The sequence below is a fragment of the Panthera leo genome, chromosome C2 (genome assembly GCF_018350215.1).
Source record: "Panthera leo isolate Ple1 chromosome C2, P.leo_Ple1_pat1.1, whole genome shotgun sequence".
NCBI classification, from domain to species: domain Eukaryota; kingdom Metazoa; phylum Chordata; class Mammalia; order Carnivora; family Felidae; genus Panthera; species Panthera leo.
The window spans coordinates 14,483,463-14,540,681 of NC_056687.1; the positions used below are offsets into that span (position 1 = coordinate 14,483,463).

General features: G+C 36.1%; 3 protein-coding genes and 1 long non-coding RNA gene across 4 annotated transcripts; all 4 read left to right on the forward strand.

The window, feature by feature from the left end:
* Window positions 1–10,651: 10,651 nt before the first annotated feature.
* On the forward strand, window positions 10,652–35,399 carry LOC122230200. Its single transcript, XR_006207339.1, has 3 exons — window positions 10,652–10,853; window positions 16,195–16,323; window positions 35,215–35,399. It is a non-coding gene; the product is annotated as an uncharacterized LOC122230200 (long non-coding RNA).
* On the forward strand, window positions 29,207–29,398 carry LOC122230198 (keratin-associated protein 19-4-like). Its single transcript, XM_042955926.1, has one exon. The coding sequence runs from the start codon at window positions 29,207–29,209 to the stop codon at window positions 29,396–29,398; it is 192 nt and encodes a 63-aa protein (XP_042811860.1).
* Window positions 33,678–33,869, forward strand: LOC122230199 (keratin-associated protein 19-8-like). Its single transcript, XM_042955927.1, has one exon. It carries the CDS (start codon window positions 33,678–33,680, stop codon window positions 33,867–33,869), a length of 192 nt encoding a protein of 63 aa, XP_042811861.1.
* Window positions 35,400–44,503: 9,104 nt separating the features above from the next.
* On the forward strand, window positions 44,504–44,695 carry LOC122229222 (keratin-associated protein 19-4-like). Its single transcript, XM_042954331.1, has one exon. It carries the CDS (start codon window positions 44,504–44,506, stop codon window positions 44,693–44,695), a length of 192 nt encoding a protein of 63 aa, XP_042810265.1.
* The last annotated feature ends 12,524 nt before the right edge of the window (window positions 44,696–57,219 follow it).

Sequence of the window (57,219 nt, forward strand, 5' to 3'; positions counted from 1 at the left end):
CTCCCATGAGTGGCTTCTGCTTGTTAATAAATAAAAGCCCTTAGCTCATATAGCAAGAAAAAATTATTAATTCTTCTAGGTGAAATTCTTATAGATAATGGGCTTTGAATACAATGCCGTTTTAAAAAGTTTGTATGGATTTTATTTTCCTACTTTGCGCCGTTTTTCATCATCGTTTTCTAAAGCTACTAGGTCTAAAGAATGAACTGGGAAAAATACATTCTTGTCTTGCATGTATCTTCCCTAAGCGTCTCAGCACTTCGCTACTTCATGTTTTTCTCTCAAATGACTTTTCTTCTTTTCAGTGTCTACTAATCTCTTAAACCCCTCACAACACAGCTCAATATCTGCTTCCCCAATGAACTCTAAGTATTTTCTTTGTTATAAGTGACACCTTCCTCTACACTTGGGTATATTTTTATTTATACCTCTATCCCTAAACATATACATGTTCCATTTATTAAAATAAATGCTATTTTCCATTTATCTCTCCATTCAGAGTGACATGGGTTGAGACTGGGTCATAGTTCAGACATTTTCTACTCTATTCAATTTAGTAAACATTACTTTTTTCCACAACATTCCAGAGACTGTAACAAGGAGAACTACGAGGATGAACAATCTAAAATCCATTTCTCCAGGGAGGATGAAATATTGTGTCATCTTTGAGGAGAGAAAATACATAGCAGAACTATGAGTTTTAGTGTAATAATTATTAAACTCAGCTTTGGGTAAAAACTTTTCACAGAAGCTGTGAGATCTCAGGTAAGTATTGAATGTTGTATTTTATCCTTGACAAATAAGAAGGTTGAAAGAAACAAGATGTGCTTAGAGGCATGAAAAATGATGTCTAGGCATGAACAATGCAAATTATAGTATAATCTGTATAATTATGGATACTACACCATAAAATCAGAAATCTTTTGAATGATATTATAAAGCTTTCTGCAATCTGACATCAAGGCACCATCAAAGCATAGGTTCTGCAAAGATCAAAATCATAATTCTTATAAAAAGAGATTGTAAGCATGTGCAAAATTTTATCTGATGTATTAACCCGGGAACCAGCAGGATGACAAACATGGGTCAGAGGAAAATGTGAAAACTCGGGATATTCATTATCAGTGAATAAGAGAACTGAAGACACATCTACAAAAAAGACTGATTAATTTGCAAATGGGCAATAAACAATAATCTTTGCAATTTTCTCTCTTGTGAAAAGAACATCATCACACTTCCTCAGTTTTGTAATTGGAAAAGGCTGAGCCAAAATCCATTATGCAAATAAAGTTTTATTCCTCTAAAGAGTCAGATGACCCTCCAGTGAGCTTATTAGAAGATGTCTGTAGCATATATTAAAGGTGATATATAGGACTTCCAGCTTCAGCCCTGCCATGTAAAGAGCTTGGAAATCTCCACTGCTCGACTTATGGCTAGAAAAATCTAGACAAAAAAAAAATCAATGAATTTTCTTGAATGCATCAGAGAACTAAGGTCATTAGGTAACCCCCCACCCCCAAATTAGATGTAAATATACATTTAAGAAGATAGAGCTCTCAATATCTGTTTACCTTCAGGAGAAGCTGCTTGAATCATCAGTTGGTAAGAACTTTCACTGGTAATGTTTATGTGAAATTTAGAAGCCTAATGTAGGCAAGCATATGAAAGAGAAATTCCTAGGAAAACAATGTGAGAAAGTCCCCATATTTTACTGGACAGATTTTCCCTGTGAACATCAAAGAAAGGTCTCTTCTTGCTTTTGGAAGGAAGATGGGAAGGGTAAGCACTGCCAGATATCCCTAATCTCCAGGAGAAAATACAAAAACCTGAAACCAAAAAATTTTGCCAGAATGTAATTCTGAAACCGTACCAGAGCTGAGGAAAGGGAATTTCTCAGCATCCAGACCCCTTCAGTCTTCCTGTCTCACGGAATGTGGGAGAGGAACACTGACCACAAAAACAAGGGCTCCAAGGAAATCCATGAAGAATGCTGCAGCCAAGGAATAGGGGAAAGGTGGGAAAGGCTTGTGAAAAACTAACATATGGAAACTTCACTAACGTGGACTTGGGAAGCTAAAGGCAGAGTCTGGTAGGGGGATCCTTACCACTCAATGCCAATTATAGCAAGATTTGCCAGTTAGAGACCTCTGACAGGAGAATCTCAATAGGAAAGAATCATCAATTATGGGCCCCAATAGGGAAAAATGTGCATTGCATCTTCTACAAGAAATAGACCAACTCAGCCAGTGAGAAACCCTCATCACCCTGAACTCTTGCTTTTCTCCAATGGACTTTTGTTCCAAACAGCCCCTCCCATATCCCTCTTTCTGCACAAGATAATGTTCCTCTCCTTTGTGTGTTGCACTTGCCTATGGTTTTGTCATAGCTTCTTTATTCTGGATTGCAATTCTCTGTTATGTCTGAATAAACCCACTATTGCTGGCAAAATAACTGGCAGTTTTATTTTAAGGTTAACAAACTGTATATCTGGAGAAAAACTTATGAAGCTCATGGACCTAAGATAAATCCCCATTAAAAAAACCTGCTATTTAATCAGAAAATTATAGAATGGCCCCTTTCCCCAGATCTTATCACCAAACCTATAGGGCTTCAATATAATAAATTTAAATTGATTCAAACTGAAACAGTTACAAGACACAGAGTCATATTTTTTTTAAATGTTTATTTATTTATTTTTGAGAGGGAGAGAGAGCCAGGGAGGGGCAGAGACAGAGGGAGATAGAGAATCCCAAACAGGCTCTGTGCAGCCAGTGCAGAGCCCCATGCAGGGCGTGAACTCACAAACCACCAGATCGTGACCTCAGCTGAAATGCAGTCGGATGCCCAACCAACTGAGCCCTCCACACGCCTGGACACAGACTCTTTCTGAGGGGTAATATATTAGGAAACCAAAGTCAAGAGAACAATAACAACAACAATAACAACAAAAAGGATACTAGAGGAATTTGAAGGCTTTGCTACCTACTGTCACGGTAAACATTCAAAAAGCCAACCCCCCAACAAGATTAACGTAAATCCTTACACTGAAAACCTCTTTACCTCAATTCAGTTAGTAACCAAGACATCATGCCTGAGTTTCAACAAAAAATTGCAAGCCATGTCTAAAGGCAAGGAAAAGGACATTCTGAAAAAAAGCAATGATCTGAACCAGGCCCAAAGATGACATAGGTGGAATTAATAGGTATGAACATTAAAATAACTGTGATTAATAAATGTTACCTCTAATGGTAAAAGTAAATGCCTTATAAAAATGGGTGAGGGATGGAAGCAGAGAGGTGGATACTTTAAGACAGGACCTAAAATAAATGCTGCAAATAGAAAAGGTAGCCTCAGAAATGAAGAATGAAGAAACACAACCCAAGAAAGAATCAATGAGCTTGAAGATAGGTCAATACAAACTGACCAAAATGAAATATAAACAGGGGGGAAATTGAAAAAAAAAATAACAAAACATCTAAGAGCTGTGGGGCAATATTAATATGTGTATTATATGTGGGGTGCCTAGGTGGCTCAGCTGGTTGAGCATCTGATTCTTGATTTTGGCTCAGGTCATGATTCCAGGGTCATGGGATCGAGCCCTGTGTCGGGCTCTGCGCTGTGCATGGAACCTGCTTGGGATTCTCTCTCTCTCTCTCTCTCTCTCTTTGCCCCTCACCCCCACTGACATGTGTTCTCTCTCTCAAAAATGTGTCTTATATGTATAATTGTCATGTCAAATGAGAACAAAATAGAAAAAAAAATCTGAAGCAGTAATGGCTGAAACTTCCAACATTATTAACACACCAAATCACATGTCTAGATTCTTCTAAGAAGGCCAACCAGAATAAAACAAACAAAATAAAATAATCAGCAAACCCCCACACCTAGATATATTGCATTCAAACTACAGAAAAGGGTAACATGAAATATTAAAGCATTGAAAGAAACCTTCACAAATCTAGATTACCAGAAATCACCCTTCAAAGTAGGAGAATGAATACTTTCTAAGACAAACAAAAGCTAAGGGAATCTATCACCAGCTCTGTAAGAAATGCTAAAAGAAATTTTTTAAGCACGAAGAAGATGTTAAATAACTTTTGATCTACACAAAGAAAGTGTGAAAGATTCCAAAATAAAGCAAGAATTGCTGAGAGTCAGAATAGAGTCAGAACGTTATTGGGTAAGTCAGGTCTCCTGTTTCAATTATGGGAACACCAAGAACTTCTGACTTTTGTCATTTGCAGCTCGACCACCTGCTAGAACACATCTTCCTACTTTGGGTGGAAATAGATAACGTAACAGCTGTTAGCCAAAGAACCAATCACGTATAGTCAGCTTAAAATCTGCAGCACCAATCATAATTCTTACAATACAAATTTACATAATCTTGTGGGGTTTTTTGTTTGTTTGTTTTTTGCCTTTATAAGCCTGCACTCCCTACTTGCAACTTGGAGCACACTTTAGATTTCAGCTGACTATCTCTGGGTTTGCAACCTCTAAATAAATAAACACTTTCAGTTGCCTTACAGCCTTGCTGTCTTCTTAGTTGACAAAAGGCAGAGTAGGAAACAGAATGGAATGGAGAAAGAATCAGAGGGTGAAGTAAAATATTTTTTTTTACCCTTAATCGATTTAAAATGTAACTGTTCACTTTAAGCAATGATGGTAACCAATCTACTTAGTGAAATAGTAAAGGGATAAGTAAAATGTTATAAGAGACAGGAGAGGGGGAATTTGGAACACTGTTATTAGGTATCTATAGTATTTGTGAGATGGCACTACTGCTTGAAAGTGAACTTAGGTTAGTTAAAAAAATCTTTTTTGATGTTTATTTTTGAGATGAGAGAGGGGGGGGGAGAGAGAGAGACAATAAGCACGGGAGGGCCAGAGAGAGAGGGAGACACAGAACTTGAAGCAGGATTGAGCTGTCAATACAGGGCCCGACACGGGGCCCAAACTCATGAACCAGGAGATAATGATCTGAGCTGAGGTTGGAGGCTCAACCAACTGAGCCACCCAGGTGCCTCTGAACTTAGGTTAGTTTAAAATGTGTGGTGTGGGGCGCCTGGGTGGCGCAGTCGGTTAAGCGTCCGACTTCAGCCAGGTCACGATCTCGCTGTCCGTGAGTTCGAGCCCCGCGTCAGGCTCTGGGCTGATGGCTCAGAGCCTGGAGCCTGTTTCCGATTCTGTGTCTCCCTCTCTCTCTGCCCCTCCCCCGTTCATGCTCTGTCTCTCTCTGTCCCAAAAATAAATAAAAAACGTTGAAAAAAAAAAAATTAAAAAAAAAAAAAAATGTGTGGTGTAAACTCCAGGGAAAACACACACGCAAGGTATAAGTTTGAAATGCTTTCTAAGAGAGGAGTAAAAATGTAGTCATATAAAATTCTCTTTAATACCGGATAAAGAAGAAAAAAACAAGAAGAAAAAAAAAAAAGACCAAATGCAATGGTTAGAAAACAGTTACAGAAAACATGGACATTGATTCAACTATATAAATTATATAAATAATAATTTTTAATGTGAATTGTTTAAATACATTAGGGAAAAAGACAAATGTTGTCAGCATGGATTAAAAACATACAAACAAATAAATAAAAACACCACTAAGACTCGACTACGTATTACCTACAAAGAAAAACTCTAAGAATCAAGACTCCGATGCATTTCTCCATCAAGGGATGGAGAAAATACACCATGCAAACACCAATTGAAAGAAAACTAAAGTTTTTATTTTAGATAAAAATACTTCAAAGAAGGGAAAATGAGCAAAAATAAAGGAAACAAAACAATTCTAAACGGCACGCACTTAACTGAAGAATGGAAAGACTAAAAAACAGACAAAGCCAGAAGAAACTTATGAAAGAAATAGACAAACCCAGTCATGTAGCTGAGGACTTCAACACACATTGTTAGTAACTGACAGATCAATTAAGCAAAAAATCAACAGAGATACTGATGACAGGAAGAATTCACATTTATAAAACATTTCATCCACTAAGAGTAGAATACACATTCTTCTAAAGCTTTCTAGGAACATCTATCAAGAAAGACCACATTCTGGGCCATTAAAAAATTTAACAAATTTGTTAACACTTTAAAAAAATTAAAAAGAGAGAGAAAACATACAAAGTTTGTTCTTAGACCACAATGAAATTAATATAGAAATCAATAATGGAAAGATAGTTGGAAAATCCCCCAAATGTTTGGAAAGTAAACAGCGCACTTCTAAATAACACACAAATTAAAAACATGTCTCAGGGTGTCCAGGTGGCTCCGTTGGTGCAGAGTCTGACTCTTGATTCAGGGTCAGGTCATGATCTCACAGTTCATAAGACTGAGCCCCACAGTGAGCTCTGTGCTGACAGTGTGGAGCCTGCTTGGGATTCTCCATCTCTCTTCCTCTCTCTGTCACCCCACCCATTCACACACCCACTCTCTCTCTCTCTCTCTCTCAAAAATATATAACATTTAAAAAATGTCTGAAGAGAAGCTTACAAGATATTTTAAAATAAATGAGACAAAATGCAACTTAGTGAACTGTGCAGGATTCAGCAAAAGCAGTACTTAGAGGAAAATTTATAGCATTAAATGTATATATCAGAAAAGAAACAAAAAGGTCTAAAATCAATAACCTTACTTCTATATTAAGAAACTAGAGAAAGGGGAAAAAATTAAGCCCAAATCCAGCAAAAGGAAATGTAGAATAACACTACAGAAGAAATTAATATACTGAAAAACAGAAAAATAGGGGAAATAAACAAATCCAAAAGCTAACTGTATGAGAAGATGCAATAATTGATAGACTCCTATCACTTCTAGTCCAGGAAAAAGAGATGAGACACATTTCTAATATTATAAATGAAAAGGAGGTCATGGCCATTGATTTCATGGACATTAAAAGATAATAAGCAATCTACAAATGATTCTACACCCATAAATTAGATAACTTAGATAAAATGAACAAATACTTCTAAGTTACAAACTATCAAAACTCACATGAAGAGAAATAGATCATCTAAATAGCCCTATAACTGTTAAATTAATATTAAAGCAATGGATAAAAACCTTCCAAAAAAAGACAGCGCCTGGTTTATGATGTTTCCAGTTTCACTGAGGAATTTGAAACATTTAAGGAAAAAAAAATATGAGTTCTCCACAATCACTTTTAGAAAATGGAAGCTGAGAGAATTCTTACAAACTCATCCCACGAAGACATTCTTCTAACATGAAAATCAGACCAAAGCACTGGTAGAAAGGAAAATTAAAGAACAATGTTTCTCATGATTTTTTTTTTTTTTTGCAAAAATCCTCAACCAAGTATTAGGAAATCTCATTCAACAATCTACAAAAGAATTATATGATGAGGTAGATTCATTTTAAGTATAGAAAGCTAGTTTGACATTTGCAAATCAATTAACGTAATATACCCTATCAATTGGCTAAAATATCATAGAATCATACCACTAGATGTAGGGAAGGCACTTAAACAACCACATCCCTATTATGTTAAAAACTCTCCTCCAACTAAGAACAGATAACTTCCTTAGCTTGATGAAAAACAGGTAAGAAAAATCTATTGTCAATCATAAAAATACTAGATCCTTACCCTTAGGATTGGGTTATATTTATGTAATTGTTCTCCCTTTAGAGGATAAAATGGTTCCCACATTGGGTTGGGATATGCACATGCCTTTTGCTCCCACAGAAATTAACTTAGAAAAAAAGTTCTGATACATTTTCCCCTCCAAACTCCAAATTAGCTTCCTTCATTCTTGTTAATACTAAGTGATAGACTTGGGTTACTTTATTAAATCACTTCTATTTCCCCTAGCCTTCACCAAACAAACAGACATTGTTAATTCTCTTCTGACATCTCAAAAAGACTTCATTCTCCCATTCTCCACAAACTCTGATCTCACTTTTGCACGTTTCACAGGAGTCTGGAATAAGTTAAAAAATGGAACCATGGTTTAGAAGGGGTAAGTTATTGCCAGGATGGCTGTCAGTTAAAGGATAAAAAGATAACTAATCCGTGTGCAGCTTAAATATCTCTCAGGTCAATAATCTCCTGGGGTGTTAGCAGCATTTTTGCTTAAAAAAAAAAAAAAAAAAAAAGAGGACTGCATAAGATTGATCATGTCCCTCTGTTTCTTGGATACCTCTGTGAGCTTTGCTGTACCTAGGGGAGGAGTCAGTGGAAGGCAATAAACATTTTAGGCTTTCTGGCCAACTATTCTCTAGCACTAGTCAATTTGGTTGTAGTAAGAGGAAAGCAGTCACAGACAATATATCGATGAAGAGTGTGCTTGTCCAATAAAACTACATGAACAGTTATAAGCACTGAAAGGATTTGACCCATGGGCTGCAGTTTGCTGACCTCAGACCTGGAGGATAAAACAAAAATACTTTAATGGGCATATTAGGTTTTTAGAAATGTTGGGGTTTTTTTGCCTTATACAAATCCCCCCCACCCCACCCTTTTTATTTTAGAGTTACTTAACTCTATTCTATGTAGACGTTATGTACTATCGTGGTTCTATAGCATGCCACTTAAAGTGCCCTTAGAATAAAAGGTTCTTTTTCATTTTTTTCCTCACCTGTTAATTCTTATTTACTTTTTCCGAAAGATACAATATATATACATTCATGTTTATGGAGGTTTTGCTGGTTTGACCCTCTTAGATATGAATTACTTCTGAGTGACTAACCATCTCTTTTTACTCATGTTTGAGAATTTTCCCAACGTTTGACAAATTCAGGGCCCCAACTGGCGCAGTCTCAGGAAAACCAGGTCAGTTGGCCACCCCAGCCATGTTGTCTACAGATCTTTTAAATATTGAAATTTAATATTCCAAAGTTTTAAGATTTTAGATTTTAGCACACTGTGACCATATAGAATTATGTTGCATATACTTTTTCTATTTATTTTCCATAATAATAAATTCTGTAAGAGTAAGGTATGGTTCATATTTTATTATCCTAAAATATTGTATAGTTTCTAAACATTGAAGGAAATGCAAGAATGGGGTTAGGAGCAAGAGTGGAAAGCAAGAGGGTAGGAAGGAGAAAGAAAGGAAGGGATATTTCTATGTAAATGGACTATAAATGAAATACAATTTCCATTTTAATAACCAAATAAGACGTTTGGTAAAAAAAAAATATAAAATTCTTTGGCCTTGCAAATGTAAAGAAAGATTTTGGTGGAAATATTTTAATTATTTATTACTACTTTTTGATATAAGAAATTAAAGTGATATTGACAGAAGAGTATGAAAATATATTATTTCTTGCTATTACTGGACCATAAATTACAAATATTAAATAGCGGTCTTGTTGATTGCCTACTAAAATGCCAACCTCAAAATCTTCACCTTTAAAATACTTTTGTGTTACCAAAAGATTAAAACATGATTCAGGAGATAAGTGGTAAAATCTAACATGAGATAGTTTACAAAATTTGAATGGCAAAAGGTTTTTAAATACATGTTTCTTAGGGGTGCCTGGGTGGCTCAATCAGTTGAGCATCTGACTTTGGCTCAGGTCATGATCTCAGGGTTCATGAGTTCGAGCATCAGGTCAGGCTTTAGGCTGACAGCACGGAACCTGCTTTGGATTCTCTGTCTCTCTCTCTCTCTCTCTGCCCCTCCTCTGCTTGTGCGCTCTCTTTCTCAAAAATAAATAAACATAAAAAAAGTTTTTAAAGACATGTGCTACTAAACGATCATTGTCATGTTAAATTAATAACAATTTTTTATAGTATGGCAACTTCAGTGAGCAACAGGTAAGAAATATCTTAATAGTGAAGAGATAGAAATAATGTATACAACTAAATTTGGTGAAAAATAAGTGGCCAACGAAATGAACTGAAGGAGACACTATCACAGGTGACATCATCAGAGAGCTGCCTGAGGCCTTCAAGCCTGGCCTAGAGTTGACTTCTTGGAGGATTAAGTCAAGGTTGTCTTTGCAGGGCCCATGAACTCTTCTCATTATGGGCAATAGGTTTTGTGGAAAGCAAGCTCAGCAGGAAAGTCAAATTAAAAATTGAAGCTTCCTTAATTGGGTCTTTTCTAATTAAGAAAAGAATACTTTAATTGGATTTCTATAGTAGAACAGTCTTGGTTTTGAATAAACTTGAAGTAAATCAGCACGGTTTGCCCCATGTACCGCTGAGGGAGGGTATGAGCCTCTCTGCAGGTGTTCGTTCACATGCAGAGGAACTTGAACAACCTTCAACCAAACCCACAAGGCCTGACGCCGTGTGCTGCTGTGGAGGCCTGAGTTTTGACAACAGTGGCCTGGATTCTGGTTCTGGCTGTGCTTGTGGAAGCCCCCCTGGTTCCATCTGTTGTTAGGCTCTAGCTATGGAGGTTATGGTCCTGGCTCTGCCCTGAGGAGATATGGATTTGACTTCTACTGAAAAACCTATTGATGTTTCTAGACTCTAGAAACAGAAAGCTTGACCTCCAGATCCTTTACTCCAAAGGCTTTTCTAATGTTCTTCTTGCATTCTATCAAAGGCTTTCATAACCTTGATGGGACCTTCTACAAGAACTGGGACTGGCAATAACATCACCAGCAAGACTGTGGATTCCGTGGTTGATTTCAACCATGCTTTTGTGACATCATAAATTCTCCTCTCCTCCCGCCACCCCCAACTGATTAAAGAGAAACTGGTAAAGAACATATCTGATCAGGGAAAAAAAAAATACTTCCGTTCTAGGGTGGGAATTTTTTTCCCCTCACGATTGCTTCCTTATCCATGACCCATTCAGATGACTGAGCCAAGGTACTCCAAGGAATATTTGGACCTGCTAATCTGATGGTACTTAATCTTTTAAAAGAACTACAAGGTAAGAGTGCTAACATTTCCATGTCTTTAGATAAAAGTAATAGTAATATAGACTCTTACCAAATGCATTGGGGTTTAGGTGATGCTTTCTTCTTCCTGGGTAAAATAAGAGTAAATGGAAAATTGTGGCATTAAAAGATTCTGTTTTTGGTATATACTCTTAGCAGATTCAAGGAAGCATTCTTTCAGGATCCCCCCCCCCCCCGCCTCCCAGTTTGAAGTTTAATGAGTAGGAAAGAGGACAGCAGCTTGAATTTGGATGAAAACCCGTTATCCTTACAATGCCAGAGGAAGGAAGTTTGACTTTTTCTAAGTGGGCATTAGTGAACTTCTGGGTAAAAAGCAGAAACTCATTGCCTCTAAGAGTGCCATATACACTACCATGGTGATGGAGACTTGTGTATATAATTGAATCAAATGAAGGCACATTCACTCAGAAAGATATTGAACACAGACTCTATGTGCCAGGCATTCAATGGGTAAAAAGATAAAGCCTATATAGTGTTAACAGATCTTAGCTGATGTTTACAAATGACTAATAGATGACTTAAATATCTAAAACAAAACATGAAAAAGTCAATGGTAGATGAGAGGTAGAGACAGAGTTTGAAATGGGTATTTAAATGGATCTTTAGGTATTTTTCCCTAAAAACACAGTGATGACATCATTCATAGGGCAAGCACTAATTCTCCCCAATACATAAATTCAGTATTACCAACAGCCTGGTATTCTTGCTCTGCTCTCTGAGATATACTGAAGATATCTTGTTAGAAAGAACTATATAATATTATTAAAAAACATGGAAGCCCTCGAAAACACACAAAAAAATAAAATCTATACTGAAGGTGAATAGGTGGTAAACATGATCAAAACCTAATAGCTCTAATTGGAAAATGTTGATTGATCCAGTCCACCAAAGAAATCCTAGTTTGTTTGTTTTTTTTAATTTTTTTAATGTTTTTATTTATTTTTGAGACAGAGAGAGACAGAGCATGAGCAGGGGAGGGGGAGAGAGAGAGGGAGACACAGAATCCGAAGCAGGTTCCAGGCTCTGAGCTGTCAGCACAGAGCCCGACGTGGGGCTCGAACTCACAAACTGTGAGATCATGACCTGAGCTGAAGTCGGACACTCAACTAACTGAGCCACCCAGGTGCCCCAAGAAATCCTAGTTTTAAAAGATGTGAGGCCCCCTTTTCCCATAACAGAAAACAAATTACTGAGGTTTTCATCCATATGTCCTTTGATATAAATGTTATACATAGAATACTTAGACTTGTCACAGTTACCACTGAAGAAGTTTAAATGTCTTTGAACATCTACTCTACACAATGAGGTAACTGACCCCAGCTTCCATGGTCAGGGCTGCTGCAATGACCTTGGACGTGACGGCTTTTGGAAACAAGGTAAGGGCGGTTGTGGATATAAATGTTGTCATCCAATTTTTTTTGTGGAAGATGCTGGATACTTGGTTTCTACCTAAGATACTTGACAGAACGATCCAACAACAAAATCCAACTTCTTAAATGTTTAATTTTACCAAATCTATTTCCAGCTTATGTCAGGCAGAGAAGATGAATCGAAGGCTTACAAACTTGTTGGCATAAGATTTAAGAGCTGTCTGTGTATGTACAGCTGTTCAGTAGCAATTCAAACTTATTCTATAAATATTGGATATTTTACCACAGCGCTTATTTCTCCTTTCACTCTCAAGACACTCATTTTTCATCTGAAATTTCTTTAGTGTATTTTACACTGGGAGAGATCTCTATAATCATTTTCCAATAAACGTGTTTAATGTGGCATTACAATATGGTCTTAACTTTAGTCATTTATCTTAATAATTTTCCTTTGTTTTATGATATTTCAAATGAAGGCAACTGCTTCTTTTCCTGAGGATATCATTTATTTCCATTATTAAATCATTGAAAACCAAATATAGATTTAGCTCGAGAGGGAGAAGTTCCTGGTCTTTCTCAGCTTGTTATTTTTCTTCCCTCTTCTGTGTCTGTGAGTCAGAATGCAGACTTTTCAGTCCCAAGTGGTCTTGTCAGTGATCACTGAAGGAGCTTATTACATGGTAAATATGCTTTAGATGGCTTTTTGAATTATTAATAAACATTTGTATTGGAGCAAACTCTAATTTATGGCAGTGATTTTGGGTGCTAAAACCCCTTGGCTAAGATTCTGGTTGTAAAGAGTCTTCGTTATAATTTTAACTTATTTGGCCACTTCGCCACTGGTTATATTCACAGTATTCTCGATCATCAGAGAGAAATTGATACCAAGGAGCTGCGTGAGAGTTTCATAGTGAACCACTGGACCAAGAAGTCTAACGATCCTATCACACAGACCCTGTTATCCATTGTCTTTTTACTAGCTGCCTCATGAGTTATTTGCAGGGTAAGGACTACTTAATCTGCTTATCACCCAGAACTTTTTGAGCCTGACATTCCCCCCCCCCACCCGCCCGCGCAAATATTGGCTATTTCCACTTTTAAAAATTGCTTTACATTAAGGATGCTAGCAGAACTTTTTGAAGTGTGGTACTATGTACCAAAACCTTAGGCTTAAACTCTCTTGGGAATTTACCATAAGATGATAATTCCAATGGAGACATTATATGGGAAACTGTATTAGAAGTCACACTAATGAAAGTTAGAAACATTTTTAAATTAGCTTAAATTTTTTGTAAATCACAATTAACCTAAATCACAGTCTATTGGGTAAGAAAACACAATTTTTTTCTGTTAACCTTGGCACATGTAGTGGGTGAGTAATGTTATATAATTGTGTTTTTAATTTGTGTTTCCCTGATAACTCTGATAACTAATCATGCCACACAATGTATTTGTTTATTGACTATTTGTATATCTTCCTTTCAATGTTCTCAGGTGTGGGGAGTATATTTGTCTTTAGACATTTGAATTGTAAGAGATCTTTACATATGATAGATATCTCTATTTCTATCATTTCTATTCTCTGTCTCTATAGCTATACCTATCTTTATCATCTATGCTGTATATCTATAGCTATACTATTTTTTCCAGTCTGTGGCTTGCTGTTGATGTGTTTCACTTCACAATGTTTTTTTCTTTTCTTTTCTTTTTTCTTTTTTTACAGTTAGTACTTTCTATGTCTTCAAACAAAACAAATAAACTTCTAGAAGCCTTAAAATTTTAGTTTTTATGCTTAGTCCTATCATACATTTGAATTAATTTTTGTGTATACGAGGCAGAAATTAAGATCATTTTCTTCTCATTCCCTATAAATATTCCATTATTTCAGTACCATGTGATGAAAGTTTTTTTTTTTTTTTTTTGGGGGGGGGATCTTTGTAGGAAAAAAACCTCTGATTCCAGACTCCCTAACATTTTTCATTGACTTACTTGTGTATCCTCATACCAATATTACACTTCCTTGATTATATGAGTTTAATAAGTGTTAAAATCAGTCAATGTAAAGCTTTTTTTTTCCTTGTTAAAGATTGCATTGGATATTCTAGGTTTCTTGGATTTCCTTATACACTTTGGAATCTTTTGTAAATATGTATACATCATACTGGACTTTCAATGAGGATCTTATTTAATATATAATTTCAGAGATATTCTTTCTATTGTCCATACATAAACATTTTATATATATCTAAATGTGTGTGTATCTATATCTATATCTATATCTATATCTATATCTATATCTATACATACATATCTTTAGTAATTGCTTCTACCATTAATTTGTAACTATCAAAAACTAAGTCTTTCACATCTTTCTTTAAATTACCTGTATTTTATTTTTCTGATATTCTTAATCATATTCTTGTACTTTATTTTCTAAATTTTCATATATAACTGAATCCTAGATTTGTAGATTGAATTTATCTCCTGAATGAATTAGTCTAAAATTAATATTATTTCTTCAATAGTTGTCATTATTTGAGTAGTTGCTGAAATTCACCACTAAAACAATGTGAATCTGGAGTTTTCTTTGTTAGAAGTCTGGTTTTTTTTCCTTTGTAATACAGAATTTATTTCCTTAAGAGATATAGTCATTAAGGTTTTTATTTCTTCTCGTGTCAGTTTTAGTAAACTTTTAATTTGAGAAATTGTTGACTTTTATGCAATACAAGAATATTTCAGTACAGAAATTAGTACAGAGCATTTGACTTCGGTCTTGATATAAAGAAAGCCTTTGGAGGGGCGCCTGGGTGGCTCGGTCAGTTAAACCTCTGACTTCGGCTCAGGTCATGATCTTGTAGTTCATGAGTTCGACAGCAGTGTGAGCCTGCTTCAGATCCTCTATATCCCTCTGTCTCTGTCCTTCCCCACCTTGTTTCTCAAAAATAAATTAAAAAAAACATTAAAAAAAGAGAAAGTCTTTGGAAAATCAGGTTAGTTTATTTTCTACTGAATTATTCCTGCCTGGGGTGGAACCAGCACTAATGCTTTGATTGAGTGGTCAATATACATATAACTATAATATTAATATAGTTCAGTAGAATTTAAAATTAAATCATAGAATAAAGCAATGACATTAAGTATTTTGTGACTATTTATTTGTTTATTTATTTAAATGTTTATTTATTTTTGACAGAGAGAGACAGAGTGCAAGCAGGGGACAGGCAGAGAGAGGGAGACACAGAATCTGAAGCAGCCTCCAGGCTCTGAGCTGTCAGCACAGAGCCTGACGTGGGGCTCGAACCCACGGACCGTGAGATCATGGCCCGAGCCGAAGTCCAACCCCCAACCAACTGAGCCACTCAGGTGCCCCTTGTGACTTTTTAAATCATCATAATTATCTTAGAGCTATGTGGTAATCTCTTCTCAAAAGAACTTTATCTATGCCCTTAGTCATTAAATAACAGGTTTTAAAAAATGAAACATGGATATTAGGCAGTAGAATATCAAATATCCAATTAGTATTATGTGGAAACCATTAGCAAATAATTCTTTAATTTTCTCATCATTTGGGGTGATGGAGTTAAAATGAGTATCCAAATTTTAAGAACACATACACAATGTTAAAGATATCCTTAGATTAATCTCTGAGAGAAATCACTCTGACTCACATTGTCTACATTTTTGTTTCTCCTCTCACTTCCTGCACAAGAAGATCAATAGAGCTATGTGTTTATTCTAGCATAATACTATAATCCTGGATCCCAGAAAGAAGACCTAAATTGCCAGAATGCCTTCTGCACCTCTTTCAGATCATAATTGTAAAGGATTATTGACATTTATTTAAACTGAGGCTCCATCAGTTTTGACTAGAATTAAATATAGAGAAAAAAGGAACATTATTTGTTATATTCTCTCTCCTCTTCTTCTCTCTGTCCTTTTTCAGGTCTGGAAGTGCCTTCTTTAAGGAAGCAACAAGATTTTAACTATCGTGTGTTAAAAATTAAGGAATATGTCTAATGAGACACTGTCAACAGAATTGGTTCTATGTTGGCCCTGAACCACACAAAATCAGGTAAAATTTGTTTGTATCTCAGTATTTTTAGGTATTTAATGTCTTAGTGACTACAGTTTCAAATAGGGCATGGATTTAAGAATAACATTAGTGCCCTGTGTAGCCCAAATAATAACAGGTAGTCAGCACCATGAAAAAATAGAGAGCATATGAGGTAGAGTAGTGTCATCTTGATGAAACTGTCAGATAGTCACTTGACTGAGCTGTAGAGACCCTCAGAAATCTAAATGAGGTGGAGTTTATGCAAGTCCTGATGTAGGAATAGTCTTTGAAGTTGCAAATGAATATTTCTCATTATAAACATAATTGAATAAAAGGAATTGAGCTAACTGAGCTAAAGATCAACTTAAAATTTTTACCGGGATGGAAGATTATTCCATGCATATTAAACAAAAGAGCCAAAAATACTTGTTTCATGAAATTTCTTCTGAGGAAGGAAAATGAGGTGTGTTTGGATGATTTACCACATCCATAAAATTTAGGGCATAAAAGCCTCTGAGCAGATGTGAAGATTCATAGTCAAGAAGCACACATTCGAGAACAAACCAAGCCTTTAACTCTTGACACCATAAGGTATTATGGCAGCTACTCTGGAGATCTGGGCTGTGGCGGTGGCTGGGGAGGCGACAGATATGTCTGCTACTGCCCATTGTGCTAGAGGGATATGGATTCTCTGGATTCTATTAAAATTCTTCTTCATGAGTCTATATATTGTTCCATGAGCGGACTTGCTGAATCTGATTTCAACCTCTGGATCAATGAAGACTGCATGGGTCCATTTATTCAAAATAATTAGCACCTAAAGTTTTCAGTACATTTGTAATTACACAAATTTGTCTCTGTCTCCTTGATTTCTTTAATAAAGTCTCTTAATTTGAAACATAAATGCAGCTTTTGTTTAATTCTTTATTTTCAATTATACATGTAACTAAGCGTAGAGACTACACAACTTTCAAAGGTTTCAATGTACTTTCTTTTGTATTAAATATTTCACAGACATATAAAAAGAACATTCAATTTAGACTGAAATGAATAAGTTCTCAAATATCCATTGATTTTTTTTTTTATTTTAATTAGATAATGCTTAGATTTAAATTCAATAAGAATAAAAAATCAAGTCTAACAATTTTGAACTATGTATTTATTGTAATAAATAAAAAAGAATTTATATTGTTTAGCATTTTGTACAATTCCATTTATCAATGCAGTCCAAAATAAATAAATTTATCCTTCTTTGAAAATTTGTCCTTATTTAGCTTTTTATGGTAAGAAAAGAAGAGTGATAGATCAAAATATTTCTCTGAACTTCTAGGCAAGAAAAGCGTTTGTTTTAAATGAATTTCTTGATCATATATAGTATTTTTCTCTATTTCCCCTACTTGACATTCTCATGAAAAGTTATTTTATAAACAGTTATTTTATAAATCTATTTCAAATAAGTTAATTAAAATATATGTAGAATCAAGCATATTAATTGGTTTAGATTTTTATTATCTCACTGTTCCTCTGTAGCATGCAATGATACTCTTTTCTACTTTTGCCATCATCATTATCATGGCATTAAAGCCTTTTGCAACTGTATATGAAACGCAAACACCTATATACAGCCAGAAAATAAATTACTCTGTAGCTTTACTTGATTAGAGCCATCACTCATCCAAAGGATTTTTTTAAATGTTTATTTATTTATTTATTTATTTATTCATATTTATTTTGAGGGGTTTATTTTATTTTTATTTTTATTTTTATTTTATTTATTTATTTTATTTTGAGGGGTGGGGAGGAGCAGAGAGAGAGAGGGAGAGAAATCCCACTCACATTCCATGTTGTGGAATGTGGAGCATGACGTAGAGCTGAATGAATCCCCTGACTTCAGCCAAAATCAAAAATCGAATGCTTAATCAACTGAACCGCCCAGGCGCCCCCAAAAGATTGAAAAGTGGATTTCCAATCAATAACCACTCACCAAAAGCAAGAATTTTATTGTTGGTATTTTACATAATAGAGTATATAAAAGAGGTAATAGAAATATATTACCTTTTCAAATTTGAATGGCATATTCAGGTAATGGAACAAAGTAAAGCTTTTATTACTGTTTGAGTTGGTGACCTCCAATAATACAAGGGCCACTGCAGAAGTGAGAGCTGACATAGACTGAAAGATGTTGTGCTGCCCCTTATAGTTCAGGTGCCCAAACTCCAGATGGTTAAGTGAAACCTAGAGTCACCAATACCACAATTGTCAGAACCAAGATCACAAACCAGTTCACTGAATCCTGGTGATCTGCCCCATCATGCTGACTCACTTTCATTGTATTTTTACAAATTTGAATACCATCTGGAAACTTCTTGCCCTATGAACAGCTACAATTTTCAATTTTATAACTGAGTTTGTGGGAAATAGCTCCCTCTGTTAGATTAACTACCTCTTATTGTGTTTTCTTTTACATTTTTATTGTGGAAATTTTATTTCATTGTGTATAATTGACTTCTCAATTTCTAATTTGGTTGTACTGCAAGGCAAATGAAGAATGAACAGTGTTAAAACTCATTTCTCAAGATCGTGGCTTTTTATTAGAAAGATTTGGATTTGTTTATGCAACTTGAAGAGAGAAAAAAAATAAAATCAGCCAGCTCCTATCACTTGTCCTGTCAAATGTTGTACTTTCACAGGAGAGGATGTTGGAGATACATTTTAGTCATGTCTTTACAGAATTTTTACACATATAACTAAATTTCATTTGAAACGATTCTATTCTCACACAGGTCAGTACCTTTACAGCCTGAGGAAGGTGTTCCAAAGTTACAAAGAAAAATAATTATCATTATAATGAAAATGAGAAAAAAAATCTATGTGACATATACTATATTTCTGTGACCTACATTTTCATATTTTATTGATTTGTGTCTCAGTTACAGGACAACCTTTGGAATTTATAACAAAAGTTTCCTTTATATATATGTAAAGACTATTATTTATCCCAAGGGAAAATGCATTTCATTCTTTCCTACCCATTATTATAGTGTTATTTAACATCCATTTCAAAGGAAACTTCCTAAAAGTGAAAAGAAGAAAAAATCGTCTACATTGTGTCTAACAACTGAACATAAATCAATACTTCTACAAAGGAATATATATTCTTCATTTTCCAATGGATACTTTTGTTTTTATTATTTTTTTCACTTAGTAAAAAAACAAGACAAATATAATATTAATTAATATAATATACTAATACTACAATATTTGAGTGTCAATATCCTGCTGCTTATTAGCGGTAAAATTGGTCTTGTGTAAAACTATCACATTTTATTCCTTGAAACTTCTTTTATTTATTTGACTAGTGAGGTTTTTCATTTATATCTTGTTTAGTGTTTTATCTTAGGTGGATACATCTCTTTCAAATCCAAATGAACAAAAATTAGCCATTAATCACTTTCGCGTGATGTGGCTGAGTTATATGGACACAACGTAATATATTTAATCCAGTCTGAGTTATTTGTGATGCCGTGTATTTGAAAAGACTTAGAATGAAAAATTCAGCTTATCAACTGTTTCTAGTTTAGGATAAGAAACAATGGAACAATGTTTGGAAAAAAGAGACATGGGATATGTTGGGCTATGACATATTGAACCATATTTTGGCCTTCAAAAGGTAGCTTGCTAAGGTGTAGTCAGAGAGTTGCACAGATTGTGGTAACCATGATAGTTACTTATCAATTTCTTATAATTTACTTACAATTTCTTCCTGAGTTCTATAAATAGTGTTTAATTCCCTATTCTGCTGTTTAGGGCTGAAACACTCATTTGTGGAAATTCACCTTTGATAAAATACTTGGAATGTCATAAAAATTCAACCACTTATTCAAAATCATGTAAATTAAAAATATTACTGACCCAAATCAAGAGACAGGAGGGGCACCTGGGTGGCTCAGTCAGTTAAGCGTCCGACTTCAGCTCAGGGCATGATCTCACACTCCGTGAGTTCAAACCCCGAGTCGGGCTCTGTGCTGACAGCTCAGGGCCTGGAGCCTGCTTCAGATTCTGTGTCTCCCTCTCCCTCTCTCCCTCCCCCACTCATCCTCTGTCTCTCTCTGTCTCAAAAATAAATTAAAAAACATTAAAAAAAATCAAGAGACAGGAGCTACATGGAGATTAGTTAAGTGTATTCTGTTTCATTTCACCACTGTGCCTTCACTTTGAAAACTTTGAAGATAGCTTCATTCTTAAAATCCTCTTTTAGCATGCAGAAGGCCCTGAGTTATTGTATTTTTTTTTTTAATTTTTTAAATGAGACCTTAATGAGAAATTTACAAGGTAGTACAAAGTAGTTAGACATTACCTGAGAATAAATGGGTAAAGAATAGACTTATACAGGGCATCTGGGTGGCTCAGTTGGTTAAGCTTCTGACTCTTAGTTTCAGCTCAGGTCATGATCTCATGGTTGGTGAGATCAAGCTTCATGTTGGGCTCCTCACTGACGGACTGGAGCCTGCTTCGGATGCTCTCTCCCTCTTTCTTTCCCTTCCCTGTTCATTCTCTCTCTCTCAGGATAAATAAACTTAAAAAAATAAAAAAAAAGATAATAGACATATAAACAAAGGGAAAGATATTACGGAGGATGTGAAAAGGACATGAAAAGAACTATTTACTAGACTAAGCCAATATAAGCCTGGGGTGGGGGGGAAATATAGTAAACTTTAAGATTTTAACTGGTAGTTCCTAGTAGGTTTTGAGAGGAAGGGAAGAAGAATAAAAGCTAAAATGAGAAGGGCAATAAAGATCATATATGAATTACTAAAGTAGGGTAATGAAAGGAAGAGATTGGTGTGTGCAAAAACATAGAGGCAGAGGCAATCTACAGTTTTAGTAAGGCTTTGAAAAGCATCAATTATGGAGGGGATTTTTAGGATTTGAAATGGAAATTAAACTTCTACTCTGATAAGCCTGCACTTGAGGTGGACTTTGTGCCCTCAGTTTCTGAAATTAATTGTTCCATGTTTTGCAAGCAAAAGGTTCTGAAACTAGTGCTCAAAGCCAAAAATATTATAAAGATTATTATAATTAAAATGCTAAAAATCCACATGTACCTTCTTTTTAAAAATGTTTTCCGTACAGAGGCTCTTTCTTCAGTGCTTGCCTTGATAAATAAATTTGCTTTTTGAAAAATATTGATTTAACAGCCGTAAATTGAACAAATATCCCTGAACTTAGTTGAAGATGGATACATCCATCTGGGAGATGACAGAACAGACAAAATGTTTAATTACGAAAGGGATGACATCAAATGTGAATGATGTAATGCACCTGGTGATAAGTAATTCAATTTGGGGTTGGGAATGTACAAATTTTGAGGAGTCAGCCATTTCTTCCCATAAAAGCAAAACAGCAAGGCTCAAGGACATTCTAAATGAGAAGCTAAGTAAGCGGAAGTATTTTAATGAGAATCAGGGCCTCTCTGTGTGTCAGGGGATGGAAGAATTGTGAGCTATAATATTATAGATAGTACACAGCAAGACACAAAGGAAGGTTACACGTGTGATTTTTCGTATGTTCTGCTCAGAGTATATAAGCACCCCTTTAGGTACGCCGACATTCACACTCGGGATCTTGCCTTGAACAACAAACCAAATTTACCGTCCCTGGTGCCATGAGCTACTATGGAGGCCTGGGCTGCCGCTGTGAGGGCTTCAGTGGGCTGGGCTGTGGCTGTGGCTGGGGATGTAGCCAGGGGAGGCTACAGATATGGCTGCTGCCCCGCATCAAGCTACAGAGGATACGGATTGTCTGGTTTCTACTAAAATCCTGGCCCCGGAGCCCACCATCTGAGGCCATAGAAGGACTATCCAAATTTGACTACAATCACCAAACCAAACAAGATCATCTAGGACTTACCCAAGATCAAAAACATTTAGCATCTATGATGTTAGGAATGTTTATTATTTTGTAATGGTCTCTTTCATGCCTCCTGCTGGCCTTTATTTGTGCTTTCATAACTGTGGGATTTTTCTATTCCTTTTGCAATAAATTATCCTAAGTTAAAACAGAATACATGGAGCTCAAAATATCAAGGTGATTATTTGTAACTGCACACAATTGACAATGAAGAAATAAAGTACTTCATGAAAAGCCCAAGTTATAAGATATATTATATATATATAATATATGTAATATATGTATATATGTAATATATATATAAGATATATAATATATGTATTATATATCTTATATATATAATACATCTTTTACCCATATGGCTAGATATGGCTAGATAGATATGTGCAAACCATAATACTCAGTTGAAACAAGGATTTTTTCCTTGTAACACTACACCACATCTTATCCAAAGCTTTTAGTTAGACAACACTGGTACTTAAACTTAGTACTGAACTATTAACTTTACATATTTTCATGGCTAAAGTAAGGCCGATGTGAAAAATAACTAGTTTTTTGTTTAGTTTAACTTATTTTTATTTAGCCCTTTTAGTTATAAGAAAAAAAACAGTGATAGAATAAAATATATCTTTAAATATACAGTGAAAATAAACATTTTTTTGTGGAGCTCTATCTTATTTTCCTCATGGTCCTCCATGGTGGGACAAGGTATTATTCTTCAATATTTTCTGCACCTTGAAATATTTTGTTATTCATCATGGAAACTTAAAAATCACTGTCATCACTTGTAAAGTAATCTGTAGTAAAGCTGTGACCGACCTCAACTTTATGCATTATAGCAAGTGTCTTTTAACGTTGACCTTCGAAGAGTGAGACATTTCTTGTTAGTAATTCAAATAAATACTTGCCTATGAAAAAGACATAATAATATCATCATTTCTCTCCCCCCTCTCCAATTTTATATATATAGGTAGTAAAAAAAAGTGAATATCCTTGTTTGAGTTAACCAAATTCAATAAAACCAGTAGATTTTTAAAGCTGGTAGGATCCCTAAAAAGCTCACCGTAATGCCATCTTGGATGGGAAAGGACTCCAAGAAGTGAAATGGATTGCTAAGGATCAAGAATGGCATAAGAAATAGAACCTAAGACTAGAACAAATGTCACTGGACACCAGGCAGTCTACTTTGCCGTGCCTACTCTCACATAGATCGCATACTTCCCTTCCCGAGGGCTCTCAAATAAAGCATCTTGTTCTGGTCATGCATCTTTAAAGAGCTTAATTATCACAGCTGATTGACCACACCCATTTATTTTGATTTGTAAATTTCTGATGTAGAATCTTGAACTACCAATTTCTCTTTTTTAAAATTTATTTATTTAAATTCAAGTTAGTTAACATACGGTGTCGTATTGGTTTTAGGAGTAGAACGCAGTGGTTCATCCCTTGCATATGACACCCAATGCTCATCCCAACAAGTGTCCTCCTTAATGCCCATCACCCATTTAGCCCAACCCCCCACCCACTTCTCCTCCAGCAACCCTCAGTTTGTTCTCTGTGTTTAAGAGTCTCTTATGGTTTACTTCCCTCTCTGTTTTGCCATTTTTATTTTTCCTTCCCTTCTCCTATGTCCATCTATTTTGTTTCTTAAATTCCACTTACGAGTGAAATCAGGGCCCAGATGTCCATTGACTGATGAAAGGATAAAGAAAATGCAGTATATAAATACAAAGGAATATTACTCAGCCGTCAAAAGGAATGGAATCTTGCCATTTGCAGCCATGTGGATGGAACTAGACTGTATTATGTTAAGCAAAATAAATCAGGCACAGAAACACAAATATCATATGATTGAACTATCAGTTTCTAATTTAGCTGTATCAAAGTAAAAACAACTAGTAATAGGGCAAAATCCAAACTCTCCTTAAAAAACTTATTATAATGCATTTGAAAATCTCAGACTTGTTTACTGAATATATGGATGAATTTGCTCAGCCAGATTGTATCCTTTCAGTGAATTCAGGAGATGTGTTGGAGCGTCACTGTGTATAGATCAAGGTAAATATATTTTAGGGTCACCATTGGAGGACTGCATGCTTTAGTTTCACTGAGTGAAACATAATTTCATGTGAAACTATTTCCCCCCTAACTGGATAATCATATCATAGTCTGAAAAAAACTTTATATAGCTAAAGAAAAAAATCAATAACTAATCAGAGAAACTAACTCTCTTAGTATAATGCAGCTTTTGCATATTAGCATACCTCTTATTGTTAGATTGCATTGATTTGTGTTAGAATTAAGAGAAAAACTTTAGAACACATTTCCTTCCAGGGAAAGCTGTCACTTGGTCCAGAAGAAATCCATCACAGGATCATCAGCTGCACAACTGAGAGAGCTATCTGATCCAATAGGCAGAGTGTGACAGCATTAAGCTTGTTTGATTTATTTGTGTTGTTATGGCTTCCAATGACTTCATGAGAATGAAATATTCAAATTACAACTGTCTTTTACTTTAGGATGAACAATAAAAATGGAACAAATTCTGAAGAGAGCAAAGGAATTAAAGAATAAGTGTGAGGCAGCCAAAACGTTCTTAATTAAGACAAGAAAACGCATAAAACATAAGATTTTTAAAAATTAATGCATTAGGGGCTCCTGGGTGGCTCAGCTGGTTAAGCATCCAACTCTCAACTTTGGCTTAGGTCATGATCTCGTGGTTTGTGAGACGGATCCCTGCATCTGTCTCTGCACTGACCGCACGGAGCCTGCTTGGATTCTCTCTCTCCCTCTCTCTCTGCCCCTTCCCCCGCTCACACAACCTCTCTCTCAAAATAAATAAACATTTAAAAAAGTTAACATACCATACCCATTACGTTAAGAAATTCCCTTTATATATAGACATCATGTTAAAGTTAAAAAAATAAGGTATATACAGGAAGAAAATATTCCAGAACATAGATCTGACAAGATGTCAGTATTCAAGTCTACAAAGAGCTCTTACAAGTCAACACTAAAATATTATAAACTGAACTAAAAATGAAGAAAATACTTGAACAGACACTTCACAAAAGAGGATATCTAAATGATCAAAAAGCATACGTAATGGCACCCAATATTATTAATTGTCAGATCAAAAAAACAAATTAAAACAATACTCAGATATTATTACATGCCCACAAGAACGATCAAATTAAATAGCTTGACAAGTATTGCCAAAGATGTAAAGCGACTGAAAAATCTTACATTGCTGGTGTGATTGTAAACCTAACAACAGTTTTGGGAAATTATTGATAAGATCTACTGAAGCTGTCGTCAAAATCTAGAAGGATGGTTATTTTTATAGTGTGATATTGACCAAAAAGTAATAATAGAAACATTTTAGGCATTAAGGTATGCTTGATATAGGAAGTGTATGCACATTTGCAATAATTCATCAAAATTTTTAAGTGTTTATTTATTTTTGAGAGAGAGAGGGAGACAGAGAGAAAGAGAGAGAGCAGGGGAGGGGCAGAGAGAGGGAGAGAGAGAATACCAAGCTCCACCCTGTCAGGGCAGAGCCTGATTCGGGACTCCAACTCACGAATGTTGTGAGATCATGACCTGAACTGAAATCAAGAGTTGGATGTTTAACCGACTGAACCACCCAGGTGCCCCAAGGATTCATTAGATTTTATGCCTAAATTTGTATATAATTTATAATTCATTATTAGGCTTGAAAAACAATGCAAATGAAAGGATGGTTATACATTGCTCTAAAGACAGAATGCCGTTTGAAATTATTCCTATTTTATTTTATTTTTTTCTCAAATTTTTTAGTACTTATTTATTTTTGAGAGAGAGACAGAGGGTGAGCGGGGGACAAGCAGAGAGAGACAGAGAGAGATGGATTCTGAAGCAGGCTCCAGGCTCTGAGTTGTCAGCACAGAACCTGACGCGGGGCTTGAACTCATGAACTGTGAGATCATGACCCGAGCCGAAGTCAGACCCTTAACCAACTGAGCCACTCAGGCGCCCCAGAACTTATTCCTATTTTAAATCCCTATTGTTAAGATGCAGTCAGAGAGTTGTTACCCATACGTGTAAGAAACATGGTGTTTATTTTTACAGACCTTAGAATTCATTCATTCTTCCAACATTTACTTATTTATTTACTTTTATTATTATTTTTTGTTAATATTTTAACATGTATTTATTTTTGAGAGAGAGAAAGAGAGTAGGGAAGGGGCAGAGAGAGAAACGGAGACACAGAATCCAAAGCAGGCTCCAGGTTTTGAGCTGTCAGCACAGAACCTGACTCGGGGCTCAAACTCATGGACCGTGAGATCATGACTTCAGCCAAAGCTAGACGCTTAACCAACTGAGCCACCCAGGCACCCCTGCTTTTTAATTGTTATTACATAGTAGATGTTAAAGAGACATAATCAAATCCAGTTGGGAAATTGCATTATTTGAAAATTACGTATAAAATGAGGAAAACCTGAGCACTATATTTGAGGACATATAAAATTCTCAAGAACTTAAAGACAAAGCCTAAAATTAAGGGCACCACAGAAGGAACTTTTGCTCACAATTTTCTTTCTTCTACCTTTTATCCTTTAACATTATATCTACATTTTGGAGATTCTGAAGACATTGCCCATGTATAATGTTATCTTATTGAATTTGACTGAGCCCTTTGATTTGGATTATCTTTTAAATAGTGAAATCTTAGCAACATACATTTGACATCTTAGTAGAGTGTAGTATGGTATTTCCTGAGAAGAAAACACACACACACACATACACACACACACACACACACACACACACACAATAGGCAAAAGGCACATAAATGGAAAACTGTTATTTTGAAAGTAAAGATACAAAAGGAAGGAAGAGAAGGGACTGACTATAGACTGAATGAAAATTGATGGGTGGCAAAGAGAAATTTTACATACTTTGCAATATTGTGCAGCTACTGTAGCCTAATGGTTAACGGGGGACAGAACCTGGATGATATTCTAAAAGAGGTTGTAACATACCTATTAGAATGGCTAAGATTCAAAACACGGACAACAAAATGCTGGCATGGTTGTGGAGAAATGGGAACTCTCATTTATTGCTGATCAAATGCAAAATGGTACAGCCACTTTGGAAGACCGTCTAGCAGTTTTGTACAAAGCTAAACAGAGTCTTATGCATAAGATCCAGCACTAACTCTCCCCGTCTTCACCCACATGAGTTGAAAACTTATGTTCACACAAAACGACCTGAACAAAAATGTGTATAGAAGTTTTATTCTTAATTGCCCAAACTTGAAAGCAATCAACACTCCCTCAGTAGAGGAAGAGATAAACAAATTGTGGTACCTCCAGACAATATGGAATATTATCCAGTGATAAAAAGAAATGAGCTTTCAAACCACAAGGGTATGGAGGAATCATAAAAGCTTATTGCTAAGTGAAGGAAGTCCATGTGAAAAAGCTACATACTATATGACTCCAACAATGACATTCTGGCAAAGGAAAAGCTATGAAGACAACAAGATTAGTGGCAGCAAGAGTCTGGGGGAGGGAGGGAGAAATAGGTGGGGCACAGAGGATTGCTAAGGCAGTGAAATTACCGCATGGGACCAGTGGCGACATGACATGCATAGTGTAACACAAGGAGTGATCCCTAACCTAGACTTTAAATTTCAGTTAATAATAACATACCAATATTGGTTCACTAAGTGTAATTAACACGCCATACTAATTCAAGATGTTTCATAATAGGGGGAAATGTGTGGAGACTGTAGAAACTCTGTACTTCATGCTCAATATTTCTGTAAACTTAAAACTGCACTAAAAATAGTGCATTAATTAAAAAAAGGAGATTGTATATTAGATATATGGGCGAGTCAATGGGAGGAAACAGTGAATGTAAAAATAGAGAGGAGATATAATCTGTATTTTGGGAGGCAATTTGGAGAGATGTCTAAGAGAAGAGGGTTAGGATTTGGGAGGATAACTTTTAATCAGCTTTTAAAGCTACTCTGAAATAAATTTTTGATTACCGTGTTTTGCCTTCGGTTTCTGAACAATTTTATCCCACGCTTGCCAAAGCCCATGGAACTGTACAACACAAAGAATGAAATTTAAACTATGCATTTTAGTTAATGATTATATATCGATATTGATTCATCAATTGTAGCAAGCAAAAACGGTTTTTAGTTTTCAAATGTGAGAACTATAAAGTAGGTCAGCAGTGATGGCCAGCGTTCTAAAACTTACAGAAAAAAAAGTAGATCCTTTATTTATTTTATTTTTCTAGAATTCCTTACCGGTATTACAACAGTCAGACTGATTGTTCTTGGCTCTCAAATGTTTACATTCCTCAGCACTGAAAGAGATAAATACCTCACTTTTTTAGACTGAGGAATAAGATGCTTTGAAAGAATATGATAGATTGTAGAGCTTTGAATTTGACCCATTTCTTTGATGTAATTTGGAGATGAAGCATAGCAATCTAAAGAAAACCAGACATGAAGAAATATTTCAATGAAAAACACAACGCCATGAAATATGATTGGCATGCTACCTATGAAGAATTCTATTTGGAGTCTGATATATCCTGCTGTTGAAGATACTTCATTCCTTCATATGAAGTGATCCCATAACTTCTTGTGCCAGCTTTCTGGAGGTATAATTGACAAATAAAATTACGTATGTCTAAAGTATGGAACATAATTTGATAAAGTGATGCAATAACATTTAGAGGCCACCCTGACGAGGCACCAAAGCGATCTCAAACATTTTAATTGAGTGTTAGGGCCTCTCCCTGTGTCAGGGGACAATGAATGAATACATTGTTGTCAGGGAGGTAATTAGAAAAATGACACAAAAGGAGGGTACACACGTGATTTATCACATGCTCTGACCAAGGTATATAAGCCTCCCTCCATCCATGCTGACATTCACACTCAGGATCTTGCCTTGAATAGCAAACCCAACTCAACACCCTTGACACCATGAGATACTACGGCAACTACTATGGAGGCCTGGGCTGCGGCTGTGGAGGCTTCGGTGGCCTGGGCTGGGGCTCTGGCTGGGGATGTGGCAGCTTCCGCAGACTGGGCTGTGGCTGGGGCTGGGGAGGCCTCAGACATGGCTCCTGCCGCCCACTGTGCTACAGCGGATATGGGTTCTCTAGCTTCTACTGAGACCCTGCCCTGGAATTCGAACATCTGAGGCTACAGGTTCATAACTCAAATCAACCAAAATTCGAACCAAACAGTATCAGCTGGGACCAAGCCAAGATCAACGGATTTAGCATCTTAGAGTCTAGGAATAATTATCATCTTCTCTTTCCCTGCTTCATGGCTCCAGGTGCCCCCTATTTTCACTTTTGTAACTGTGGAATTTCCCTGTTTCCTTTGCAATAAATTATCCTCACTTAAAATGGAAGCTATGGCTTATCTTATTTATTTATTTAACTCAATTCTGATTTTCCCTTTCACAGCATGCTTCTCTTCTTGTGTCCTTTCAGAGAAACAGTCCTAAACTCCTGGTTATCGGTCCCTGCAATGATCATAGCAATATAAACACAGAGTCTATGAGGATTAATCCGCTTTCCACAATAGCCACCTAATTTTGCTCAGTGGTGTTAGTTTTGATTTAGAATCTTGAACCCATTAATTTCTGGTTTATCTGGATCTGAAAAAAATTAACTAGCAAGCAGTGTCAAGTTCAAATGCTATTTCCGATATTAAGGATGGATTTTGAAAGACTCAGACTTGTTTGCTAAACACAAAAGTACATTTGTTCAGTCAGATTCAGATGGTAAGACCTAACCTTTTAGTCAACCCAGTCATATTATATTAGCTTTAGATTGGCCAGATCAGAGAAAGTAATAGCTTGGTGACTCCACTGGATGACTATGCTACTTAGCGTGACAGGGTTCAAGAACTATTCTATTTTCTTAATGGTTAATAGTAATTCTCCAGAATTTGACCAAAGGCCTTCTGTAGTTCTAAAGAAGAAAAATCCATACCATGGCTTGGAGCAGGTATTTGACATTCCTAGTATAATATTATATTATTAGAATTTGAAATGACTGCCTTTATGGGTCTGTGGTGGAGTTAGGGAAATTCTCCAGCACATCTTTATTTCCAGGGAAAAGCTATTGCTTATGTTGGGAACAACACATCACACAACTGATGCACATCTGGCAGGGTCAAATGGGCAAAGTCTGACACACTGAAACCTGTCTGATTTATTTGTAATTTTATAACCTCAGCTTGACTTAATGAGAATGAGATATTCAAGTTATTGACTGTTTTTCGTGTTTAGAATGATCAATGAAAACGGAACAAGTTCTGAAGAAGGCAGACAGAAAGAATTAAATAACAATGTGTGATGTAGTAAAAAATGTAATTGGAACCCAAAGCATTGGACATAAAAGAAAAAGATGACTAAATTAGACATCGTTATATTACAACATTGTGTTCTTTTATAAACAGAATGTAAACTAGAAAAATGCAAGCCACAAACCAGGTGAAAATAATTTTAATGTGTAAGTTTGATAAAATGCCACTACCCCAAAATGTAAAGAGTTCCCACTAATCAATTATCAAATATTGATTAATTGATTAATATGAAATAAGCCCAGTTAAAAATGGACAAAATACTGAACAGGCATTTCAAAAGAAAGGATATCTAAGCGGCTTGTAAAGATATGTTAAATTCCCAGTGTCATTATTGATCAAGCAAAACCAATTTAAACTAATATTCAGATAACACTATGGACCCTAAGGATGATCAGATTAAGACTCTGAAACGGTCAATGTGGGTAAGGATGTGGAAAATCTGGGACTGTCATAGATTGCTGGTGGTACAGTAAATTTAGCAACTGTATTGGAAAATCTTGGGCAGAATCTACTGAAGCTAAATATATATAGTATAAATTGGCAACGTGTTTCCTGTGTATACCCAAAGTAAAGGAATGCTTAGGTCTACAAAAAAGGTCTCTATTAGAAGGTACATAGAGACTTGATTCATATGAAAGAAAGAAAGAAAGAAAGAAAGAAAGAAAGAAAGAAAGAAAGGAGGGAGGGAAGGAGGGAAGGAAAGAAGGAAGGAAGGAAGGAAGGGAGGAAGGGAGGAAGGAAGGAAGAGAAACTACTCAAATATAGATTTACCAGAGCAAAATAGTAAATAAATTGTGCTCTAGTTATACAATGGGCTACTTTGTAGCAATGAAAACAACAAAACTAACGTTACATGCAACAACAAAGATGCATCTATCTCACAGAGACAGTGATGTACAAAGTATTTCAGGGGAGAAAAGTGCTGGTATACTTTATGATTTCATTCATATGACATCCAAAACAGGCAAACTTCTAGGCAGGAATACTAACTGGTGGGTCAAGAGAAAATCTGGGCAGCTTGGGTGTAATCGATCTAGGTAGTCTGTGAATTAAAGCAAAATATCACTAATTTGTACAGTTAAGATTTGGGTATTTTACAATATGCTTTAAACAACAACAACAAAAAGCAAATGAAATGATGGCTTATGAGCTTCTCTAAACTAAGAAAACTATTTGAGCCGGTTCTTCCTTTAAATCCTCAGATACATTCATAGAGATACCCATGTCTGTGGAAGGCATGATCCTTACCTATAAGAACCCTAGAGTGCATTCATCCATTTGACTCTTCCTCATTGATTTTCTACTTCCTGCTAGTATTTGCACAGCAGTCAACAAGTCCAGCTGGGAAAATGCATCATCTGATAATTGCTTATAAGCTCCACAAAAGCTGAACAGTGCATTTGATGCCATGAAAGGTGAAAAAGAATTTAGATGCTCAGTTGAAGAGCGTATCTGGCAGGACTCAACCAGGATTTGAATCAGCCTTGCACATAGGTGATTCAGTTCTCCAAGTAAGCTGAAGGACTTTTTGCTTCGCTTCATGCTTTCTCCACTCTGTCTTTTTATACCTATATTTTTGGAGATTCTGAAGACCTTCTTTTTTAAAAAATTTTTTTTATTAGTTTTCTTTATTTTTGAGAGGCAGAGAGAGACTGAGTGTGTAGGGGGGAGGGGCAGAGAGAGAGGGAGACACAGAATCTGAAGCAGGCTCCAGGCTCTGAGCTGTCAGCCCAGAGCCCGATGTGGGGCCCGAACTCAGGAACCATGAGATCAAGACCTGAGCCAAAGTCGGTTGCTCAACCGACTGAGCCACCCAGGCGCCCCTGAAGACCTTCTAAGTGTTAACAGCCTCTTACTGAATTTCATGGAGAATTAGGCATTTTTTTCTCAGCATCTAAGATCTTAATAAGCATTTCATATCTTAGCAGATACAAGTTAGCTGTTTTCTGAAATAGAAAAAAAATAAACACACAAAGAGAATACAAGGACAAAACTATTATAGTAAGAGTGAAGATATATATAGAAGAATTTAGGTAAAAATTGGATAAAAATGGAGGGAAGTCTAAGATAAATTGTATATGTTTCCTTATTTCACTGCTCAGAACTTAGCGGGAATTGAGAGGAACTGAGGCAAGTGATACTGGAAAATTGATTGAATAAGAGGGTAAATAATAGATTAGTGGAAAGGGAGGAAAAGGTGTCTATGAGGCAGAGAGGCAGATGTAATCTATATTTTTGGGTAGATGATATGCAAGAAAGGGGCTCGGGATGTGAAAAGAAGGAATTTTGAATTTATTTTTTTAATGCTGCTTATGAAATACATTTTGATTACTCTGATTTGCCTTTAACATTTGAATAATATTACTTCATGTTGTTAACCCAAATACTGATTTTCTAAGCTAGTATGCAAAATCAAAAAAGAGAATATTTTGTATGATGTTCCATGTTATAAAATAATAGAACGAAGACGACTCTCTTTCAACTTTTTTTTTTTCCTGAACTTCTCTACTGATGTTCACAGCAGGTGAACGGATACTCCCAGGCTTTCAAATGTTTCTCTTCTTTGGCTTTGAAAAAAAACTTTACCATGAGGTATTAGGTGCCTTTAAAAGGATATAATAAATTGTGCCGAATTGAATTTAACCAATTTCTTTCATTTAATTATAAGTGAAGAACGACAATTCAAGGAAAGCCAGAGATGATGCAATCCTTAATTTTAAAACACAACACTAGCAACTGTGTTATGCAATATGCCTGGTTATGAGGAATTTTATTTAGCCTGGGATGTTCAGACTTTGAAAGTGCAGCGATCCTTTCTCATAAAAAGGATGCAGTATGTTTAAGGGGCACCATGACTACATAGCAATGCAAGCTCAAACACTTTGATGAGTTCGAGGGCCTCTTCATGTCAGGATCGTGTCAGACAGGTAACACACAGAATGACACAAAACTAGGTAGCATGTGTTTTTATCACCTGGTCTGCTCAGGGCGTGTAAGTATCGCTCTACGCATGCTGAAATTCACACTCAAGATCTTCTATTGAACAGAGAAACAACTCATCACCCGCGACACCATGAGCCATCACAGCAACTACTATGGAGGCCTGGGCTACGGCTACGGAGGCTTTGGGGGCCCAGGCTATGGTTGTGGCTGGGGATGTGGAAGTTTCCCTGGACTGGGCTGTGGCTGGAGCTGGAGAAGCCACAGATACGGCTGCTGCCTCCCACTGTGTTATGGAGGATATGGGTTCTCTGGCTTCTACTAAACGACTGTGCCAGTAAATCAACATCTGAAATTATAAGGGACTTCCCCAAATTGATGTTCAGTATATGAACTTCCAATATCACGATGGGATTATTTGCACGAAAGTACTTGGCTTCTCAGAATTTTGAATTTTTCAATTAATGCCTACATCTTCAACATAACTCTAGAATCTTCTTCTGTTTTGCTCTTATAACGCATTGGATTATCTGTTCACCTGCTAATAAAATGTTAAATTTGAAAACAAAATATGGTTTTTGTTTTGTTCATGGAACTCAGTTATGTGGAAGCGATGTGCTGTTTTAATTTTTAGCCCTATAAGACATGTCAGTAGACTGTGGACTGTTACCCGATTAAGTGTGAAACGATAGAGCCTGACAACTGGATTTTACCTGCTGTACACATTGAGAATCTCTAAGATTCAGAGGGGACTGACTGAAAGGACAGTTGCACTAAATTGTCAATGAGGGAAGCTTGGCTTAGAATAAAAAAATTTTTTTTTCATATACTTCACAAACATGGATGCAGCTAAATTTAAAAACTAACAATTCTAGACCAAAATGAAAAAAAATGTCGCAAAAGGTTAACAATTTAATATTTTTCAATCTCTTGCTTTTACTTTGATAATATTTAGATTTAAGTCAGTAACAGCATCATATCTATTTATCAAATATATGTGTTTTAGGTTATTCAACTCACATTTTTCAATTTAGTACAATGCATAATAATTCCATTTATTTAGAAATTTATTGGTTGTTTTATTTTAAGCATAATCAAATGATAATAGATCAAACCATATCACTAGGCTCATTATGAAAGTAAACCACCTTTCCAAGAATTTTTGTATTTTGAACGATTTCACCCCGTGTGTCGTATTATTTTGCACATTATATCATTTGACATTTGCATCAAGGAGCTGATATCTATACCTCAGTAATGAATTGGGCAAGGTTTTTCCTGTGAGGTCATTTAACTCAAAATATGTTAACTAAAATTTTTAGTTAGCTTTCCTATATTCTCATTGCATCTTCATGACCAGACATAAGAATTGTTTCAATCCAGGGGCACCTGGGTGGCTCAGTCGGTTAAGAGACTGAGTTTGGCTCAGGTCTTGATCTCACGGTTCCTGAGTTCGGGCCTCGCCTCGGGCTATGTGCTGACAGCTCAGAGCCTGGAGCCTGCTTCGGATTCTGTGTCTCCCTCTCTCTCTGTCCCTCCCCTGCTCATGCTTTGTCTCTCTCTGTCTCAAAAATAAATAAAACATTAAAAAAATTTAAAAAAAAGATTTTTTTCAATCCAATAAGGGAAACAAACAACCAGACATAATTTTGAACGAATTTATTTTTCAGCTCAAGCTGATGCTCAACACAGCTGAATCCACAGAGCCTTCTTATGAATCTGAATTGTCCCTGATGAAAATGGGCAGGAAGAGAGACATTTTACTGATGAATTAAGAAGAAGCTATAAGGAAATACCAATGTTTTTTCCTAAAATCAAATGATGTGTTCGGGGAACAATATAAAATTAAGATATTTTGTTTAAATGTGTCAAAATTGGTCAAATATGTTTGATTCAGTCAAATAGTAGTGTCATAAAGTTGCCAAAATCAAGACATTAAATGACAGCAGGGTCATGCAACTTATCTTTCAAGTAAAAAAAGAAACACACACACACACACACACACACACACACACACACCCCTCAGAAAAGTAACTGGCTTCTGTAGAATTATGTAGGCTCTAGTGACCAAATCAGGACCAAGGTCAAGGTCTTCTGAGTTCAGGTGTCACAGTGTCCTCTGAGCTTCCATGAGTACAGCTGCATTGATGGCATATGCAGAAGGATTACCTTTCTTAGGTAGAATCACCATTTCTACAACATATTGTGGTTATGATTTAGAGAATTAACACTCTTAATTTCAGTGTTAGTTTTATCTAGATTTCACCTATATCTATATACATCTCTCTGTCTCTCTCTCTCAAGAGATGGAAGTCTTCCTTCAAAAGGCACAGACTTATTCAGTCTACCTAAAGATAAGTTTGCTCAGCCATCAGTTATAACCTAGCTTTTTAGTTGCTCCAGTCTGGGTGTTGTAGACTCTTCATGTACAAAGCAAATGAGATACAGCTATATGACTCTGTTATTTCACACTTGATCAGGTAACAGTCTTTAAACATGCCCTCTAGGGCTAACAGTGAAGACAGTCATCTGTACTATTAGATTGAGAAACACTGTGTATGACACTCCTAGCCAAATACATTATCATATATTCTTATATCTTATTTCATGGTTTCATTAATATTTTTGAGTGAAGGAAATACATTTTGAATTTATAACAGAAGTGCCCTTACCTTCCAAATAAAAGCTATAACTTGACCAATGGAAGAATGCATCCTCATCATTTCACACATAAACACAGGATCTGACTTTTACACCAAGTCATTGTCTTCTCGTAGAAAGTTCCTGAGAAGAGAATGACAAAGAATTGTCTAAGTCTTTGAGTCCACTGAACATCAGAGAAAAACAAACAACAACTCTCAAAAAAATATAAATTTCTCAGTTTTCAAGGATAACTAGTATCCAGAGGATATTACCATTTTTTCTATTTTTTAACTCAGGAGAAAAAAAAATAAAATATATTCATATATTTCACAGTATTATTCCACAACTTTATGTTCTCAATTATATACCACTCTTCTTTGAAAATACATAAATAAGGGTACATTTCATCATTGAGTTTATAAAAAAAATTGTGAAATATATTGGTTTTATCTCTTGTGCGCATAGTTATTTGCCTCGGAAATAAGAACATAAATTAGTATCACACAGTCAAAAAATCTACCAGATTTACTTGACCATTCATGAGATTCTTAAACTTGATAGATTTATTCGTGATTGTTTGGCTTCAAAATGACTCCTTAAGAATTAAAAAAATTTCCAGATTTCTGGAACTCCACAACAAAAAGTAGAAATGGAATAAATTTTCATAAGAAGGAAAAAGGATTTAATAGCCAAGGCAAACACTGGGTTAAATATTCCTTTAAAACTTGAAAGCCATTTTAACCCATAATCCATTTTAGAGAATTGCTAAGGCAGAATTCATTCTTTTATTAATTCAACAAATATTTTTTGTGTATAAGAACAATGAACAAATCCAGTTGGGAAAATATATTATCAAAAATGTTACAGGGGGACTGGGTGGCTCAATCAGTTAAGCATCTGACTCTTGATTTCAGCTGAAGTCACGATCTTATGGTTCATGAGTTCAAGCCCCATGTCCATGCTGTCTGTGCAGAACCTGTTGAGATTCTCTCTCTCCCTCTCTCTCTGCTCCTCTCCTGCTCTCTCTCTCTCTCCAAAAATAAATGAACTTAAAAAAACAAAAACAAAATAAAATGTAACAAAAATTTTACAAAAACACTAAGTCAAGAAGTTATATGAACTCCATGTTCAATACGGCATTATTTACAACAGTCAAGATATAGAGGCAACCTGTGTACATTGATGGATGAATGGATAAAGAAAGAATAACACACACACACACACACACACACACACACACACACACACACACGATAGGTGGAATATTAGCCAGCCATAAAAAGAAGGACATCTAGTTCCTTACAATAACATGGATGGATCTTGAGGGTATTATGCTAAGTGAAATAAGTCAGAGAAAGATCTATACTGTATTATCGCACATATACATAGAGTCTAAAAATACAAAAACTAAAAACTGAGCTTATAGATACAGAAAACAGATTGGCGGCTGCCAGAGGCAAGGGTTGGGGGTGGGCTAGAAAAAATGTGTGAAGGGATCAAAAGATAAAAACCAGTTATTAAATAAATGAGTTGTAAAGATGTAATATAAGGTGTATATTGCATATTTGAAAATTTTCTAAGACAGTAGACCTTAAGAATTATCAAGAAAAAAAATTGCAACTATGTATGGTGATGAAAGTTATCTAGACTCACTGTGATGTTCATTTCTCAATATATACAAATATCAAATCATTATGTTGTCTACTGAAACTAGTATAATATTATATGTCAATTATATGTCAATAAATCAAATGTTGCTTATAAATTTCAAAACAGAACACAACCAATACAATAATAACGGAAGGAAACAAAATATTCAGTAACATGTTTAATGGCACGTACGGTACATATATTGCTAAAGACCCAAGTCAAGATATGGTCATGTTCAGGTGGGACTTAAACTTGGGGTTTGGTTTACTATCTTTACAGAGTGAGTCAGCTGAGCAACCTGTGAGGACTATACATTTGCCTTCGTATCCTTGTCTCTTGCCTCCGTCATTTCATGACTGCCTGTTCATTCTTGGAGATTTTCAAGGAATCAGGATTTTAAGAGATTCTATTAAAAATATTACATGATATTAAGAGTATATATTCTTAAAAAATTTTAAACTTTAATAAATAAGTAATAGCATACAAAAAGAAAATGCTTCCTGATTGTCTAAGGGAAAATAGGAGGCGGGATATCCAGAATTGGTAGAGAAAATTTAAGGACAAAAATATTGTGATGGATTATGGGTAGAGGGAAGAAATACTGAGTGGAAAAAATGGATAAGAACCAAAGACCTAGATGGGGCAAGTATGAATTGGGGATGAATGCAGAATGAGATTTAAGGAGAGGCTTCAAGGAGAGGTTTGATACATGGATTACAAAGAAAAGTAAAGAACAAAAATGATCATTGTAAAGCATAGAGCCAAGATCGTCTGCATTTTTAGCTAATACTTTGGGTATAACCTAATCTGGAAAAATGAGCAATGTGTAAAGAGAATATTTTTGAACCGCATACAGATTGGTTATAAAAGTGAGTTGGGTCTCTTAGATGGTCCCTCAGTTTCTGAAATAAATTTTACCACGTTGAGGAACAAAAAGGATGTTTTGCAAGCTGATGTGTGTGTGCGTGTGTGTTTGTGCATGTGTGTGTGTGGATTCAACTTGAGAAATAAATTTGGCATTTGGAGAATTTGATGGATTTAAGAATTTTAAGCGTGATCATTGTCTTTTAATCTAGATGGCAGTAAGATACAAGTATCCAAAGAATGATACGAAAACGGGAAATGAGAAAATAGTTAATGAGAAAACACCATCAAATATGAATGATGCAATATGTTTAGTAATGAATTCTATTTAGGGAATTTTTGTTTTGTGACTTTGAAGACAGATTTTGTTTCTCATTAAACAAGAAAGAATGTAATGAGTTCAAGGGTGTTCTAACGAGGCAGCTAAGTAAGCTCAGAAATTTTAATGAGAGTGCACCTCTCTTTGTGGCAGCAAACAGATTAATGAGTTGCCTCAAGTGAATGAATAATTTGGAATGATACAAAAGAATGGCCACATGTTTTATCACACTTTCTGCTCGGGGGTTATAAACATAGCTGTAGAATGTTCGACATTCACACTCAGGATTTTGCTTTGAATGGCAAACCAACTCACCACCCCTCTCACCATGAGCTTCTGTGGCAGCTACTATGGTGGCCTGGGCTGTGGCTGGGGACGTGGTAACTTCCACAGACTGGGCTGTGGGTGTGGAGGCCACGGATATGTCTGCGGCTGCCCATCGTGCTGTGGAGGATATGGATTCTCTAGCTTCTACTAAACCACTGCTGTAGTAACCCCAAATCTGTTCCCATGAGCGTATTTGCCACATTCTTCAGTCAATGCACTGGGATTACCCTGGGCTTCTCTAGTAAGAGAAATCTAAGAATCTCAGACAATGTATTACTTAGAGATGTCTGCATCATATCCTCTGGCCTCCTGAAACTGAGAACAGATGATGTATGCTGAATACCAGCAAATAACCTAATTTGAAATAGAAAATATGGTTTTGGGGGGCATTGTTTAACTCCATGATGTGTGCCTACTTATATGTAAGTTTTACTGTTTACAATTAGAAATACAATACACACAATTACATATGCATGTGTACACAGTAACGAATGAAAAGAACTCTAGTTTGAGACATAGTAATTCAAAACAATAGTATGTTATTCCTTCCCTTTCTTTTAGTTATGTGACTTTCAGAATTGAATTTGGCAGCAAAAAATGAAAAAGAGTTTTAAATTTACCTGCATTTAAAGAACACAGTCATTTTACATATTTCGTATTTATCTGTGTAACTTTTGTCTTCTTTTTTTAATGTTTATTTATTTTTGAGAGACAGACAGAGACAGAGCATGAGCAGGGGAGGGGCAGGGAAAGAGAGGGAGACACAGAATCGGAAGCAGGCTCCAGGCTCTGAGCTGTCAGCACAGACCCCGACGTGGGGCTCGAACTCACGGACTGTGAGATCATGACCTGAGCCAAAGTCGGACCCTTAACCAACTGAGCCACCCAGGCGCCTCTATCTGTTTCTATTTCTTAATGGAGTTTAAAATTTGCAGCTAATCTTTCACTTATATTGTCTCCCTTTATTTTATTTTATAAAAACAAACGGTGCCATATATATATGTATATCTATCTATCTATCTATATTTTTTTTTTACAGTTACTAGACACCATAATCATTAAAACTGCAATCAGAGCAAACTTTCTTTCCACAAATCTCATAATCCATATTGCTAAATTTTCAGAGAAAATAAGTTCTGTTTTTCTGTAGATCTTTGTGATATATATTGTCTTCCTTTATTCAGAGCCTGTTTTCAGTTATTTTGTTATGCATGTAAAATAATGCAGATATAAAAGATATTGATAAACTGGATTAATAAAACATGAACTTGGGCCATTCAACTCCCTCATCTCGCTTGTCTTCTTATGGGAACAGTGTTTATCATCATCATCATCATTATGCTGAAGTGTTTGTAGTCCAGTAAGAACAATATACAAACAGAAACATCACCATGAAGCAAAACATTGCGTGGCTTCAATTGACCAGACATACCATTCGATAATTTAAAAGAAAATTATGCAAAGAGGAGTTAAAATTTTTTTAAGGTTTATTTACTTTTGAGAGAGAGAGAGAGAGAGAGAGAGAGTGAGCATGAGCTGAGGAGAGGCAGAGAGAGAGGGAGACACAGAATCTGAAGCAGACACCAGGCTTTGAGCTGTCAGCATAGAGACTGATGCAGGGCTCGAACTCACAAACTGTGAGATCATGACCCAAGCCAAAGTGTGACGCTTAACCAACTGAGCTACCCAGGTGTCCCCAAGTGTCCCAAAGTGATTTTTAGCAAAACATCATCCCTTTAAAAATGGCCATTTTATTGATAGGACAGTAATACCCCCCTTATCTGTAGTTTTATATTCTGTGGTTTCAGTTACTCGTGGTCAACCACAGTCAGGAAGTAAATGATCTTCCTTCATGTGTATTGTAAGAAGGCCAAAAGCAGCCTAACGCTGCGTCACAGTGCCTACATCACTCACCTCATGACATCTCAACATGTAGGCATTGTATTATCTCAAGAAGGATGAGTACACTAAGGTATTTTCAGAGAGAGACTGCATTCACATAACTTTTACTACAGTATATTGTTATAGTTGTTCTATTTAATTTTTAGTCATTACTGTTAATCTTTCCTGTGCCTAATTTATAAATTAAACTTTAGCACAGGGATGCATGTGTAGGAAAAAACATAGCACCTGTAGGGGTTGGTACTATCTGCAGTTTCAGGCATCCATTGAGAATCTTGGAACATATCCCCTGTGAATAAGGGGGAACTACTGTGTAAGAATTAGGAATAAAATAGGTAAAATATCAGAATTTTTAAACTGTTTTCCTAAAACTGAATGGCAACTTCAGGTAATGGTATGAACTTATTGATACTTGGTATAAGCTGGGCCAATGTAGTTTGAAAAATGACAAAACAAAATCACAGAATTAAAGATCTGAAAGGGATATCAAACTCTGTATTGCTGTCCCATAGTCTTGTAGGCAGGGAACCTCAGAATAAGGGATCTTAAGGCCAGAGTCAGAACACTGCTGTCCTTAGTAGTCCCAGTTGTTTGATTGGACCATGATGTTTCTCTCTTTATGTATTTTCTCCTCAAATGTTGTCAAGTAAACCATTTTGAAAATTCTGCTGATGGTTATAAGAAAAGCTAAATTATCACAACTGATTTTAGGGAGACTGATCCCTTTACTTAGATTAACACCTGTTCCTTCAACATTTTTATTGTTCTGATATAGAGAATTGCACCTGTCAATTTGCAAGTTATCCGGTTTTGAACATAACTAAACAATGAGCAATGTTAAAATTCAACTCTAGGTAACAAAGCAAACAAACATAAAAACCCAAGATGACCTCTTCTTTCAGTCAATACTGTCTAGGGGCTGTATATAGCATCACAGTGGGCTGACCAGGGGAATAGATCCAAGTTACTCTATCGAAGGATCACACTGTGTATTTGGACCCAGTAGAACGGAATTTCTATTACCTTTTCATTTGGTTAATATCTCCAGGGACAGGTGCTATGGGACCGACAAGCAGTAATCAATACAATTATTGCTGCAGTTGACATTCTTAGTATAATCAATATTATCATAATTTTGTTCTGCTTAGATTGTATGCATCTGTATCTGAGGTGAGAAAAAAAAATGTCTGAAATTTGCAATGAAAGATTTCTTCACTTCCAGGGGAAATGTGAGAACATTTTTTAGTCTTCCATCCATCAACATGAATAGCAACTTGGGTCATGAGTTAAAATTTTTTTAAAAGTTAATAATGATCCACGTTTGCCTTTGATCTGCTGAATGGACAGAAAAATAGTAAGCCCTAAAGAAATTTCCAATGTAAAATTTTCACTTATGCACAGAAGAAAAACAGATTTATTCCATATTTTCAATTTTTTTTACAGTGAATGGACATTTATAAGTGATGCATACCACAGTTACGTTGAAAACACATTTAGTATTTATTATTACTGAAGTTTTGCATTTGTGCCCCATATTATTTCCATCTATAAGGTACAGATAGTCTTAGGCATTAAAATTTTTTTTTAATTCTTTAATAATCATCACATTCTGTGACAGAGTTACAGAGGGAGACTGTGGAATCCTTAATGTTATGCAATTTATTCATACTTCTAAAGGATTCATTAAAAATGAAAATATTCATTCTATAAATTGACTTATTTCTGAAATGAGGAATACAAATGGAATGCAGTTGGGTCAGAATGTTTCGGAGATTAAAGGCTAATATTGGGTTTAATGACACTCTGAAACCAGAAAGCCTGTTGCAACTCGGGTCAGCCTTAATATATTTCCTAGAATAGCAAATCAGTTGCTCAGGTTATGGTATGCGTGGTCTTTGCTTTAATGTCAGTGAAAGTCATATAACTCTTATAAAAAAATATTAAGTGGCACCTGAGTGCTAGGTTTCGTTTAGATACTAGGTCAGGTCAATGAACAATCCCATCCAAAAATGTGTCATCCAAATATCACTTATAAATCTCAGTAAAGGCTCAGCAAAATGGTTATTGCCATATAAAACAAGTTTCTTGAGTCCCAAGGGTCAAGGTATGGACATATTTACATAGGGCTTTAGGTATTAGTAGCTAACTCTTTGGGCTGAGGTGAGGGATTCTGAATATCAGGCCAACTGTCTCCAAAGAATGCTTCCTTAATTTTGGTCTTTCTTTAAAATTATGCCATACATGTAGAAAATTTCTTAAATATTCCAGGTAATACAAGTCCTTTTAAAATGTAAGATGATTTTAGGGGTTTTAACAACATTATCAATATCTAGAAAGCTCGAGTCGGTATCTTAGGAAAGACAAGTTAGCAATTGCCTAAAGACAAAAAATGGACACAGACTAGGCAAAGAGAAGACAGAGACAAATGCATTATAATAGCTATGTCTTTCTTTCTTGGAGAAAGGGCCCAGGACATTAAAAAAAAAAAAAAGTACTGTGGGAAGACATCCCCTCAAGATGGATTTTTGATCACTGTGAGAGTCTTTCCAGTATTGATGTCAGTTCTGCTGTGTTTTTAAACCCAAACAAGTATGCTTGCATATAGAACCAAAAATAAATCTATTAACTGTACTGGGCCAAAGTTTTAAAACTCTAGAAATCACGTGACCTTTTGTGATTGTTTTCTCGTACACGCGGCCGTGAACCCAATCTTTCTCGACTTCATGTGTTCTTTCATATTCTGAAGAAAGATGCATCATTTGCCCCTCATGATGCAAAACATGTGTGACTTTTGAAGAAATTGATCAATGTAGGAGTCTTGATTTTACTATTTTTTTTGCTATTTTTATAAAACTGATTACTACAACTCTGTGATGAGAAGATATTTAATTAAAAATTCAACAATATTTAATGTAACTGACGTTAAGTGACTGGCAATCAAGTATTCTACGCAGGGTGTGGTATGTTGATACTTTGAAGAAACAGCAATTCATTCTAAGAAAATTATAGCAGCAAACTCCGGAACAACCTAACTACTAGCCAAGCAGGTTCCGACATTCTTATGAGTGTGGTCAGGGGACCATAGATTAAGACTTTGTCTCAGGCAAATGTAATTCATGGAATGTCACCAAAGGAGGGGCACATGTAGCGTCATGTTCACTGGCCAGAGTATATAAGCCTCCTTGTAAAGATGTCGACATTCACACTCAGGATCTTGCCTTGAATAGCAAACGCAACTCAACACCCTTAACACCATGAGATACTACGGCAACTACTATGGAGGCCTGGGCTGCGGCTGTGGAGGCTTCGGTGGCCTGGGCTGGGGCTCTGGCTGGGGATGTGGCAGCTTCCGAAGACTGGGCTGTGGCTGGGGCTGGGGAGGCCTCAGACATGGCTCCTGCCGCCCACTGTGCTATGGCGGATATGGGTTCTCTAGCTTCTGCTGAAAACATTGTTGAATTTGGAAGCAAAGGGAAAGCCTCCAAATTTATTTGGTCGTATTTTTGTGCTTTGATTTCCAGAGCATCTGTCCTATATCCTCCAGGACCAAGTGATAGCTATGTGTCAACGGTCAAACTGTTTCTACAAATATTTGGTGTCTTTTTCCCTCCAGAACCCCTCATCTTAAATGTATATTCAATATATAAAACTGCCCCTTGTTTGATGTCCTCATGTTGGTTTACTTTTCTAGTCACGATTGCCTTAATGTTATCTTTCTAGAAGATCTTGAAGAAAATTTGCGTTTTGGTATTGTCTAATAAAATGATTACTCAGAATATAAATACTTTGGTTTTGTCTGATGTTTTAATTTTACTATTTTAACGTCTTCTTTTGCAACTCGGATAAAGATTCTACTTGTGAAGCAGTAAGGTCTGTGGCTATTGATACAGTATGATGCAAAAATGTCTCGTTCACCACATTATACAAGCTTGAGAACACATAGGGAGTAATAGAACAGTTAATAAAAATAACTTGCCTTGTCTGTTCTCTTAATATATATCAGTCCTCTCAAAAGTCCTTTAAGTGTTCCTGGAACTACTAAGGGTTGTGTCGTTCTCATATTTACAAACAAGTGCATTCTTGTGTGTGAAATGGCTACTAGCTAAACATTTTCTTTTTCTTTTTCTTTTTCTTTTGTAAGGCCTTTTATTAGTTTCACTGCATCCTCAGGATGAAGGTAGTCAGATTTCCTGCATAGCCTCTGGTCCCACACCTGCACAGCATCCCCCAATATCAATATGCCCTACCAGAGTGGTACTTTGGTTATAACTGATAAACCTACATTGACATATTATAATCACCCAGCTCATATTGTAATGTTCATTCTTCGTATAGTACATTCTATGGGTTTGGACAAATATGCAATGACCTGAATCCATCATTATATCATACCGAGTATTTTTACTGCCTTCAAACCTTCTTCTATTTTAGTTTTTATTTAAATTCCAGTTAGTTAACATCCAGCATAATATCGGTTTCAGGTGTATAAGTTAGTGATTCATCACAATAGGTGCACTCCTTAATCCCTGTATATCTTCTATGGTCTTCCTTTCCATCTCTTCCCTTGCTGAATATCTTCCTGACATCACCAGTCTGGCCAGACATGCCTTTGCTTTCTTACAAATTTTGTTTTTGAGCAGTGGAGGAGAGTGGAAAGTGTCACTCATTTTCCGGGCAGGAACTATGCTTCTATAGTTGGCATCTTCTGAGGGCTACTGTTTCTTATAAGGCCAATCCACCTGGCATTGCCATGGGGCACTGGACCTCAGAGGTACAGTGTTCGATGGAAAATAAACGTGTAGGGGGGGTTATTTTCTGTTTTCTTTTTACACTCTATCACAAATCTCTTAATATTCTATAGATCTTCTCATGAATGAACAATGGTACGCAACTGACTCACACAACTGGATGCTTTACTGACTACAGGGTCTCCTGGCTGGCAACCCTGGCGGCCTTGCTCAGTCAAGGCCAAACGACCTGGCTCTTTCTTTCTTCGCGATGTATTCTCTCCCAGAAAGTTCCTCAATTACTCGTGAGGAACTTTCTTTCAGGCTTGATCCATCAGTTCACCCTTTGGAAGGAGCCTCTTGGAACATCAACAGTGAGCACGGATTGGATTCTCTTCTAGAAGGTTTCTGAGCCAACTTGTAAGTGGCCGGAATAGCCTGCTTCACCAGTTTGTCTGACATGACCAGACATGTGTGAATTCACTCACACTCCTACTTGGACCCCTATGACTTCTGTCTTGAGAAATTCTTTTTATCCTTCTGTAAACTGAAAGGAAATACATTACTGTAAGAACAGCTTCCCACAGAAAAAAACTGTTACCTTTTTACCTACACTGCAGTTTAGATTTTAAATCAGAAAACAAAACAAGGGAAGTAAGAGAAAAAAAAAAGTGAAAGAGGAGAATTCATGGGTCAGGGTCTGGTGACTTACACAGAATTTACCTTAAATATTTTTGTGAGGAGGACATGAGAACCAGAGTGAATGTCCAAGTGTTATTAGACTGGAAAGTGTCAATTCAAAGGATCTCTTGCAAATCCCTTCGGCATGCATTTAATCTTGCTAGTGATGCATAAAGCTTAGTATGCTCATATATAAAGCTTAGTGTGCTCTAAATCCCCGGGATAAAATAGAAGAATTCTTTAGGTAATTAGTTTATGCACTAACGAAAATAAAGTGGAATGATCCTTGTAGATTAATAGTAATGATAACTGGAGTTATTATCCTATATGATTTACAACTTGAATTTTTCGTTTTCCATTGTCTATAATGTAACAAAATGCAAACTAGTTTGCACGTTTACATGTGCTCTATAAGGGGTGTAAGTATATATAGAGTTTGCCCTGATAAACATATATAAAAAATCAGAGGGCTTTTAAAGAGACATTAGTTGGAATACAGAATATGTGATTCTCAACATAATTGCTTCTGGACAGACAGTACCCTGTACTAAGTATGACCTTGTATAACACGCATATCAGATTTAAATGTTGCCCTTATTTGAAGGTCGTTTCGGTTTTTGATCTGAACTGTCCAGATGCTATTAAATTTGATTTGTGGCCAAACGTAATTAGTGATTCTCCTGAATGTCATGGCTTTTAGAAGCACATTGCAAAAGCTATGTTGATATTCTTAGTTAAATTGTTAGAGACTTGGAAGCCGGGAACATGAAACACATTTCTAAATTGCAGTCAGTAAGTAGTTCTGGTGGGAGAAGCTTTGTTTATATCTCTTATATCAATAAGATGTTAGAACATACATTCTTCTGAATGTAAGTAGGGGTAAAATATCCCGATTAAAGATAAAGTGTTTGAAGAAGACATGATAGTGTTAGGGGTACCCCTTGTGTGCTAGTGAATGGAGATCACATAATTTAGGGGGGAGGATTAATGTTAAAAGATAGAATTGGAGGGAGAGTCATTTTGTGAGACATGGACGGAATAAGTAAAATTTCTTACTCCAGGGGCACCTGGGTGGCTCAGCCGGTTAAGCGTCTGACTCTTGGTTTCGGCTCAGGTCATGATCTCACGGTTGGTGAACCCAAGTCTTCCTAATTCATCATTTACCCCATTCACATCTTAAGGTGCCATTTTCTTCGTGGTCATCTTAGGATGACCATATGTTATTCAAACACAAAGTTTGAAGTCAGATTCCTTTGTCTGCAATATCAATGTTGATTGATTCCAAGACCTTGGGCAATTGATTTTACTTCATTAAGTCTCACTTTTGTTATCTGCATATTGGGCATGATTTCATTGTTTCTCCTGTAATGTGGAGAGGATTAAATGAGCTAAGGTTGGTAAAGCATAAAGGAAAGGCCAGACACGGACTAAACAACAGACATTATCTATAGCTATTATTATTACCTTAATACTTTTATCTCCTTACAATACCTTTTTTTTTCCTGAATTTCATTCCATAGAAACACCTCTAGTCCTATAAGGACTATATATAAAAATCACGTTTACATCATGGTCCAGAAAAGTAAAAAAGAGCCTATCCTCAACTATATTTCTTTCACATATTTTCTTTCTTCCACAACAAACTTTATTATACAATGTGACGTTTGATTATTTTTCTCCTCCTCTCAGTAGTGAGCTTCTTCATTGAAATCTGGATTTACTCAGCTTTACTGCCTTTACGTTGAAATTTGTTACAGATTCATACAGTGAAATGTCTTACTTTCTTATTTCACTCCTGGATGTAATACTAAATGGCTATTAAACCTGATATGATCTTGTTGAAAGTTGAATTTCTTTCATGTTATATTTTTATATTGAAATGATAACGGAAATAGTTTGCTAAAAAATCTTAAACATCCCGTATGGAACACCAGATTGCTCCAGGGCAGATAGTAAATGCACAAGGCAAGTGCAATAAATTATTAGAACCCCCATCCCAGTAGTCATTTGTACTACATGAAGAGGCCAAAAGCCAAGTTCTCCTTCCCGGTCTACTCCAAGGTTCTGTTTAGAGATCCTAGGATAGCTCTACTTAATTAGCAAGGAAGTAGTTAAAGGAAAGATAGGTACTAAAATATCATTGTCTTCATTGTGTGCTTTTCTTCAGGAAGTGAAGACTATGAAGAGAAAGACGATTTATCTGACATTGTTCTTCATTGAAAGAGATGGAAATCACTTAAAAACAAAGAAACTTATTGAGAATGTGGGTAACTCAAAGAACCTATTGGTACACTGGGAGAAGGGGTTGACAAGCTGTGTAGGACCCAGGGTTGTAAAGACTGCTGGAATAGCAACCAAGCCCACACTGTAGCAATGGCTTTGTTATGATATCATTTTTAGCCATTTCAGCCACAGTTGCTTTTCAGCCACTACTCAACACCACAACTCTGGATAAATTCTGAATTATTCTTTTGTCTTTGCATCACTTTGTCAAAGATCGAGGACCAGGTGACATCCTAGTTCTTAATTCATGCATCCAAGACATCACTACTAGAAATAATAAAAGGAACTGTCTAGTCTTCCTTGGATCTGTATTGGGAATTGCAATACTTCCTTCTTCCAGAACAAAGCGGAAATACTGAGTAGCCCTCTCTCCCTCCCAAAAAAGTAATGTCGGTGACATAGAGCTAAAACGAATCTGCATGGTTTCCTTCATACCAGATTCAGCCCAGAAAATAAGTACATGGTCCTCTTCGCTAAGTAAGCTATTCAATCCCTCAATCAGACCTCCTGTTATAGTTTGTTATATGGGTCAGTTTGGATGGGCTATGGTACTCAGTGATTTATCAAACATTGATCTAGGTGTTACTGCATGTTGTGTGGTCTCAGCCTACCAAAAACCACTGTTGTGACCGGACCAGACTTTGTGGTTCTTATTAAGACTGTAAGATGCCTTCAGCAATAACCATCATGAAACTTCGAAAAACTAAAGGTTTGTTACGTATAAGACCTATAAATTACACAACACACCTGGAACCACACAGCAAGGTCATAGGTAGAGAGAGGGAGAGAGACAGTGCACGGGCCTGGGGTTCTGCTTTTATTGGGGTCAAGGGTGAGAGCCTCAGGTTTTACAGATCACTGTTGATACACTTAAAACACAAGAGAGGGAATACAAAGCTAGGAAGAAAAACAATGGCCAAAATGGTCAGTTATTGAGATCAACTAAGATCTCTAAAACCAAGAAGCCTCAATGTAGGAAGGTGGCCTGGCTTTTTGTTTGGTGTGTGGCTGGCAATGTGTTTATTCAGGATAAGCATCTTTGAAGTGGATGCCTCTTTGAAGTGTGGCAATCAAAGCTGAAGTTAGGTACTCGCCTTACAAAAAGAAAAAAAAAAACAAACAACTGTCAGGTTTACTTTGACAGTATTTTGAAGATGTGGTTAGCATCTATAATCAGCTGACTTTAAGTAAAAGAAAGTACCCCGCATAATGAGGTGAATCTAATCTAATCAATTAGAAGCCTTAAAAGAAAAAAAAAAATTGAGGTTTCCCAAAGAAGGAATTCTGCCTCAAGACAGCAGTCTCAACTCCTGCCTGAATTTCCAGTCTGCCGGCCATTCCTTCCCCTTTCTGATTTGCCAACCCCCACAATCATGTAAACCAGTTCCTTAAAGTAAATCTCTTCATCTAATTATATGACATCACACACACACACATACTCTCTCTCTTTCTCTCTCTCTCTCTCTCTCTCTCTCTATATATATATATATATATATATGGATATCCATATACACATGGATATATATGTGTATATATATCCATGTATATTTTTTACGACAGTATATACAATATACAGTAGTAGTATGTACTATATACAAGAATAGATATATATACTAAAATAGTGCACACGCACACACACACACACACACACAATATTGGTTCATTTTATCTGCAGACTCTGATACACCTTCCAAAACATTCCTCCAGTTTTCTATAGTTGATGAAAACTCCCCTAAATCAAATCAAATTGCCACTCAGCACTTAAGGTTATGATATGTGATCATAGTTAGAACTGTAAATTCAGGGGTGCCTCGGTGGCTCAGTGCCTCTAGTGCCTCTAGATTTCAGCTCAGGCCATGATCTCACAGTTCTTGGGACTGAGCTCTGGGCTGACAGCATGGAGCCTGCTTGGGATTCTCTCTCTCCCTCTCTGTCTCTGCCCCTACCCTGCTCCCACATTCTCTCTCTCTCTCTCCCTCTCTCTCTCTCTTAAAATAAATAAATAAACTTAAAAAAAAACCCTGTCAATTCATTTCCTGGGGTTGAGAGGGAGACAGACTGTACGTTGCTCTCAACCTGTCCCTGGAACACTGCACGCAACAACCTTGGGAGGAAAAGCAAAGAAGAGAAGGATAAAATGAAGAGACAAATCTCTAGCAAGAGATGTAGTGTCAAGAGGACAGGCTCACGTGGAATGACACAGCGAAAGACCTAGAACCTAGGGAGCACGTGGTGAGTGAGCTCTAAGAATAAATGTGACAAGGGTAAGGGGCAGATACCAAAAGGGTAAGGGGTCAGCAAAGATCAATTATCTCTACAAAAATTATGACCCAAGTTTTTATTGATCTAAATGTGTTGTAGATAACACCATCAAGTGTCTATCTTACTCCTTTTCTGGAGAGCTCTCTAAATCAGCAGTATGGGCTAATAGAAAAGACATAGGCTCTTGGGTCTAAGGCTCAGCTAAGTTTATATCCAACCTGTGTGCTGAATAGCTGTGATGCTTTGGGGCATGTTATTACTTAAATTCTCCATACCATCTGTGAACTGAGAGCAAGAACAGTATCTACATCACAGAATGATTGTATTAAATGAATTAGTACATCTAAAGTTCCTGGCACAAATTAAGCATGAATAAACACTTAATATTCTTACCATCATTATTACCCAGGTGACAGATGTGTCTGTCTCAGGTTCTCAGGTGAAGTCATTAACCCGTCAATAGATGCTTGTTTTAAAGAATGGTGGACAGCTCATGACATTTACACAATATATGTTCTTACAGAGAGTGCCCGAAGCAGTCATATATAATTAGTGAACCAAAATAATCTTTTGAAACACAGTTGGAGTATTACCTTATGTCATGGAGTGAGTTTATGGGAATCTCAACCAAGGTAGGATACAAGCTAAGGCTTTGAGGATGGAAAAATTACCTCTAATAGGCACAAAGTTGATTAAAGGAATCCTAAAAGCATGTTAACATGTAGGAGGCCCTCCCTTGCTGGAATCAAGGTAATATTAAAGGGTTTGGGGGGGTTTCAGATGCCTTTTCAACTTTGAAGTCTACAGACTTTCCCAGCTTCACTTCTGAGGATTTGTAAAGCCCCTGTGCAGAGAGTGACATTTAAGCTCAAGTAACTCAGCTTTTACTACCCAACTGAATTCATTCCTGTAATAGAGAGTAAACTGAGGTCAATGAAAATCCAGAAATTTTGCAATGGCTATTGTGACCTCACGGTTTTGGTCGCCACTCTCATTTTGATGGTGGAGATGAAGACTTTGGAAGACGAGGTAAAAATAATATTCTGGGCTCTGTCTGGTCATGGTGGGTATATGTTCTTAGTAATCAATTCAGCACTCATTAACCTTGGTGCTAACATTCTGTATTCATTGAGTTAACGCCATCTTTGTCCCATCACTGGGACCTATTTTGATCATTTGTAGACCAGGATCTTTAAAGCATGACATTATGAAAAACCAAGTCAATACCAGTTAAAACAAATCAGTCCAAGGAAACAATCAAGCAAGCTGGTTTTGCAACATGTGGAACAATACTGTTATTTATTTCTTATCTTTCTTTAGTATTTTGGATGCATTAAACATTTAGTCTCTGGGAGAAAAAAAGGCCTGTATGACAAAAGATTTATAAGATATGGCACCCTAATCGCAAAGAAAATTTAATAGCAAAGAACATCATGGCGTTGCCTACGACCTACTTGACCCATTTTATTGTACCAATTCTTCAGTTGAGAAAGCTGGCTTCACCCACAGCTGACTTGACTTTGTGGTTGCATTTGTGCAGTAACTTTGTAATGTTTGCAAACTTTGACCCCAAAGATATCCAGTTTTTATCTTTCACAATGACTGGGTAAGGCATTATTTTTCTCTTTGTACTTTCAATCTGAATCTACTTATTATTGTCATAAAAAACAGTGATTTCTGAGCATCATGCTTTTTCAGTGTCGACTGGATCTTCTAAATGAGCAATGATTTCTTATTTTTAGAGATAATATATGTTGTTCCCATAGACATCTGATTAAAATGAGTAGGTAGACACCAGTGTTTTCCAAAGCCAATTGAAATGATGTAGCTGATATAATAACTTTGAACTCTTAACATGTTTCCCATTTAGAAACAGCAATAAATAGTCCATGGTAACTTTAAGTGTGACTTTATCTGTGGAGTTACCTTTTTTAACTTTTATTACAAAGAATGGCCCAATATAAGCATCATACATAATTTATACATCATGCTTACACCTGTGTAAGCCAACCCCAATTCCAGCGAACCCCAATCTTCACATCTCTAAATACATGTATTGTACTAGTTCCATGACGAAGGTATTTTGACATTCTGTGATTCTTGTTTCTACTATTGCTACGGAGCAGAGTTTCTTTCGAATACTTAAAATCTTATTTAGAAAATAAAGACAAATACCTTCAAAAATATAGACGTCCTTGTGGTTCAGGACAAATGGCTAAGAATTCTTATTACTACCACAAATTATTACATAACCCATATGCTTGGGTCTTTTGTTATCTTATCTGAACAGAATTTCCTGAAATGTTGATTGTCTGTCTTAACTGGTTGTCTGACTATCTGTGAGGTAGCCTTCAAGATCTGAGGGGAAATGCTACAACTTTCAAGAAAAATGTGTTTCCAGCTTTACCTAAAGTTTCGACAAAGCTGTAAAAACGTAACTGCTCTTCAGTGTTTACTGAAGAATCTAGTGAGTGTTGAAATTCATGACTTGAAATAACTTGGGTTAACTGATTTTTATTTTCAAGACATTTTCTTTCGCTTCATAAATTGATGTTTATTGCTAAAAATAAAACAAGTGAACATATGCATTTTGATGAGTTTGGAGTTATAGTGCTCAGCACTTAGTCTGGCTGGCTTCAACTTTAATCACCTGAGATCAGTTCATTTGGATTTAATACGAAATCCACCATTTAATGCTGAATAATTTGCAACAATATGGATGAACCTAAGGGCATTATGCTAAGTGAAATAAACCAGACACAGAAAGACAAATGCTACAAAACAGAAAGAAAGAAAGAAAGAAAGAAAGAAAGAAAGAAAGAAAGAAAAATGCTACATGATCTCCCTTATATGTGGAATCTAAAAACATCAAAATTATAGCAACGCAGAATAAAAGGGTGGTTACCAAGGGCTGGGAGTTGGGGGAAATGGTGAGATGTTGGTCAAAAAGTACAAACTTTCCGTTAAAAGATGAAAGTTCTAGAGACCTAATGTACAGCATGGTGGTTATGATTAATAGTAATGTATTGATTGTGTACTTAAAATTTGCTAAGAGAGTAAATCTCAAATGTTCTCACCACACGAAAAAGAAGGTAACTGTGTGAGGCGATGCATGTGTTAGCTAGCTTGGCCATGGTATTCATTTCACAATGTGTATATACACTAAACATCATGATGTACACCTTAGACATATGCAGTGTTTATTTGTTCATTACACCTCAATAAGTAGTTGGAAAAAATCCACCATTTAAACACGCAGTTCTTCGCTAAACATTTCATCCTCATCGTATATATCAACAGGGAAGGGGAAGCCAGAAGGCCCCCTTGCTTCTAAAACTCATCAGGTTGTATCCCCTTCACCACAAGGCAACAGTTGTCAAAATGCTTTGGGGCTCACCAATTTTCTTTTATTTGTCTGATTCTTGTTTTCATTATAGCTTCTTTATATCACTTTATCTTATCACCTTGGGCCAAATTTCCTATTTTTTCCCCTAAACATTTCCATTAAGCATTTTCTTTACTGAAACAGACACAAAAGAATTCTTTTCCAACATATTTGCCTCCTTAAATTCTTCCTAAAGTGTATCTCTAAAATAAAGCAATACAAAAATACACAAAATCAATGAACACATTTCTTGACAGATTAGGCAGAAACTACAAGGATCAAAAATAACTCCCTCTTTGGTAAATATCAATTATGTGTTTGCATTTGCATACATCTGTATGTTTATATTTGATTTTGAACGCCCTATATGTGAGGACCATCCCCGGCAGACTACTTAACTGGGAAATTTGTATTAATCTTCACCTGAATCAATATTAGGAGTATTTTGGATGGCTGAAAGTTTTTTTGAGACTCCAAGCTAAGAACAGAAAAAAAAGTAAAGTACTTTTTATATGAGTTGATAAAGTACTAAAGTTGATTGTTTCGGCTTGAGTGTTCATCAGCTAGTGTCACTGAAATTATGAAGACATAATTTTAGATGCGTCCCCTTCTATGTCTTTTTTTAAAGCTTATGAAGGAAGAGAATTGAGTCTTCAGAAATCAAAATGAGAAGTGCAGAGAAAATAGAAATGTTTTGCTAAATTGCTTTTAGTCTTGTTATACAAAGGTTGGGAAATGTATCATAGTCGGAAGGAGTGTGTTAGTTTCTCATATATACTTGATTGCTCCCTGGAAATTAATCATAACATTTATCTTTCCTCTAGTGATTAAAAAACAGCTTCTGGTAAGTTTAATAAACTCCTGTTTATACAAACAATGTTCTTCTGAAACTGCTAGGTACTATGACTGGCACTTGAAAATTTGTGTACATTTCTAGACCTAAGAAAAATGTTATATATCTCTGTCTGTCCTTACTTGGTGCAATTCTTCCCTGCTTTGCTACTTCTTTCTTTTACTTTTTTCCCAAACTTACTTTATTGAGATATGAATGACATGCAAAAAGCTGTATATATTTAATGCATACAACTTGATAAGTTTGGAGATCCCATATCTCTAAACCAACACCACAATCTATGCCATAAACATATCCATAACCTCCAAAAGCTTCCTCCCGTCCTCTTGATGATGATGATGATGGTGATGATGATAATGCTGATGATAGTCATGAAAACACTTAGCATAGAATCTGTCCTGTTAGCAAAATTTTAAATGGGCCAGTACAGCATTGTTGTCTACAGGCACTACGACATACAATACATCTCAGGGATTGTCGTATTACATAGCCACGACTTTGTACCCTTTGACTAATACCTCTTCATTTCCCCCTTTCCACGATCCCTGGAAATGACCATTCTCTCTTTGCTTCTATGGTATTTACTGGGCCAGAGTCTTCACACAAGCGTATCAAGTAGTGTTTGTCCTTCTGTATCTGGTTTATTTCACTTAGCATAATGTCCTCCAGGTTCATTCGTCTTGTCACAAATGGCAGCGTTTCCTTCCTAAGGATGAATAATATTCCATTGTCTGTGTATACCACATTTTAAATCCATTTGTCTATTGGTGAACTCGTAGTTTGCCTGTGTGTCTTTCTATTGTGAATAATGCTCAGTGAACATGGGAGTGCAGATATTGTTGCTTCTATTTCGACTAAAGTTTCCATGGGTGGCTTTATAAAGCACTGGCCTTAAACAAGAACATTAATAAGGAGAAAAGTGGTTGCAGAAAAGAGAAATGAGATCAGCTAACATTAAAGATACTAAGAACCTCAGAATTTGTAAGCATAATAATAGATATATAATATACCAAAATAGTATAGCCTTCTCTTATTCACTACCTAATTTAAACCAGGAATGTTGAATACCTTACATAAACTCTGGAAACATTATAATCCCCAAATGCAAGGATAAAGAAATTGAATCGGAGAGTTTAAGTGACTTACTCAAGACCACACAGCTAGTAGGTGATAACGCTAGGATTTGAATTTGGATCCAAAACCCATGTTTGTTCTTTTTACTACACCCTGCTGTTGTCAGAGAGCGCACATGAGTAGTGGTATTGAAATAAACTTTCACTGTGGACAAATGACAGATGGTAGATTGACAGGTAGTCATCCCTGGTCAATGTAGATTGATCGTAAATTGGTGAAACATAATAGAGTTTTAGAAACCAGAATAAAAACAAAGGGACAAAATGGGTCTTGTTTAAGATCACAAGTTTTTGATTGGAGTGTATCTAGATAAAATCAAGGAGACTCTAGCAGCAGAGGCTGACTGTAATCAGCTCTCCATAGCATTCTTTTTATTTCCTTTTTTTTTTTTTACCATACGTAATTTTAGATTAATTGGAATAGATATCAGTAATACTTTGTGTAGGGCTGTTGAACAAAAGCCATAATCCTAAGTAGAGAATGGACAGAAAGGTCACTTTATTTGAAGAAAATTCTCTAGGCTAAGACCACAACAATGGGACTCAGTCTAATGGGACATGGTGAAGGAAGAGTAGTCGATGCCAATCTTTCCTCATTCTCCTCTTGTCCTTGCCCCTTTCACCATGGAATATATGACACCTCAAA

Excerpts from the sequence above, each read along its gene's own strand:
- LOC122230198 (XM_042955926.1), top strand. The coding sequence starts at position 29,207 with ATGAGATACTACGGCAACTACTATGGAGGCCTGGGCTGCGGCTGTGGA.
- LOC122230199 (XM_042955927.1), top strand. The coding sequence starts at position 33,678 with ATGAGCCATCACAGCAACTACTATGGAGGCCTGGGCTACGGCTACGGA.
- LOC122229222 (XM_042954331.1), top strand. The coding sequence starts at position 44,504 with ATGAGATACTACGGCAACTACTATGGAGGCCTGGGCTGCGGCTGTGGA.